The following is a 72,089-nucleotide window of genomic DNA, read 5'->3' on the forward strand; positions in this document are numbered from 1 at the left end:
AAATCTAAAACTGTTCTGCAGTAAAAATCTAGTTTTAAAACCACTACAAATAATACTTTGGCCACAAAGTGTCATCCGTGTTTCTGATTATTTTTTGAGAACCGCAATTAATTAAAAGCAAATGAATATTTTAAGAGGCCATAGTGCCAATTGCTTACCATTAAGTTTGCATTAATTTACAGTGTGTCAGTGACAGTGTTTGAGAGAGGCTGGCACTCTGTAGAAGCCCTGAAAAAAAATGACTTAGAGCTTGAATATTTTTCAAAGAAGTCAACTATGTAAAAATGCTAGTTTTATTCAACTTAAAATAAGAATAAATTACAATAACAGAATAATGTAGTTGGTGAGTGTTCAAGGTAGCATCACGCTGTGTGAATTTACACATGGCTCTACTACTTTCTGACTATGTGACTTTAATCTTTAGCTGCTCGAAGCTTTAAGCTTTCTCAGTTGCAAAATGGCAATAATCAAACATCCTACCATAGGATTTTGAAGAAAATTAAATGAGATGATCTTGGACTGCAAGGAGATCTAATCAGTCAAGCCTAAAGGAAATCAGTCCTGAATATTCATTGGAAGGACTGACGATGAAGCTGAAGCTCCAATCCTTTGGCCACCTGATGCGAAGAACCAACTCATGGGAAAAGACTCTGATGCTGGGAAAGACTGAAGGCCAAATGAGAAGGGGGTGACAGAGGAGGAGACAGTTAGGTGGTATCACTGACTCAGTGGATATGAATCTGAGCAAACTCTGGGAGATAGTGAAGGACAGGGAAGACTGGAGAGCTGCCGTCCGTGGGGTTGCAAAGAGTCAGACATGAACAGCAACTGAACAGCAACAATAACAACAATGAGTACAAATCAGTTAGGACCCTGGCTGACACCAAGTAAGAACTTGATATTATTTCTTATTACTGGGTTTTAGACATTCACTCATTTATTTAACAAACATTTATTTAAGAACTACTATGTGTCAAGTGCTTTGGAAGATTCTGGAGAGATGATGGTGAACAAGACACAACTTCTATCCCTAGGGAGCTTACAGTCTAGCAGTAGAGTTAGATAAGTGCACACAAAAAGCCAACATGATGTGATAAGTGTGAGAACAAGCCATGGGCAGGCTGCAGTGGAAGCATGGGACATGATCAAGAAAGCATTCTCAGCAAAAGGGACAGCTAAGCTAGAATCTGAAGGTTTTATAAGATTTAGCCCAGAGGTGAGCTAATTCAGACTCATACCTGCTTGCTGGAGCTAAGTGTGTGTGTGTGTGTGTGTGTGTGTGTGTGTGTGTGTGCGTGTGCGTGTGTGTGTGTGTGTGTGCTCAGTCATTCAGTTGATTCTGACTCTATGCAACCCCATGGACTACAGTTCGCCAGGCTTCTCTGCTAATGGAATTTTCCAGGCAAGAATACTGGAGTGAGTTGGCCATTTACTGCTCCAGGGGATCTTCCCTAACCAGGGTTTGGACTTGCATCTCTTGTGTCTCCTGCCGACAAAGGACCTTTGCCAACAAAGGTCCGTTTAGTCAAGGCTATGGTTTTTTCCAATAGTCTTGTATGGATGTGAGAGTTGGGCTATAAAGAAAGCTGAGCACCGAATAATCGATGCTTTTGAACTGTGGTGTTGGAGAAGACTCTTGAGAGTCGCTTGTTTCAGCAAGGCGATCCAACCAGTCCCATCCTAAAGAAAATCAGTCCTGAATGTTCATTGGAAGGACTGATGCTAAAGCTGAAACTCCAATACTTTGACCACCTGATGGAAAAACCCTGATGCTGGGAAAGATTGAAGTCAAGTCTTCAATCTTGGAGATTGAAAGGAGAAGGGGACAACAGAGGATGAGATGGTTGGCATAACCGACTCAATGGACATGAGTTTGAGTAAACTCCAGGAGTTGGTGATGGACAGGGAGGCCTGCCATACTGCAGTCCATGGGGTCGCAAAGAGTCGGACATGACTGAGCTACTGAACTGAACTGTATGTCATGTACAGTGACATAACATTCTGGTAGCTTGAAGTCAGCCATAGTGAGAACATTTACACCCTGGAAATCCTCAAATGCTGTGAATCAGATCTCTCTCTCTTTCTCATCCCAGACAAGCAACTGGTAAACATTTAGCAGCACAGCCCTACTTTAGTCAATCAAATTTGGAGAAGGTAATGCAGATGGAGGCAAGGAGCATGATGAATTTGGGAAACTGAAAGGAGTTAGGCCTGGCTGTAGTGACAAGATATTGTGAAAATCAATAAGTGAAGACAAGATCAGGTCTAGAAACCAAATTAAGGTGTTTAAATTTACCCAGAGGACGACAGGGAGACACTGAAGGGTATGGAGCAGGAGACGGAACCTGGTTTGCATGTAAGGAAGATTCCATCTGGCTTCTTGGAAGACAGATGTAAGACTGAAAATAGGTATGGTGTGCTTAAAATTGTATTTGTGACATACTTGCATTTGATCATGGTCTTTTTCTCCTCTGGGTGATATCATTGAAGTGTCATTATCTGTTGAAAAGTCAAACACTTATGTTTTTTCTTTGTATGGTCTACCAGGATTTCTCTTGAGCTACTTTTTTTTACGAACTGTCATGAAAGAGAAGACTGTAACTTGATAATTTTGACAGTTTCATTACATTTCTAACAGTTCCTGGAATGTTTTCTTCTTCTTAACTTGTATTTATTAGAAGAGCAAAGCCTGTGACTGTGAAACAAATGAAGAGGTTGTTGGGGAAAACAAGGTGAGACATAATTGTGATCTAGACTTGGGTGGTACTCACTGAAGTTTTGGTGAATGGCTTTGGAAAATATTTAGGAGGGACTTTCCTGGTCGTCCAGGGGTTAAGAATATGCCTGCCAGTGCAGGGGACACAGGTTTGACCCCTGGCCTGGGAAGATTCCACATACTAGAGAATAGCCAAGCCCGTGTGTCACAGCTACTTAGCCAGTGTGCCGCAAGCACCGAAGTCTGCCTGCCCTAGAGACGAGAGCGATGAGAAGCCCATACACTGCGACGAGAGAGTGCCCCCTACTCTCCACAACTAGAGCATCTGTGTGCAGCAAGGAAGACCCAGCGCAGCCAAAAGTAAATAAAATTGAAAAATACATGTATATAGGAGGTAGCTCATGGTGATAGAATGAATGAGGGAGGTGAAAGAGAAGGAAAAATGAAGAGAGATGCTCAGATAGCTGGCTGGTTAGCGTTTACTTACACCACGAAACAGGAACCCCTGGAGAAATAGTAAATGAAAGCCAGGGCGAGAGAAGACAGTCCAGAGAACCAGGAGGCATGGCAGTGAGGGTGGCGATCAGAATGGGGTCTGTTTGCTGAGTCTGAAGCGTCTGTCTAAGCTCTAAGACGAACTGTGCGGAAGGCAGTTGTGTGAGTCTGCCGCACAAGAGAAAGGCAAAAGCACCTTTAAAAGAAGGCAGGAAGAATCTTTGTCCTGAGAAGCAGGAGACAAAATAAGAGTGGAGCCTTTGGAGCCAAAGAAAAGACATCTTCAGGAAGGAAGGTCAGTGAGCACTGTCAAAGGCCGTGGGGAGCTCAAGGCAGCAGGGGCTGAGATGTTCCCGCTTGGCCACTTGTACTGCAAGAATGAAGACGACTCTCGGCAATCATACTGCCAACTTTCATCATGGCATCTTTGTCTCTGCAAAAGGAACAGTTTAACAGGGTGATGAAGACACTTAAGCGCTTATCCAGCTGTAGAAACAAGAAGATGTAGCATGATTCCTAAAACCCCATTTGTGCTATTTCAGTGCACAGCACAGTGATTATTGTCAACAATAATGCATTTTATACTTCAAAGCTGCTAAGAGACTAGATCTTAAATGTTCTTACCACAAAAAATAAATATTGATTACGGAACATGATAGAGGCGTCACCTTAAGCTACTGTGGTAATCGTATATCAATATGTGAATGTGTCAAACCAATGTGTTGTATACCTTAAACTTGTACAATGTTATATGGCTGTTATATCTCAATAAAGAATCAATTTTAAAAATATAAATTGTCATTGAAATGTACATTTTAGACTGGCGAATTCTATGTCATGTTAATTATGTCTCACTAAAACTATTATGAAATGTCATTTAAAAAATTTTAATGCAATAAAAGTCCTCTATTCATAGGAAGAAAGGAAGGGAGAGAGGGAGGGAGGGAGAGAGAAAGGGAAGGAGGGAGAGACAAAGGAAAAAAGAAAGAAGAGGAAGAAGTTTCCATTGGATTTAACAATAAGCCACATACAGAGCCATTTCCATACAATGGTTGAGGCAAAAGTCAGATTGCAGAAGAAGTTAAAAATAAGAAATCAAAAGCCACTAAAGTACAGATTGTGTTCAAATTTCACAAAATTTTCTGCTAGTGTCCATTATTTGTTTATCATGCCTTATTCCACACTCCACATTGTATTTAATTCTATTAAGCAGCTTCAGTTTCATGCAACATATTCTGGTAAATTCTCTCTTCATTTTTATCCTATTACAAATATTTTCTAATTTCCCTTGTTATGACTTATTAGATACATCCATCGTTTAAAAGTGGACGTTTAATTTTCAAATACATAGGATTTTGTTTAAAGTGTCTTTAATATTAACTTCTTATTTTGATGCAAATTGCTCAAATGCTTTCTTCTCTGCAATCACTCTCTGTGTGTTTTTTTTTTTTTTTTTTAGTCTCTTTATTGAGGCTTTCCATGTCTAAGTCAAAGATCTTGGTAAATGTCACATTGCAATTGAAAATAAGTGGGTCATTTTCAAATATCTTCTGATACTGATTTCTAACATAATTTCACAGTGTTAAGAGAAGACACTCTGTATGTTTTCAATACTTTTAGACCATGAAATTTTTGCTCTTTGTTTTATGTCCCTGGATATGCTCCATTGTCTCCTAGTTTACAGGCTATGGGAGTTTGAATAAAATTTGTATCCTACTGTTGTGTGAAAATTGTATAAATCTTAATTATGTTGAATTGGTTCACAGTATTTTCATATCTGGGGCTTCCCCGGTGGCTCAGCAGTAAAGAATCCACCTGCAATGCAAGAGACTCAGGTTTGATCCCTGGTTTGGGAAGATTCCCTGGAGAAGGGCATGGTTACCCACTCCAGTATTCCTGCCTGGAGAATCCCATGGACAGAGGAGCCTGGCAGGCTACAGTCCATGGGGTCACAAAGAGTCAGACACGACTGAAGCGACTGAGTGGGCATGCAGGCTTTTTATGTCTGCTATATCATCCTTCTTCTCTGTATATATGCGCTACTAATTTTTGAGAGTTTGACATTGAAACTCCAGCTACAAATCTTAATTTATCTACTTAAAATATAATTTTAATATACAGTGGAACTATATGCAACCTCGTTCTGTATTTTCCAATTCTCCTATAAAAGTGTTACATAATTTCATAATTTAAAAAAATAAAAGTAAAACAGCAAAGGTTGACTATTTTTAGCTTTAATTTATGCTTTTCTCCCAGAAAAGTAAACCACAGATTTCCTTTATAACAAGATATAACCCAGCTCAGTAATTTTCAGACTTTTCAACAAAATGTCCTTACTGTAAAGAGGGTGTGAATGTCTGCACGTTCAGGGGTATAGGATCGAAAAGTACAAAATTTTTATATAGAAATCAGTCTAAATTAGTGTTTATTCTAATATGAAAATTATAGTTTTATTCCCCAAAGAGATTTTTTTTGAAGAAAACTTAAATTCCTGGGAAAATGTAAGATGTTTATACTGTGGCTTCAGGGACTTCTGGAAGGTACATGTAAAACCAAGTTTGAGAAGTACGTGTAAGACAATTCACAGTTCTTTCAGTTAGTTCCCACAAGTTGTGTCACAGTTGAATGATACAAAGAATGGAAAACAACGAAAAGAGGCAGTGTTAACCCAGATCACAGACACTGACTGAGACTAGAAACCAGGTTCCAGTCCTGACTCAACATGAACTGGAAGTAGCTGTTTGGGCAAGTCACTTGAAACCTATGAGCCTCAGTTTCCACTTCTGTGAAGTTCAGTTCAGTTCAGTTCAGTTGCTTAGTCAGGCCTCCCTGTCCATCACCAACTCCCGGAGCTTACTCAAACTCATGTCCATTGAGTCAGTGATGCCATCCAACCATCTCATCCTCTGTCGTCCCCTTCTCCTCCCGCCTTCAATCTTTCCCAGCATCAGGGTCTTTTCCAATGAGCCAGTTCTTCACATGAGATGGCCAAAGTGTTGGAGCTTCAGCTTCAGCATCAGTCCTTCCAATGAATATTCAGGACTGATCTCCTTTAGGATGGACTGGTTGGATCTCCCTGCTGTCCAAGGGACTCTCAAGAGTCTTCTTCAACACCACAGTTCAAAAGCATCAATTCTTCCGTGTTCAGCTTTCTTTATACTCCAACTCTCACATCCATACATAACCACTGGAAAAACCACAGCCTTGACTAGACGGATCTTTGTTGGCAAAGTAATGTCTCTGCTTTTTAATATACTATCTAGGTTGGTCATAACTTTCCTTCCAAAGAGTAAGTGTCTTTCAATTTCATGGCTGCAAGCACCATCTGCAGCGATTTTGGAGGCCCCAAAAATAAAGTCTGACACTGTTTCCCCATCTATTTGCCATGAAGTGATGGGACCAGATGCCATGATCTTCGTTTTCTGAATGTTGAGCTTTAAGCTAACTTTAACTCTCCTCTTTCACTTTCATCAAGAAGCTCTTTAGTGCTTCTTCGCTTTCTGCCATAAGGGTGGTGTTATCTGCTTATCTGAGATTATTGATATTTTTCCCGGAAATCTTGATTCCAGCTTGTGCTTCCTCCAGCCCAGCATTTCTTATGATGTACTCTGCATATAAGTTAAATAAGCAGGGTGACAATATATAGCCTTGAAGTATTTCTTTCCCAATTTGGAACCAGTCTGTTTAATTCATATGCTTATTAATTTTCTTTCCAGTTCAAACTTTCTTCTCCATTTGCCAATGAGAATATTAATAGACAGGAAAGAAATAGAGAAAAATTAATAAGCTTTCAGTTGTTGCTAAATGCAACTAGTCTTCAAGATTTTGGAACTATGTTCAGAGAGTACCAACTTTCCTATTACAATGCAGCTCAAGTGTGCTTTATGCAGCTATAAGTTTACATGAAAATAAGCCACCATCTACATGTCATTGCCTGGAGTAAAATATGTATCAAAACAAAGAAGGTGGAATAGTCTGTATTAATATTTTGACATTTTTACATGTAGAACATTTTCAAATTCACAAAAACCAACACTCTTATTCAGTTAACAAATGTCTATAATACAGCACCATAACCAGAAAGCACAGAAAATGAATTTCTCGATCCTATGATGGTTCAGTTGCTCAGTCCTGTCTGACTCTCTACAATCCCCTCGACTGTAGCCTGTCAGACTCCTCTGTCCATGGAATTCTCCAGGCAAGAATAATGAAGTGGGTTACTGTTTCCTTCCCTAGGGGATCTTCCTGACCGAGGGATCAAACCAGAATCTCCTGTGTCTCCTGCATCGCAGGCAGATTCTTTATCCACTGAGCAATCGGGGAAGCCTCAATAATACAGTCTATCTTATGAGAAATGCAGAAATGAATGTGACATAATTACTAGACTCAAAGACCTCAGCATACTGAAGAAGAAAGAGAAGTACACAGTTCTAAAGAACAGAATAAACAGAAGAAGAAAACAAAGGTCATGATGGAGATACAAGCCATGTGCTGAAAGAGTGATTAGTTCTGACTGGGATCTTTTGATGGAGGAGTTTTTTTGTTTGTTTGTTTTGGCTTAGTCTAAGAGAATAGTTTTCTGCTGACAAAAAAAGGGGGGTAATGCTCACTTCTGACTGATGAAACAATTGGAGCAAAGAAAAAGAGAATGAAAATGCATTGTATTTACAAGAAGCTGTGAGTAAAGCAGTGAGGTTTAGGTAAAGAAAGATGAAAGGAAATTTCTAAAAGATAAGCTCTAAAAGTTGGGTTGAGGCCAGATCACAGAGGCCCTTAAATCTGAATTCAGTGGTGTCTGAAGTGCAGTGAAATTCCCCGAGAAAGTTAAAAATTATCTACAGGGGCATGAAGAAATAGAGTGTAAGTTCAATTTGTATTTTAATTCTCTCTGCCTTCAAATTCATATTTCTGTGTGTGTGTATATATACATACTTCCATGGTGGCTCGGTGGTATAGACTCCATCTGCCAATGCAGGAGACGTAGGTTCAATCCCTGAGTCGAGAAGATCTCCTGGAGAAGTAAATGGCAGCCCACTCCAGCATTCTTGCCTGGAGAATCCCATGAACAGAGGAGTCTGGTGGAAGACAGTCCATGGGGACACAAAAAAGTTGGACATGATTTGGCCACTAAACAACAATGAAATTAGTATACTTGGTGAATATATTTCCTAAATAAATGTACGTCTATGTACATTAGATGCATAGCCAAGTTTTTTATTGAAAAACGTACATAATTTTAAAATTTAAAAACACTACTGTGAAACTTAGCAGGAAACTAACTTTAGCTTTTTAACAGGGGGTACTAGGACTTCACCTGTGTTCAAGGAAGATAACCATAGTAGCATGATGAAGGATGCTTTCAGGGAGAGAGACCTGAGACAGCCCAGTCAGGAGTTAGGAGTTCGGGATTGAAATCCTGGCTTTGCCATTCAGCAACTGTCTAATCTTACTTAAGTAATTCTCCAGCTGCCAATGGGAACAATAATAACAGAATTTCTATGAGAATGAAGTGAGATAAATATGTGGAAATACTCAGTCCAATGATGAGTTACAGCAGATGTGTCAGGGGTGTTCAGTGAATTTGAGTTTGATACTCTAGCTCACATTAGAAAGTTGACGCAAATGGCCAGTTACAAGATGATGAAGGGCTAAGATTAGGGCACTGTTGGAAGGACTATAGAGTTGTAACCATAGTGTTAGTTTAAGGTGTAGCCATAGTGTTAGTTAATGAAGAATCCACGGGATGTGTTCACTGATCAGATGTGGAAATGGGGGAGAAAGAAAAGTTGATTTGGCTCTCAAGTTTCTTGTTTGGATGCATGGCAAAGATGGACTTTCTATTTATGATGGCAGAATACTGAAAAAGAAGGTGAAGGTACACGTTAATTTCAGTCAGTGGCACCAGCAGGACATGAAGCTTATCAGGTCTATTAATTTGGACTAAGAATTGAGAGGGGTTCTCTGGGCTGTGTCTAGAATGAAGCTTTTCTGTAGGTCACAAGGCAGTTAGCTGAACCTCCTGGCCCAGGAGCAAGTCATCCAGACCATTGTGGAATATATTATTTCCAAGAGGTTACTTTCTTCTTGTGTTCAACAGGATTGTGTGCAGGAAGTCTGATTAAATTCTAGGTAATGCCAATTCCACTTCTAATGTTTTGCAGACACAAACTTCTGCTCACAGACACCAGCAGAACAGAGAACATATGTGGAGTTTGTCTGGGGCATGATGGTGCTGAGTGACAGTATTTTACTGAGTCTTCAGTCAGGGTCTCAAGCTTTAATTTTCATAAAAATTACTCCTGCTGCTTATAACAAATGCAGGTCTCCTACATGTGAGATTCTGATTTGGTAGTAAATTATATTTTTAACAAGCACTCAGATTTTTTAATATAGGCTCCCCAGAAAGGAGGTAACTCAGGTATTTCTACCATGTACATGGACTTCTGTTTTAGTCATGACAGCAGCAATCAGCAGGTTAAAAGTTTCAGCAAGGAAATGCAGTTTCTATTGTCCATTTAGAAACCATAGTATAGAGAGTTATATACAAGCCACAAGAACTTTGCAAGAAATGCATCAGGAATCACTGCAAGTGATCTCATAGAATACCTCATCTTTGAGTACCTGTGACCATGTCTACAATGATTCACAGGGGAGGGGGAGAATTTTACTACCCCAGCTTCGAGGTGATAAAAAACTATTCTCTCGAAACTGTATCTATCCTTTGCCTGTTTTCGGGCATTCCAACTCTAGGAAAACCCTAAAATAAACATCTATTTACAGCCCAGTGAATCCTGGCTTTGTGTTTATTATAATGACATTGTTAAAGTCTTTGATCATTATGTCCTCTCTTAAAGGACCCAATGGACAATTTCTTTCTAGTCTTAGTATTACGGATTAGAAATGCTTTTTCTAGGTGTGACAAATGTCTTAATCTTATATAAAACCCAAATTATCCAGAAAACCAGATTCCCTTTTGCAAACTGTCTGCTATACATTTTAGAGTCAAATTCAGTTCAGTTCATTTATGTCTGATTCTTTGCAACCTCATGGACTGCAGGACCACAGGCATCCCTGTCCATCACCAAATCCCAATGCTTGCTCAAACTCATGTCCATCCAGTCGATGATGTCATCAACCATCTCATCCTCGGCCATCCCCTTCTCCTCCTGCCTTCAATCTTTCCCAGAATCAGGGTATTTTCTAGTGAGTCAGTTCTTCGCATCAGATGGCCAAAGTATTGGAGCTTCAGCTTCAACATCAGTCCTTCCATTGAATATTCAGGACTGATTTCCTTTAGGATTGACTGATTTGATCTCCTTGCAGTCCCAGGGACTCAAGAGTGTTCTCCAACACCATGGTTCAAAAGCATTAATTCTTTGGCACTCAGCCTTCTTTCCAGTGCAACTCTCACATCCATATATGACTACTGGAAAAACCATAGCCTTGACAATAGGGACTGTTGTCAGGAAAGTAATGTCTCTGTTTTCAAATATGCTGGCTGGGTTGGTCATAGCTTTTCTTCCATGTACCAAACATTTCTTAATTTCATGGCTGCAGTCACCATCTGCAGTGATTTTGAAGCCCAAGAAAATAAAGTCTGTCACTGTTTCCACTGTTTCCCCATCTACTTGCCATAAAGTGAAGGGACCAGATGCCATAATCTTAGTTTTCTGAATGTTGATTTTTCAGCCAACTTTTTCACTCTCCTCTTTCACTTTCATCAAGAGGTTGTTTGTTTCCTCTTCACTTTCTGCCATAAGGGTGATGTCATCTGCATATCTAAGGTTATTGATAGTTCTCTTGGTAAAATTTATTCCAGCTTGTGCTTCATCCAGTCTGGCATTTCTCATGATGTACTCTGCATAGAAGTTAAATAGACAGGGTAACAATATACAAGCTTGACGTACTCCTTTCCCAATTTGGAACCAGTCTGTTGTTCCATATCCGGTTCTAACTATTGCTTCTTGACGTGCATACAGATTTCTCAAGAGGAAGGTAAAGTGGTCTGGTATTCCCATCTCTTTAAGAACTTTCCACAGTTTTCTTTGATACCCACAGTCAAAGGATTTGCCATAATCAATGAAGGAGAAGTATGTTTTTCTGGAACTCTCTTACTTTATCGATGATCCAACAGATGTTGGCAATTTGATCTCTGGTTCCTCTGTCTTTTCTAAAAGCAGCTTGAACATCTGGAAATTCTCCATTCATGCGCTGTTGAAGCCTAGCTTGGAGAACTTGAGCATTACTTTGCTAGCATGAACCGTGAACTTCCAGATGTTCAAGCTGGATTTAGAAAAGGCAGAGGAACCAGAGATCAAATTGCAAACATCCCTTGGATCATCAAAAAAGCAAGAGAGTTACCGAAAAACATCTACTTCTGTTTTATTGACTGTGCCAAAGGCTTTTACTGTGTGGATCACAACAACCTGTGGAAAATACTTCAAGAGATGGGAATACCAGACCAACTGACCTGCCTCCTGGGAAATCTGTATGTAAGTCAAGAAGCAACAGTTAGGACTGGACATGGGACAAGAGACTGGTTCCAAATAGGGAAAGGAGTACATCAAGGCTGTATATTGTCACCTTACTTATTTAACTTCTATGCAGAGTACACCATGAGAAACGCTGGCCTGGATGAAGTACAAGCTGGAATCAAGAGTTCCAGGAGAACTATCAATAATCTCAGATAAGCAAATGATACCACTCTTATGGCAGAAAGTTAAGAAGCACTAAAGAGCTTCTTGATGAAAGTGAAAGAGGAGAATGAAAAAGTTGGCTTAAAACTCAACATTCAGAAAACTAAGATCATCGCATCTGGTCTCATCACTTCATGGCAAGTAGATGGGGAAACAGTGGAAACAGTGACAGACTTTATTTTGGGGGGTTGCAAAATCACTGCAGATGATGATTGCAGCCATGAAATTAAATGACACTTACTCCTTGGAAGAAACGCTATAACAAACCCAGCCAGCATATTTGAAAACAGAGACATTACTTTGCCAACAACAGTCCGTATAGTCAAAGCTATGGTTTTTCCAATAGTCATGTATGGATGTGAGAGTTGGACTATAAAGAAAGCTGAGAGTAGAAGAACTGATGCTTTTGAACTGTGGTGTTGGAGAAGACTCTTGCGAGTCCCTTGAACTGCAAGGAGATCCAACCAGTCCATCCTAAAGGAGATCAGTCCTGAATATTCATTGGAAAGACTGATGCTAAAGCTGAAACTCCAATACTTTAGCCACCTGATGTGAAGAACGGACTCACTGGAAAAGACCCTGATGCTGGGAAAGATTGAATGCAGGAGGAGAAGGGGATGACAGAGGATGAGATGGTTGGATGGCACCACCAACTCAATGGACATGAGTTTGTGTAAACTCCAGGAGCTGGCGATGGACAGGGAAGCCTGGCATGTTGCAGTCCATGGGGTCGCAAAGAGTTGGACATGACTGAGTGACTGAACTGAACTGAATGTGCCAGGTGTGAGATGAGTGCACTTGTGCAGCATTTTTATATTCTTTGGCATTGTCTTTCTTTGGGTTTGGAATGAAACTGACCTTTTACAGTTCTGTGACCACTGCTGAGTTTCCCATATTTGGTGGCACATTGAGTGCAGCACTTTCACAGCATCATCTTTTAGGATTTGAAATAACTCAGCTAGAATTCCATCACCTCCCCTAGCTTTGTTTGTAGTGATGCTTCCTAAGGCCCACTTGACTTCACACTCCAGGATATCTGACTCTAGGTGAGTGATCAAACTATTGTGGTTACGTGGGTCATTTAGACTTCCTTTTTTGTATAGTTCTGTGTTATCTTGCCACCTCTTCTTAGTCTCTTCTGCTTCTGTTAGGTCCAAACCATTTCTTTCCTTTGTTGTGCTCGTGTTTGCATGAAATGTTCCCATGGTACCTCTAATTTTCTTAAAGTGATCCCTAGTCTTTCCCATTGTATTGTTTTCCTCTATTTCTTTGCACTGATCACTGAGGAAGGCTTTCTTATCTCTCCTTGCTATTCTTGGAACTCTGTATTCAGATGGCTATCTTTCCTTTTCTCCTTTGCCTTTCATTTCTCTCCTTTACTCAGCTATTTGTAAGGCCTCCTCAGGCCATTTTGCTTTTGGCATTTCATTTTTGGGGGATGGTCCTGATCACTCCCTCCTATACAATGTCATGAACCTCTGTCCATAGTTCTTCAGGCACTCTGTCTATCAGATCTAGTCCCTTAAATCTATTTCTCACTTCCACTGTATAATCATTCGGGATTTGACTTAGGTCATACCTGAATGGTCTAGTGGTTTTCACTACTTTCTTCAATTTCAATCTGAATTTGGCAATAAGGAGTTCATGATGTGAGCCCCAGTGAGCTCCCAGTCTTTTCTTTGTTAACTGTAGAGAACTTCTCCATCTTCAACTGCAAAAATATAATCAGTCTGATTTGGTATTGTGCCGGGGTCCAGCCCTGGTGGATCCAGGGTAATTTGAAGCAGGGATGGAGTCGGTGAGGAGAGATTTATTTATTTAGAGGTATAAAGAGAGATTAGGAAAGAATAGTGTAGTAGGGAAATTAGTGGAGAAAAGAGGCTGAATAACTTGGTTTACACAAGAGACCAATAAAGCTCCGAGACAAGGGGCTTGCACCATCTACATAGGCCACCGGCACCCATTTGAATAGTGGAGGGTAACCCGCCTTGGGCTCCCTCTCACGTGGGTCTTAGAAGCCAGGGCAAATAAGTAGACATGGAGAGCCTCTGTGCTCCAGATGGAAATTCAGCCTGAAAGGGGTGAAAAGAACGACAAGGAGGAGTCAAGCATTGGTGCCAGACCCACAACTTGATTTTCAAAAGCAGCTTATATACCCCAAGTTGTACACAAGGAAATAATGGAATATGCAGAATTATGCAGGGGCAGCAGTCCTGACCCTTATTGAGACCAGGCTTTCTTTTTGCATACCTTCCCATATACAAAAGGTCTTAAGTGGTTTTACATCATCTTCTGGCCAGGGGGCCTGTTAACATTTTCATGGCTCTTTTCCTAGATAAATGTCTATCAACCAGAAAACTCATTTTCGCTTGAAGTATTTTTTCTTTAATCTGCATCACCCTCAAAGTACTAAATAAAGTTACATTCCTGTAGAACAAAGGTGCAGTGGGTTATAACAAAGAAAGTACTTAACTCAAAGATCTAATGTTGCTAATACCAGGGCTGCTGCTGCTGCTGCTAAGTCACTTCAGTCATGTCCGACTCTGTGTGACCCCATAGACAGCAGCCCACCAGGCTCCACCGTCCCTGGGATTCTCCTGTTTTTTCTACATGCCAACTATATCAACAAATAAAAGATATGAAAACTTGGCAGCAAGTATTGGCTCAACAATGAAACCCTTAATCAGTCCTATTCTAATGATTTTGACTCCTTGGAAGCCCCTACATTCCTAGGATGTTTTAAGCTTCCTGTGCCTCTCGCGGTCGGGGAGGCTGCAAACAGTTACATGCTCAGCTCTAAGAGTCCGGACAAACCTATCAGGCAGGCTAGAAAGCCATCAGAGGGGTTTTGGGATTGAAACACTCTTATTATGCCCAGAAGACTTATTATCTAAAGCTCTAAATTAACTTTTTCCAGAAAAAGGTGGGGGGGGGGAGACAGCCCCCCTGTAATGTCAGAAGAGTAGGTGGAAAGCATAACACGGTAAAGCAGGCAGACTCTGATTTTGGGGGTAGATGCTTGAGAAAATCCAGGGGGATTCCTGAGGCCTGATCCCGCCTTTGCGTTTTGTCAGGCCCCTTTCCTCATGACCTTTGCCATGGGCAGGATTCCCCATGCTGGCTCCCGGCAGTATTGACCATCTGGTGATCTCCATGTGTAGAATCATCTCCTGTATTGTTGGAAGAGGGTGTTTGCTATGACCAGTGCATTCTCTTGGCAAAACTCTGTTAGCCTTTGCCCTGCTTCATTTTGTATTCCAAGGTCAAACTTGCCTGTTACTCCAGGTATTTCTTGATTTCTTACTTTTGCATTCCAGGCCCCTATGATGAAAACGACATCTTTTTGTGTGTGTGTGTGTGTTAGTTCTAGGTCTTGTAGGTCTTCTTAGAACCTTTCAACTTCAGGTTTTTAAGCATTCATGGTTGGGGCATAGACTTGGATTACTGTGACATTGAATGGCTTGCCTTGGAAATGGACAGAGATCATTCTGTTTTTTTGAGATTGTACCCAAGCACTGCATTTTGGACTCTTTTACTGACTATGAAGGCTACTCTGTTTCTTCTAAGGGATTCTTGTCTTAGACGAGTCAAATTATCTGAGATCAAAATGAAAGTTTTTATGGTATGAATATGCTTTCTATAACATGATGAGGTATAAATTTAAAAACATTTGCATACTACCCTTAGAATTTGGAGAGGGTAGGATGATTTGGGAGAATGGGAATTCTAACATGTATACTGTCATGTAAGAATTGAATCGCCAGTCCATGTCTGACGTAGGGTGCAGCTTGCTTGGGGCAGGTGCATGGGGATGACCCAGAGAGATGTTGTGGGGAGGGAGGTGGGAGGGGGGTTCATGTTTGGGAACGCATGTAAGAATTAAAGATTTTAAAATTTAAAAAAAAAATAAAATAAAATAAAATTAAAAAAAAAGAAAAAAAAAAAAAAAGAATTTCCAGACTATGATCACATACATCTTATATCTTTGACAGAGTTATTCTCATTATTTTAAAAGACAGAAAGAAGGAAACTCAGAGAAACTAAAGGATTTGCCTGATATCACACAACTAGTAATTGGAAAGCTAAAATTTTCCCACATGAATTCTGACCCCAAATCCAGCTCTCTTTCCAGTGCCTCTACAACAACAACAGCAAAATCACTTTATTATGCTCTTTAACCTGTTTTGTTGTTGTTCAGTTGCTAAGCCATGTCTGAACCTTTAGGACACAATGGACTGTAGCACGCCAGGCTCATCGTCCTTCACTTATCTCCCGAATTTTGCTCAGATTCATGTCCATTTCATACAATCTATGAAGGCATATATATGTATATATATATAGACATGTATAAAATTCTATTTAATTTTTGTACCAATACTGAGAAAGAATTGCTGTTATTTACCCAAGAGTTCCACAGATCTAAGACTCTCAGGGGTTTCTAGACTTGGCCAACATCAATCAGCACCAACTGGACTCAAACCCGAAATTCCTAAAACCCAATTCTGAGCTTTCCCCTAAGCTATTCCTAGTGTGCAATCTATTACACTCAAAGGTAAACTGCTAGTCCCTCTGTCTGACCACTATCACTGCCAGGGTGACACTAAGAACTGAAATGCCAAACTCTCCTATCTCAATAATTTTATATTTATTATAATGAAAAAAGTCACAAGATTTGAAGCCATATCCATCCCTTACAACACAGTGGGGTAGAACTTGCTTTGAGCAGAGTTTAGGAAAAAGTGGATAAAGCAGAGATCCCAAGAACAGTAGGAACAGAAGCCTCACATCAGTGAGAAAAGAGCTGGCAGGTAGCAGCTTTGATAACGAGCCTTGCCCCCTCAGTTTTGCCCAGGGAGGGACTCAGAAAGGAAGAAGATATCTCACTGTGCCTGTTCCTCTGCTTCTTTTCTGTAAAATGAGAAAATGAAAAATACGTGTCTCCAATGTGTTAATCTGTCAAGAGCCGAAACTCCTTTCTAATGTGTTACTTTTCTTAAAATAATTATCTGGGGTGGGAGAAGAGTCACTGGAAATTTTTTCAGCATTTTAACAGCATGCCCCCAAAACATATGCTTTGTGCAGGCCTTCATTCCATCCACCCTAGCTTATCAGAGCTGCAAGTCATGTTTCCAAGCAGATTGTCCTGATGGGTCATCATAGATGGTGCTGGGGTATGAATGTGGATTAAGTGGAAATGCAAGGCGTATCTGTCAGCCCCAACAAAGACAAATATCCCAGCAATGCTGCCATATTTCACAGTGCATAGTGTTGACTATAGATCTGCTGACATGATAAATATTATGGCCAAACATGGTGGCATTTTGCAACCTCGGGTCTCCTAAGGATGCTTGGTCCTTCTCTCATAAGCTCAGTTGTGATAAATGGCCCCTGTTGTACTCCTTGTGAAATATGACATTTCAGGTTAGCCAAATTCTCTTTGATGTGCATGTCCCAGTTAGCCTCAAGACATTTACCAGAGGAGATTTTTCTAGCTGGAAGGATGAAATGGTACCAGATATGCCCTTCCTATCTTTCTTACTATTTTGTCAGCAATGAAAGGGATGGTTGTAGAATCTCTTTCCTGAGAACATTGTGGACAGATTGCCTTCTGGAGTGTCTGGTTGAGGATGCTTCCTGGGAGAAAAGAGAAATATGACCACCTCTTCAGTCCTCTGAATCTCTCATTAACTTCCCTGGCATGGAGCAACCACTCATTTTTTCTTTGGGGTTGTCTTTTCTCATACATAGAAACCTGAGCAGCCAGTGAACGGACACTGTGTATTCCTCAAGGAAAACTGTCACCTATCCAGAGCAAGCAAGAATGATATCTTCATTTATAGAATAACTTAATTGACTTGCATAAAGAAAGAAACCTTGAAAACTTTGTGGGCTACTCCATTTTCCCAGCTTTTCAAGACCAGTTTGTGAATGGCAGCAATAATAAAAGTATATGGTACCTGCAGGCTAATGTCGTCATAACTGTCCCCAATTAATTCAGCCTTGCACACAAGAGCACAAACTGTCACAGTTCAGATTCTGTCACAAAATAATTGTGACCCCGGGCAAACCACTGAAATCCTCAGGACCTTGGGTTTCTCATCAGAAAAGTGAGGCTTATTATACTATATGATCCCTAAATGTCCTTCCACGACAAAGCTTCTAAAGTAAGATAACAAAGTACTAAGTAGATAGACTCTGGAACCAGACTGTCTTGAGTTCAGAACCTGGTTCCTCCTTGAAACAGCTGAGTGATCTTGAGCAATGCATTTAAACTCTCTCAGCTTCATTTTTCTCAACTGTAAAATGGGGGTGATATTATTACCTACTTCATAGAGCTGTGATGAGGATGAAATCATTGAACACATGTAAAGTGCTTCTAATCATGGATGGAAGATAAGTTTTTAACTCAAGTTAGCTATTATTATACTAAGATACCATTTTGCTGACACACAAAAACTCGGGCACTAGTCCAGTACATTTTTCAGTGACTTTTTTTCTCATTTTTACTATGTAAGATAATTGACATTTTTTACTACCTTGCTTCTCCTATAACTGAATTCCTACATGTGAGCAACTTACTTCCCATAAGCAACAGGGACAGACTGTACAGTAGTAGTCACTCTGTTTCTATTTCTGTTATCAGTTTATCTCACTGCCACAGTGACAACATCTTACTCTCCTCTCTCCCATTCATAAGCCCCACCACCATCTCCCTCCCCAGTGAACACACACACACACACACTCAAATCTTAATCACTACATTCATCTATTTATTTCTACACAATATCCTTTCTTTGAAGTGAAGTGAAACATTAGTCTCTCAGTCATGTCCAACACTTTGCAACCCCATGGACTATAGCCCACCAGGCTCCTCTGTCAATGAAATTCTCCAGGCAAGAATACAAGAGTGGGTTGCCATTTCCTTCTCTAGGGTATCTTCACAACCCAGGAATTGAACCTGGGTCTCTGGCATTGCAAGCAGATTTTTTTTCTATCTGAACTACCAGGGACTTTTCCATTCCTATTACAACTGTATATGGAATGCATTCAATAAAGTTTCATTGATAATGATAATGATGATGTGACTAAATATGAAAATAAGGGTCTTAGATTAATGAATTATGTTTACTTTTTCCAAAGTATATATGTGTGTCATACTTGCTTTAATCATTCACACAGCAAATATTTTTGAGAGCCTGTGGAAAGAAACTAAACAGCCTCTTGATGAAGGTGAAAGAGGAGAGTGAAGAAGCTGGCTTAAAACTCAACATTCAAAAAATAAAGATCACGGCATCCAGTCACATCACTTTATGGCAAATAGATGGGAAACAAAGGAAACAGTGACAGACTATATTTTCGTGGGCTTCAAAATCACTGTGGATGATGACTGCAGCCATGTAATGAAAAGACGTTTGTTCCTTGGAAGAAAAGCTATGACAAAAATAGTCAGCATATAAAAAATCAGAGACATTAATTTGTGGACATAGATCCCTATAGTCAGAGCTATGATTTTTCCAGTAGTCTGTATGGATGTGAGAATGGAACCATAAAGAAGGCTGAGCACCAAAGAATTGATGCTTTTGAACTGTGGTGTTGGAAAAGACTCTTGAGAGTCCCTTAGACAGCAAGGAGATCCAACCAGTCAAACCTAAAGGAGATCAGTCCTGAATATTCATTGGAAGGACTAATGCTGAAGCTGAAGCTCCAACACTTTGGCCACCTGATGCAAAGAACTGACTCATTAGAAACCACATGGTGCTGGGAAAGACTGAAGACAGGAGAAGGGGACAACAGAGGATGAGCTGGTTGGATGGCATCACCGACTCAATGGACGTGAGTCTGAGCAAGCTCCGGGAGATGGTGAAGGACAGGAAGCCTGGTGTGCTGCAGTTCATGGGGTCACAAAGAGTTGGAGACGACTGAGCAACTGAATGACAAAACCATATATCTGGTACAGCAAAGTCTCTGTTGGGCCTAAAACAATGATGTAACATATCAAATCTTATCAAAATTTAAATTCAGACAAATTTACAAGTAGTATCCTGTGATGTCATAGAATGTTCATTTTATAAGCAATTACTTATAGAAAATAATTCATTGAGTTACTATGTTCCCTTTTGAGAATTTTGCCTTAGCCTATAGATACATTTTTCTAGCTGTGCCTGCATCTGAATACTAAGGAGTTCGACTAGATGGCTTCAAAGGTCAGTTTCTGCTCTTAATATTCTATATAACAAAGGCAAAAACATCTCCCTGTTACTAGGGCTCAAGAAAGAACAGCCTGGAAATTTAATGCATTCTAAAATATTGACTAGAAGGATATGTACAAAATTAATTATTTCTGGGAGTCAGCTTGAGAATGAATTGTATTATTACATTAAAGTGGTGTTCGCTGTCTCTCCTCTTTCTTTCTCTTCACTATTATTATATAGGCTGCCAAAATGAGTAAAATATGATCAGCTTTCCTGGAACACTACATCTGAACAAGTTCTGAGGGGATACTCCTGGCTCCTAATTGATGGATCAGTTGAGCAACAAATAAAATATATGGAAAACCATTAACTTCAGTGTCCAAAGACTCTATTTTAAATTCTATTTTTTTTCCTTTGAGTTTATTTCCAGCCATGGACAATTCACATATCCTCTCTAAGGTTCAGGTTCACCATCTCTTAATATAAAATGCAGGCCTTCACAATTGGCAGGAACAGCCCTAGTTTGGCTGTCTATATCCATTCATTCAAGATAGATACTGTTATGCCTTATTTTCCAGGAGAGAAATCAGGGGCTCAATGAGGTTGAAAAAGATCATATAGGGGAAAGTATGTTATAAATACCAAAATTCTATATGCATTTTGTTGTAGTTGTTACTACTGTTAGATCACCCCATTCAAATATTAGGCTGTTATATTTGGTCGACTGGCAGAATTTAGACAAATAACTTTAATAATGAGTAAATGGTTTTGCTCTTCTTGATTGGCAATGGAGGGCAAAAAAGTCAAGGGAAGAGATTGTTCTTTCCACTAAACTAAGCAGTACGAGGTGGAGAAGGCAATGGCACCCCACTCCAGTACTCTTGCCTGGAAAATCCCATGGGCGGAGGAGCCTGGTGGGCTGCAGTCCATGGGGTCGCTAAGATTCAGACACGACTGAGCGACTTCACTTTTATGCACTGGAGAAGGAAATGGCAACCCACTCCAGTGTTCTTGCCTGGAAAATCCCAGGGATGGGGGAGCCTGGTGGGCTGCCATCTATGGGGTCACACAGAGTCGGACACAACTGAAGCGACTTAGCAGCAGCAGCAGCAGCAAGCAGTACGAGGAATCGTTAATGTCTATCTAATTCACCAGGGAGTATTTCTAGTAGGTAGGACAGTGGCTGGCATATAGCAGGAATTAAGTACTATAAAATCTTTCTAAAGAGGGGTATGAGTCCAGCTATTCACTTAGAAAAAAAATGGCTGATCACATTATTGTAAGATTAACAAAAAGTCCATACAGTTTGCCAAGCCAGAGCTGTGGGGTGTGTAACCCAAATCCAGGTAGTCCCTTGACTGTGGCTCGGATCCACCTCAGAGTTATCTGCTCTGCCTTAAGTATTGACTGGCTCCTCTGGCTGGCTGAGCTTCCGAGGATAGCAGTAATTGTAGGCATACCCTTCCGCCTCTTTGGCCCCAATCCAGGTAGTAATGGGAGAACATTGGAAACATGAGGACTCAGGCTCCACACTTTCCCAAAAAATTGCCCCTCCTCTTTCTTCACCTGAATTCACCTTCTTCCTACCATAGTTCCCTCTCCTCATCCCCCTTAGATAATGCAAACTTTAATCAGGGTCTGGGCAAAGAACAAACATAAATTACCAGTCACTAATCACAGTGTTTTACTATTTTACTTTTGGTAAATTGAATGAATATATAGTCAAAAGGATGACTTAGAAAATGCAGGAATAGTTATAGTGTATTTAATGGAATAAATGGAGCTAGTATGTATGGGGCAAAGGATTTTCCTTACAAGATGTGATTTTTTTTCAAAGTGAGAGAGGTAAGAAAGAGGTCAAAGGAGAGTTTTAAGGAAAAAAGAGAAACAGAAAGACATTCATACTGTGACTGACACAGCTGTGTTGTTAAAGGTAGACCGTATTTTGAGAAGTAAACAGATTCACAGACCAAAACAAATGAAAAAACAAAAACAAAAAAGCAAAACCCAAAGAGCAATTTTTAAGTCTTCAACTTCCACTAGGAAGTAAATTACTCTTCCATGAATAGTAACCCTTCACACTACTTTTATGACATGCCTAAGATGGAATATTTTCAGGTCCATTAATTGAATCAACCTGCTCTTCCTAATAAGCGTGAGATTTACACAGTGTTTCATATTCCAAATTTGAAAAACCCTTCCCAAACCTGCCCCATCAAATTTCAGTTGGTTACCATCTTCTGAAATTTATGAGCTGTGAGCTTCCATGACCACTAGCAGCTGTCTTAACTCTCCTTGGGTCCACAGCAATGGTGGCTGGGAAGAAATTCATAAGTGTTGGTTCTGAAAAACTATAGCGGCCTCATGAGACTAGAGCAAGAAAAGAGAAAAGGTTTCTGTTTCCTTCAGACTTAATTTTAACAAGATTCCAGACTGACAGAATTTTCCAATCAAATGGGACCACTTTAAATATCAGGACATGGTGATTTTTTCCTTATTATTTGATTTTAATATTTAATTTTTTTATCCAGAAATCATAAGGTATCATTCAATAAATAGTTAATAGAATGCTATAATAGAGAAGGTCCTGTGCAAATCCTGCTAAAGACATAGTGGAAAAAAATACAGCTTGCTTAACTGGATTGGAAGCAAGCTGTATTTTTTTCCACTATGTCTATACACACACACACACACACACACACACACACACACACACAGTAACACATAAACTCAATAGGGTAATGGCAATATGTAAAAAGAAAGGCCATTAAAAAAGAGTGGAGATACCCGAGAAGAATTGAAAGACATGAGCTATGAGTTATGTCCCTGCCCCACAAAAATGAAGATTTCAACTGATGGAGAGAAGACTGTTGGCAGATATGAGATAAACATATCTACCTGGGAAAATATTAAGAGATTATGTTTCAATGGTACTTAAGTGCCAAATTTTAAAAGTCCTTAGAAATCAGGTTCAAGAATTTTGCCTTCATGCTATAGGTAAGGAAAAGCCATTTGAGGATTCTGAACAACGAAGTAACATCACGGAAGTGATACTCAGAAGTGTCCAGGTAGCAACAACAGTTCAAAAGATTAGTTCCAAAGAGAGTAGCTTGTAGGCAGGGAGACTGATGGAATGAAACCTCATGGGAAGGCACAGTGAGTGAGAACACCTTATGATATGCAGCCGATCTGGGTTCAAGTCCCATTCACTAGCTATATGGCCTCGAGTAGTTTATTTAGCATCTCTTTGGCTTTATAGTGCTCCCATCTGTAAAACAGGAGTCAGAAAAAAAGAAAACTTTGCAACATTATTTGACCAAGATTAAATCAGAGTGTATCATGTAAACTGCCTTGCGAGGAATTCTCTTAGTCTTTGTTTATTGCAGAATGTTTTCATCCTTCGCTATTGAAGGATAATTTTTCTGATTATACAAGTCATGATTGACAGTTTTGTTTTTCCCTGCTTTGACACATTGAACATGTTATTCTACTGCTTCCTGGCTCCACTGATGAGCTATAACCCATTTCTCATGTTCTCAATCCCTTGTACCTGTTGAGTCATTTTTCTCTGGCTGCCTTCAAAGCTTTCTTCTTGTCTTTAGCTTTTCAACAGTTTGACTGTAATGCATCTAGGTGCAGATATTTTTTGCTTATCCTTCTTGCATGGCTTTGAGCTCCTCATTCTGCTGTTTTGGAAATGGTTGGGCCTCTATCTCTTAAGTTATGTTTAAGTCGATTCAAATCTATAAAATTTCTTTAATTTTTAATTATAGCTTATTTAGCTTAGAACTATTTCCTCACTTTGGTTGTTATATTTTTCTTTGATATTTTGCCTCTCTAGCCACCTTACAAGTTACCTCATGACTACCATACCACTTCCTCTCAAAACTCAGACATAATGAATATGGTGCTAAAATTAATGGTGAAAGAAATAATGTGTAAATTACTTGATTGCCTTTAATAAGAGTTAGTATTTATTGATTATTCTCTACTAATCTCTAATCACCTTGCTAAGTACTTTGCAAAATAGTCTCATGTTGCTGATAAAATAAAATTCATATTTTATGCCAAGACAAGAAATATTTAAAGTTTTTCAATGCCTGTTTGGGCCTCTTCCCTCCCCTTTATTGTGCCTCTACATTAACCAGATAACCTCAAGAAATAACATTTGTTCTTGTAAGGGGTCAGAAGGACCCACTACTCACTTTGTCTATCCCAATCTGAATTGTGCAAACTGCCAAAACATCATTTGTTGTATAATCCTTTGTCTCAAAAACATATATAATTGTCCTTTGACCTCTATTGGGCAGAATAGTCCTTGGAGTTTTCTGAAAGACTGTCTCCCAGGTTATAAACCTTAGGTTGGCGTGAACAAAAATTTCCCATTTCTTTCACAGATTATCTCTTGACTTTTCATCAATATAACCTTCATCACAAGCCTATGAACTATATATTAATATTATTCCATTCTACAGATGAAGAAATTAAGACTCAGTAGTATTAAATACCACTCAGTGGTATTAAATAATTTATACTAAGTTGCACAGCTAACAAAAAATAGATTAAACCCAAGAGTCTGGCACTGTGTGTTATCATCTCAACTGAAACATGTATATTTAATTTTGTATTTCTTTTCCAAAGGCAGAAATTTAAGTCTCCAGCCTTTATGAGAACTTGAATACAATGGCAATATGGCTTACATTTCTATTGGAGCTCCTGTTTTTACTCTTATACAAGAGGTAATGGGCTTCCTTGGTGGCTCAGTTGGTAAAGAATCCGCCTGCAATGCAGGAGACCTGGGTTTGATCCCTGGCTTGGGAAGATAACCTAGAGGGCATGGCAAGCCACTCAGCATTCTTGCCTGGAGAATCCCTATGGACAGAGGAGCCTGGTGGATGGCAGTCCATGGGGTCGGAGAGAGTCGGACACAACTGAGTTCCAAGCACACAGCACCTCAGTGGGTTTTATAGGAATAAAATTACATAACAGACGTACAAGGTTGGCACAATGTCTAACACAAATTCAGCTCTCAGAAATTTGGAAATTGCATTTGCCTTACATCTGTTATACTATACTTATCTAACTGCATCATAGTTTCCTTTGTGTCCATCTCTCCTCTAGATGTGCTGTGCCCAGTCATTTTTAGTCGTGTCTCACTTTTTGTGATCCCATGGATCTGCCAGGCTCCTCTGTCCATGGGACTCTCCAGGCAAGAATACTGGACTGGGTTGCATGCCCTCCTCCAGGGCAGCTTCCCGACTCAAGGACTGAACCCATGTCTCTTGCATCTCCTGCATTGCAGGCAAATTCTTTACTGCTGAACCACCAGGGGAAGCCCAAAACACCCTTTAGATTATTACCACCAAAAGGCAGGAACAATATCATTTCATCTTTGTGGCTCTAAGGCCAACAGTCTGAGACATGCATGTCCTTTTCAATGAGCAAGCTAACACTTTACCTCAGGTGAGGCTTTCAGCCTAGAAAAGGATTGCAGGTGTTCCCTGTTAATTCTCAGAATGTGCAAATTCAGCGCACTCACAACAGTCAACTGCAGATGGCAAAGACATCAAGAACTTCTTCCAAAACAGAGAGAGAGTGGTGTTTGTGGCTCTAGCTAATTACATATCTTCAACAAATCTACTTTATGTCATTCCACAGACACTAATGAGAAATAATAAGAACAAAAGACCCAGAAATTCTCTTCAGTTCAGAATAATCCACACTAATCTTACAAGGCTTCCCTGGTGGCTCAAGATGGTAAAGAATCTGCCTGCAATGCAGGAGACCTGGGTCTGATCTATGGGTCAGGAAGATCCCCTGGAGAAGGGAAGGGCAACCCACTCCGGTATTCTTGCCTGGAGAATTCCATGGACAGAAGAGCTTAGCGGGCTACAGTCCATGGGGTCCCAAAGAGTCAGACACAACTGAGTGACTAACACAGTCTTACTGTGGGTCAAAACAGAAGTATATTTGGATAGTTGCTTTTACTTGTAGGTGTTTTTTCACTCCTTTCTCCCTTTAATTCACCATTTGGTCATACTGCCCATCCTACCTTCCTTCTCTCTCTCATCCTCACAGGGTCGGGCCACATACACACCGAAGACAATATCTGAATTACATGCTGTATTAACCTCTTTTTTGTTTTGTTTTAATAATTTTTCTTGGAGTAAGACCCCCTGGAGAAGGAAATGGCAACCCCCTCCAGTACTCTTGCCTGGAGAATCCCGTGGAGGGAGGAGCCTGGTAGGCTATAGTCCATGGGGTCGCAAAGAGTCGGACACGACTGAGCGACTTCACTTTCACTTTCATAGTTGCCTTACAATGTTGTGCTAGTTTCTGCTGCACAGCAAAGTGAATAAGCTATACATATATATATATATATATATATATAGAGAGAGAGAGAGAGAGAGAGAGAGAGAGAGAGCCTCTTTTTTGGATTTCATTCCCGTTGAGGTCACCACAGAACCTTGAGTGGAGCTCTCTGTGCTCGTATGGCAGGCTCTCATTAGTTGCCTCTTTTATACATAGTAGGGTACCTATGTCAATCCCAATCCCCCAGTTCGTTCTACTGCTCCTTCTCCTGCTGGTATCCATACATTCATTCTCTACATCTGTGTCTCTATTTCTGCTTTGCAAATAAGTTCATCAATACTATTTTTCTATATTCCACATACAAGCAATATTATACAATATTTGTTTTTCTCTCTCTGACTCTCTTCACTCTGTATGGGAGTCTCTAGGTCCATCCGCACCTCTGCAAATTGTGTAATTTCATTCCTTTTATGGCTGAGTAATATTCCATTGCATATACGTACCACTTCTTCTTTATCCATTCTTCTGCTGATGGACAGTTAGGTTGCCTCCACGTCCTGGCTATTGTAAATAGTGCTGCAGTTAACAATGGGGTACATGTATTCATATTAACCTCTTGAGAGGGCCTTGCTGCTGCTTCTGCTGCTGCTGCTGCTAAGTTGCTTCAGTCTAGTCCAACCCTGTGCCACCCCATAGACACCAGCACACCAGGCTCCCCTGTCCCTGGGATTCTCCAGGCAAGAACACTGGAGTGGGTTGCCATTTCCTTCTCCAATGCATGAAAGTGAAAAGCGAAAGTGAAGTCGCTCCGTCGTGTCCGACTCAGTGACACCATGGACTGCAGCCTACCAGGCTCCTCCATCCATGGGATTTTCCAGGCAAGAGTACTGGAGTGGGTTGCCATTGCCTTCTCTGTGAGAGGGCCTTATATTTGAACATTTTTTGAGAGGAAAAGAAACCCCATAAAATATGATAGTAGAGCACCATACCATGTATCAAAAGAGAGGAGTGGGGTCTATTGGTAGGTATCCTCAGGAATTCAATATAACAAACATGGAGTGATACCACTTGCATTTGAAGTTCAGGTTCATTATTTGCTACCTGTGCCTCTTTTTCATAATGTAAGCCACTTTCTTGAGCATCTGATTCCTCCTCAATAGTGAGGAGGTAATACTGTTTTCTTGCTGGCTTTTTTTCAGAATTAAATAAGATAATTAGGTAAAATACTTTCACAATGTCTAGCATGAAAATGGGCTATTGTTAACGTTATAATTCTAAATGTGTCAGGTCCTGGCAGCATTTACACAGATAAAACAAGATACTTTCCTCTCAACACATAAACAGCTCAAGAGAAACATAGATGAGGGAACAAAGAAGGAAGGAGGCAATGCTATTGTCATTCTCATTTTACAGATGTGGAAACTGAGGCTGAGAAAAGTTAGCAGCTGGCAGGAAGTTAATGCCCTTAAAATTAACTCAGCAAAATTCAGCTTCCTAAATATCTAATTTGTTCTAGCTATCAAATTTACTGGCTTAATGAAAATGATTTTAATAGCTTAAATAGATGAAGAAACTGAAAATCAAGGAGGAACACTTTAAACGCTTTGAGAGAAGGCTGAATTTCTACTTCTGTTTAAAAAAATTAACAAAACAGAAATGTCAGCAAGCATTATGGAAATTTCTCAGTTTCTATTGATCTCTAAACTCATTTTAATATTATTTGTTTTGTCAGATTTTAGCAATCTTAGGACTTTTTAGTCTATTTCTAAAATTCTTCCTTCACACTTTCTGATTAATGGTCAAGGTATTAGTGGCGTTAATCATAGTATGACCTACCATAGCAAAATATCCTGAACAGTCCCACTTACTTTACACACCTTCAATTTTGTAATTCTTTGTGTCCAGTATTTCAATAAACATGTAACACATTGGCCTATCTCAATTGTTTCTTACCAGCAAACAGAGTTTCTGAATTTCTTACGTGATGAGAATTTTTTAAGTTATACTTATTTCTTCAAGATGATCACATATTTAAGTTCTCAATTTAATTTAAATACTTAATGCAATTAAATCTACTTTAAATAACTGAAAATTGGATTTAATCTAAAGATTTGATTCCACTTAAAGTTGAAATCCAATTTAATTTGAAATTAAAATTTAATTTAATATAACACAGTGATTATTTCACATGCTTTTGAATTTATATTTAAAATGACTACAGATGCACAAACTAAAAGCTGATACCATTTGAGGTGTTAATAACAGAATATTAAAAATAGTTCAAGTTAAAAACAGTTAAAAATGACAATCCAAAGCACTGAAATTCAAATCCAAAAGAAGGACCAGAAACAATCTTAAATGTATGCACTTTACTGATGGGCCAAAGGTTAAGACTCCATGCCTCCACTGCAGGGAGGGGCACAGGTTCCGTACTGAGTTGGGCAACTAAGATCTTATGTGCCATGCAGTGTGGACAAAAATTTAAAAAAATAAGAAAAGGGAAAATGTTGATTGGAAAATAGCATTTCTCATAGAAAATTTTATCATTTTTAAAATGCTTTGCTCAGTTAGCATGTCAACTTTTGTATAATTCATATTCTTGTTAAACTTTGAACATTTATGTAAATTTAGCAAAAACTGGTAATTTGCTTAACAGATCATCTGGAGAACTGAGCTGCCTCCTAGATAACTTTCCCAACAGTACAGACATACTAACAGCAGGTATCGGAGCCAAAATCTGCCTGGAAGTGAAAATGAAAGTCACTTAGTCATGTCTGACTCTTTGTGACCCCGTGAACTATACAGTCCAAGGAATTCTTCGGGCCAGAATACTGGCGTGGGTAGCCTTTCCCTTCTCCAGGGGATCTTCCCAATTCAGGGATCAAACCCCGGTCTCCCACATTGCAGGCAGATTTTTTTTTTACCAGCTGAGCCTCCAGGGAAGTCCATAAATCTACTTAGGACACTGATAATGCTTCTCTCTGAACAACACTGCAAAGAATATAGGAGCAAAGAAACTCAAATGGAAAGTTTATGTTAGCAACTTTCAGTTGATCATAGATTACCATGTGCCAGGCAAGAGAAATTTTGGTTTTGACTATGTAATCAGAAAAATTACATGGGTTATTCCCAGGCATTCCATGTGAAAAGATAAGCCTCCTTTAGTGTCCTCCACATTCTCAGCTAAATAGTATCTCTCTAACATCCTTTCAGTCAAAGAAGAAGAGAACTCCATTTTCTGGTTCCCTGGTACTTTATCAGAAACTATATTATTTACCTGTTCACACAGCCAAACTCTGAAATATGTCATAATATTTTTATTGTCATTTTTACTTCTTAAAGGAGATGGAAAAATTAACTTTTAGGAGAAAAGCAAGATTATACATGAAGGAAAAAAAAAACACACCCGTTTTGCTAGGTTGCCAAAGAAATAGAAAAACAAACATAGTTGAGTCTCTTTCCCAACATTTAACAGCTTTATCTCACTAGTTTGCATATATGGTCCCCAGTTGGAAAACTCCTGTCACCGATGTTTGTGATAAAATGTTACTAAAATACATATTTATACTATCTCTTTTCAAGAGTTATAAAACCCCCTACTTATTTACTGCAAAGAAATGCCATACTTTTCAAAGATTTATTTCCTTACTGCAATAAAGGGCAGTTAAGAAAAAGCCAAGAAAACTAGCATAGAATGATACGCCACACGCTGGGTGTGGGTGTTCAGTAAATGGTATTTTATGTGGATAAGGAGGAGGAGAAGGAGCAGGGGGAGTTTAATTCCAAGCACATTCATTCTCTTAATTTATGCTGCAAGACAGAATTATTTAGTCACACCTCTGTATTTAATGCAAAATCAGTGATGAGGCAATCACTAAAATGTAAATCAGGCAAAGTACGAAGAACTGCTTTTTAACCATTTTCTTGGTGAGCAGAGGAGAAAGTACAATTTCACATTCCATGATTGATGTGTTTTGGGGATTCAGAGGGTTGGGGACTTTTTTGAACACCCCAGGGAATATCAATGTGATATTTTACTTACCAGTTGTCAAGTGCCTACTGTATGTTAGTAACATATTTATTTATTAGTATTTAATCTTCCAGGTAATATTACCACCACTACATTTATAGAGAAGGACCTAAATCAAATCATGGTCTTTTCCATGTAGAACAGCTTTTAAGCAAAACAGGCAAAAATAATAGCTCCAATACCAGAGTCTGAGTGGAAGTAGATGTTTCTTTATTCCAAGAGGCAGTGTTCCCTAGAGATTTAGAAGCATGAAATCTAGTGCCAGACTACCTGCATTTGAACCCTAGCTCTGGTATTTACAAGCTGTATGACCTTGGGGCAATTTACTTAACTTCTCTGTCTTTCAATTTCCTCATCTATAAAGTGCTTATTTTGATAATTAAGTAATTTAATATATCTAAGGCATTCAGATCAGTCAGTGCCTGGCACCGAGTAAGCACTACATAATTATCAGCTATTAATAATTCTTGAAAAGTAAAAAAAAAAATGTGACTGTGTTAGTCGCTCAGTTGTGTCCAACTCTTTGCAACTTCATGGACTGTAGCCCTCCAGGCTCCTTTGTCCATGCGATTCTCCAGGCAAGAATACTGGAGTGGGTAACCATTCTCTTCTCCAGGGGATCTTCCTGACCCAGGGATCCAACCTGGTCTCCTACACTGCAGAAAGATTCTTTACTGCCTGAGCCACCAGCCCAGAATCTTTAAAAAAAAAAAAATCCACATTTTCCCTTGTTTCACCATTACTTTTAGTCTACATGATTTGAATGGTATAAACTCCATCCTGGTTTCTGACATAAATATATGCTCCAAACCTGATAATCAGAACAATGAATCTCCATTGTCACTGGTCCAAGAATGAAGTGAGGACACAAGCTGGTCCAATAAAAAATTTTGTAGAACTGTTTAGGGAAAATAGTGGTTCTTGCAATTGGACTGAGAGAGCTGTCAAAATTTAAGTATAGAGTTTGCAGGAATCACCTTCTAGAAAGAGACTGTTTAAGACTGGATCCCATATGAGACAAAACATAAATAAATGATAGTGAAGGAGAGAAGCAAATCTAAAGGCATCATTTGAGTCCCTCAATCCAGTCGGGAGCAACAAAATCCACCCATGAACTTGAAAGGTAAATGAGCCAGGATTACTCTTTGCTTACGTCAGTTTGACTTGGGTTTCTGTAATTTGCAAGCAAAAGTATTTTTATTAATACCCCTAGTGTTCTCTTTTTAAAAGTTAAGTAATTATTCATTTTGAGCAACCATTCCTACCTTGCCCTCCTTGCTGTAACAAACCAGGCCAAATGAGCAGTGTTAAATGTGGTTACATGAGATATACCATGCCCAACCCCCACTTATTTCCACTACACAGAGGAGGAAGCTGAGAACTTGAGAAATTAAGTAAATGTTCTGACTTTATATATTATTTATTTACATATTGCTTCATTTTTTAAAAAGGATCTAAGGTAGATTATCCGGATACAAGTACAATTAAGAAAAATATTCTCTTGCTGTGCTGAATGGTGAAGTCTCCAGCCTTTCTTTTAAAGGAAAAAGAAAAAGAAAACAAAAGAAAAAGAATATCCTGACAGTTTGGCCTAATGATTAAACTGCTACTGCGGCTAAGTTGCTTCAGTCATGTCCGACTCTGTCTATGGCAACCCCATAGACAGCCTACGAGGCTCCCCCATTCCCGGGATTCTCCAGGCAAGAACACTGGAGTGGGTTGCCATTTCTTTCTCCAAATGATTAAACTAGGTTATCATAAAATGTAAAGATTTTTTTCTCCCTTTTCTATAAGCTACCTTGAAATTTAATCCCTCCCTTCCTGTATAATATCCAATAAAGAAGAAAGGTCTTGGGGCAGAGACTTGCAAGCCCACGTGGCCACTTGACATACCCATACAGACCCCCTGGCTCCACAGAAAAGAGACCTTTGGAAGCACAATTTTAGATGCCAACTTAAAATCCCAATGCTACTCAAGCAAGGATTTATTTTCATTACTACTCCTTCATATTGCTAGATGTGAGAAAGGTAAATTAAATGTGAACTCTGATTCCCGGCCAGACTGCAAATCTATCACATGACATGAAATTTTTGGCGATTACACTATCTCCTCTACCAGTGAAACAATTTCTTACACAGTTCAGTGATAACATTCACGTCCACACTCTAAGAAAAGGATCTTTTTTCCTCCCTTTGAAAATAGTACAGTGCACATTCTAAGCATCACCATGAAAATTATTCCCCATTACTTGATTCTGCTGCAACCGATATTATTTAATTTCCTAACAGTATCCTCTACTTGCAACTGACAAGCCATATCAGTACCAGGGATCAAAATGCTGGAAAAGAAGCAAATAAACGAAGAGAGATAAAAAAGTTATTAATAGCCGCAGAGTTAGACAGCCTCCTGAATAAAAAGGATGGAGTTGGCAGTTTCGTAATTGCCTCTGATTGATTGATATGGCAAATGTAACAATAGCGGATGATGTACAGCAGGGCTCCAAACAGCAAGAAGTTGAACACACATCAAAACACAGGAGCACATGGCCTATTTTATTCTTTTTTCATTTTAGTTTAATCTTTGAGAGTTTATCTGATTTGTCTGATTCTTCTTCTCTAGGGACAGGAGCTTAGCTTGAGCTCTTGGAGTCATCCATCTAACTTGCTAAGTCATGTCCAGCTCTTGGGACCCCATGGTCTGTAGCCCTCAGGTTCCTCTGCCCATGTGATTTCTCCGGCAAGAACACTGGTGTGGGTTGCCATTTCCTTCTCCAGGGAACCTTCCTGACCCAGGATCGAACCAGCACCACCTGTGTCTCTTGCGTTGCAAGCATAAGTAAATGTTCTGACTTTATTTATTTACCTATTGGGCTTCCCTGATAGCTCAATTGGTAAAGAATCCACCTGCAATGCAGGAGAACCCAGTTGAATTCCTGGTTCAGGAAGATCCGCTGGAGAAGGGATAGGCTACCCACTCCAGTATTCTTGTGTTTCCCTTGTGGCTCAGCTGGTAAAGAATCCACCTGCAATGCAGGAGACCTAGGTTCCATCCCTGGGTTGGAAAGATCTCCTGGAGAAGGGAAAGGCTACCCACTCCAGTATTCTGGCCTGGAGAATTCCATGGACTCTATAGTCCATGGGGTGCAAAGAGTCGGACACAACTGAGTAAGTAAATGTTCTGATTTTATTTATTTACATATTATTTCATTTTTCTAAAGATATAATCCACCACCTGTATTGCAGATGGATTCTTTACCAACTGAGCCACCAGGAAAGTCTGCAGGGCTGGAAAGAGGAGTGGGTGGTCTCTTGCCCGGAGCAGTGGGTGCTGTCATTGCTGAGAATCCCATGGAATCAATAGTCAAAAGATAAGGCAGACAGAGCCTTGGTTAATGGGCTGAGAAAAGGGGGTCAAATGAACCTGTTATTCAACAGGAAATCTGAAGCAGAAGTTGGGCTTGAAGATCAGAATCGAGGGGGGAAGGGACAAGAAGATGAAGTAAGGAAACTTCCAAAAAGCCAAACCAGGAGTCAGGAGGTTTAAAATTAGGGCAGAAATAAATGCAAAAGAAACAAAAGAGACCATAGCAAAAATCAACAAAGCCAAAAGCTGGTTCTTTGAAAGGATAAATAAAATTGACAAGCCATTAGCCAGACTCATCAAGAAGCAAAGAGAGAAAAATCAAATCAATAAAATTAGAAATGAAAATGGAGAGATCACAACAGACAACACAGAAATACAAAGGATCATAAGAGACTACTATCAGCAGTTGTATGCCAATAAAATGGACAACGTGGAAGAAATGGACAAATTCTTAGAAAAGTACAATCTTCCAAAACTGAACCAGGAAGAAATAGAAAATCTTAACAGACCCATCACAAGCACGGAAATTGAAACTGTAATCAGAAATCTTCCAGTAAACAAAAGCCCAGGTCCAGACGGCTTCACAGCTGAATTCTACCAAAAATTTCGAGAAGAGCTAACACCTATCCTCCTCAAACTCTTCCAGAAAATTGCAGAGGAAGGTAAACTTCCAAACTCATTCTATGAGGCCACCGTCACCCTAATACCAAAACCTGACAAAGATGTCACAAAAAAACAAAACTACAGGCCAATATCACTGATGAACATAGATGCAAAAATCCTCAACAAAATTCTAGCAATCAGAATCCAACAACACATTAAAAAGATCATACACCATGACCAAGTGGGCTTTATCCCAGGGATGCAAGGATTCTTCAATATCCGCAAATCAATCAATGTAATTCATCACATTAACAAATTGAAAAATAAAAGCCATATGATTATCTCAATAGATGCAGAGAAGGCCTTTGACAAAATTCAACATCCATTTATGATAAAAACTCTCCAGAAAGCAGGAATAGAAGGAACATACCTCAACATAATAAAAGCTATATATGACAAACCCACAGCAAACATTATCCTCAATGGTGAAAAATTGAAAGCATTTCCCCTAAAGTCAGGAACAAGACAAGGGTGTCTACTTTCACTGCTACTATTCAACATAGTTCTGGAAGTTCTGGCCACAGCAATTAGAGCAGAAAAAGAAATTAAAGGAATCCAAATTGGAAAAGAAGAAGTAAAACTCTCACTGTTTGCAGATGACATGATCTTCTACATGGAAAACCCTAAAGACTCCACCAGAAAATTACTAGAGCTCATCAATGAATATAGTAAAGTTGCAGGATATAAAATCAACACACAGAAATCCCTTGCATTCCTATACACGAATAATGAGAAAGTAGAAAAAGAAATTAAGGAAACAATTCCATTCACCATTGCAACGAAAAGAATAAAATACTTAGGAATATATCTACCTAAAGAAACTAAAGACCTATATATAGAAAACTATAAAACACTGATGAAAGAAATCAAAGAGGACACTAATAGATGGAGAAATATACCATGTTCATGGATTGGAAGAATCAATATAGTGAAAATGAGTATACTACCCAAAGCAATTTACAAATTCAATGCAATCCCTATCAAGCTACCAGCCATATTTTTCACAGAACTAGAACAAATAATTTCAAGATTTGTATGGAAATACAAAAAACCTCGAATTGCCAAAGCAATCTTGAGAAAGAAGAATGGAACTGGAGGAATCAACTTGCCTGACTTCAGGCTCTACTACAAAGCCACAGTCATCAAAACAGTATGGTACTGGCACAAAGACAGACATATAGATCAATGGAACAAAATAGAAAGCCCAGAGATAAAGCCATACACATATGGACACCTTATCTTTGACAAAGGAGGCAAGAATATACAATGGAGTAAAGACAATCTCTTTAACAAGTGGTGCTGGGAAAACTGGTCAACCACTTGTAAAAGAATGAAACTAGATCACTTTCTAACACCCCACACAAAAATAAACTCAAAATGGATTAAAGATCTAAATGTAAGACCAGAAACTATAAAACTCCTAGAGGAGAACATAGGCAAAACACTCTCAGACATAAATCACAGCAGGATCCTCTATGATCCACCTCCCAGAATTCTGGAAATAAAAGCAAAAATAAACAAATGGGATCTAATTAAAATTAAAAGCTTCTGCACAACAAAGGAAAATATAAGCAAGGTGAAAAGACAGCCTTCTGAATGGGAGAAAATAATAGCAAATGAAGCAACTGACAAACAACTAATCGCAAAAATATACAAGCAACTTATGCAGCTCAATTCCAGAAAAATAAACGACCCAATCAAAAAATGGGCCAAAAAACTAAATAGACATTTCTCCAAAGAAGACATATGGGTGGCTAACAAACACATGAAAAGATGCTCAACATCACTCGTTATTAGAGAAATGCAAATCAAAACCACAATGAGGTACCACTTCACACCAGTGAGAATGGCTGCGATCCAAAAATCTGCAAGCAATAAATGCTGGAGAGGGTGTGGAGAAAAGGGAACCCTCCTACACTGTTGGTGGGAATGCAAACTAGTACAGCCGCTATGGAGAACAGTCTGGAGATTCCTTAAAAAATTGCAAATGGAACTACCTTATGACCCAGCAATCCCACTTCTGGGCATACACACCGAGGAAACCAGAATTGAAAGAGACACATGTACCCCAATGTTCATCGCAGCACTGTTTATAATAGCCAGGACATGGAAACAACCTAGATGTCCATCAGCAGATGAATGGATAAAAAAACTGTGGTTCATATACACAATGGAGCATTACTCAGTCATTAAAAAGAATTCATTTGAATCAGTTCTGATGAGATGGATGAAACTGGAGCCAATTATACAGAGTGAAGTAAGCCAGAAAGAAAAACACCAATACAGTATACTAACACATATATATGGAATTTAGAAAGATGGCAATGACGACCCTGTATGCAAGACAGGAAAAAAGACACAGATGTGTATAACGGACTTTTGGACTCAGAGTGAGAGGGAGAGGATGGGATGATTTGGGAGAATGGCATTCTAACATGTATACTATCATGTAAGAATTGAATCGCCAGTCTATGTCTGACGCAGGATACAGCATGCTTGGGGCTGGTGCACGGGGATGACCCACAGAGATGTTTTGGGGAGGAAGGTGGGAAGGGGTGTTCATGTTTGGGAACGCATGTAAGAATTAAATATTTTAAAATTAAAAAAATAATAATTTAAAAAAAAAAGCAATACAACCCACAGAAAGTGCTGAACATATTACCTATTACGTAGAAAATGCTAGGTACTTAAAAAAAAAGACAGCTTCCTCTAGGTGTCATTGACCTACCTAAACTACACTTATTTATGTGGCATGATTTGATAAGTTTTAACATATGCAGATAATTAAAAATTTTTGTATTTTTTTGGGGGGTGGGCCATGTAGCAGTAATGATCCCAGACCAGGGATTGAACCCTTGTGCCCAATATTGGAAGCACAGTCTTAATGATTAGACTTCCAAGGAAGTCCTTATACGTTTATTGAACCATCCCCATAATTCAAAAACTGAATGGACCCATCACCCACCAAATTTCTCTCACACCGCTTTCTCTACTTCTTTCCTTCTGCCCTTCCCACCATCATTCCACTACATTCCAAGACACAACTGACTTTTTTTCTACTACTATAGATTAGTTTTTATTCTTTAGGATTATATGTACATAATAAATAAATATAAAATTATATATATTAAGTAGTTACATAATAAATATTTATAAATAATATGTATTTAAAAATACATAAATAAAATTGTGTAGTGCGTATGCTTTTGTTTAAAGTGGAGAGAGTCTAGCTTCTTTCACAGAGCCTAACACTTCTGAGATTTATTGTGTCAGGAATTCCAGCACCACCCTTAGGTTTGATGATTTGCTAGGTAAACTCACAGGACTCATCTTGCCATGCTGGTGGCTCTGATCTGTTGCAGAAAAAAGGATACAAAGCATAATCAGCAGAGGGAAAGGAACATGAGACAAGGTCCAGAGGAAACCAGACACAAGCTTCCAAGACTCCTCTCTCACTTAAGTCACACAGGACATCTTAATTCTCCCGATGGGAAATCAGGACAACCCATGTGTAACGTTATCTACTAGGGAAGCTTATTAGATACTCAGTTCCTGAAGTATCTGGTCACGTGTGCAGCATCTGGCAGATATGAACCAAAATTCCAGACTCTCAGAAGGCAGGCAGATTTTCAGCATAAACTACACTGTTTGTACACTTTAGGCATACTGAGTCATTTTTTGACAGTTCTGGAAATGATGGGAACTCTTTTGAAATCTAAGCTTGCAGTTACCCAGTGCCAAATGCTTAAGCATATCTTTTTAAGGATAGCAGTCTCAAGCTTGCTAGTGTTAACTCTGTTCTGAACACTTACTCAGGTTGTTGCATCTGTAAGTAGTCCATTCATTTTCATTGCTGAATAGCATTTCATTTGCAGACGTAATATGTGGATGTGACTGGTGATGGAAGTAAAGTTCAATGCTGTAAAGAACAATATTGCATAGGACCCTGGAATGTTAGGTCCATGAATCAAGGCAAATTGGAAGTGGTCAAACAGGAGATGGCAAAAGTAAACATCAACATTTTAGGAATCAGTAAACTAAAATGAACTGGAATGGGTGAGTTTACTTTAGATGACCATATATCTACTATTGTGGGCAAGAATCCCTTAGAAGAAATGGGATGGTAGCCCTCATAGTCAACAAAAGAGCCCAAAATGCAGTACTTGGATGAAATCTCAAAAATGAAAGAATGATCTCTGTTCCTTTCCAAGGCAAACCTTAAACTATAACATGATTCCAAGTCTATGCCCCAACCAGTAATGAAGAAGCTGAAGTTGAACGGTTCTATGAAGGCCTACAAGACCTTCTAGAGCTAACACCAAAAAAAAGATGCCCTTTTCATCACAGGGGACAGGAATGCAAAAGTAGGAAATCAAGAGATACCTGGAGTAACAGGCAAATTTGGCCTTGGTGTACAGAATGAAGCAGGGCAAAGGCTACAGAGCCTTGCCAAAAGAATGCACTGGTCATAGCAAACACCCTCTTCCAACAACACAAGAGATGACTCTACACATGGACATCACCAGATGGTCAACAATGAAATCAGATTGATTATATTCTTTGCAGCCAAAGATGGAGAAGCTCTATACAGTCAGCAAAAACAAGACTGGGAGCTGACTGTGGCTCAGATTATGATCTCCTTTTTGCCAAATTCAGACTAACTTGAAGAGAGTAGGGAAAACCACTAGACCATACAGGTATGACCTAAATCAAATCCCTTATGATTGTACAATGGAAGTGAAAAATAGATTCAAAGAACTAGAGCTGATTGATAAAATGCCTGAAGAACTGGGGACGGAGGTTCGTAACATTGTACGGAAGGTAGTGATCAAGACCATCCCCAGGGAAAAGAAATGTAAAAAGGCAAAAATTGTTGTCTGAAGCAGCCTTACAAATAGTTGAGTAAAGACAAGGAGCTAAACACAAAGGAGAAAGGGAAAGATATACCCATCTGAATGCAGAGTTCCAAAGAATAGCAAGAAGAGATAAGAAAGCCTTCCTCAGTGATCAATGCAAAGAAATAGAGGGAAACAACAGAATGGGAAAGACTAGAGATCTCTTCAAGAAAATTAGAGATACCAAGGGAACTTTCATGCAAAGATGAGCACAATAGACAGAAACAGTATGAATTCAACAGAAGCAGAAGAGATTAAGAAGAGGTGGCAAGAATAAACAGAAAAAATGTGCAAAAAAAGATCGTGACCCAGATAACCACAATGGTGCAATCACTCACCTAGAGCCAGACATCTGGAATGCGAACTCAAGTGGGCCTTAGGAAGCATCACTATGAATAAAGCTAGTGGTGGTGATGGAATTCCAGCTGAGTTATTTCAAATCCTAAAGGATGATGCTGTGAAACTGTTGCACTCAATATGCCAGGAAATTTGGAAAACTCAGCAGAGGCCACAGGACTGGAAAAGGTCAGTTTTCAGTCCAATCCCAAAGAAAGGCAATAATAATAATAATAAATAATAAAATTTTAAAAAATTAAAAAAAAAAAGAAAGGCAGTACCAAAGAATGTTCAAACTACGGCACAACTGCACTCATCTCACATGGTAGCAAAGTAATGCTCAAAATTCTCCAAAACAGGCTTCAACAGTATGTGAATGGAGAACTTCCAGATGTTCAAGCTGGATTTAGAAATGGCAGAGGAACCGGAGATCAAATTTCCAACATACATTGGATCATCGAAAAAGCAAGAGAATTCCAGAAAAATATCTACTTCTGCTTTATTGGCTACACCATAGCCTTTGACTGTGTGGATCACAACAAACTATGGAAAATTCTTAAAGAGATGGGAATACCAGACCACCTGACCTGCCTCTTGAGAAATCTGTATGCAGGTCAAGAAGCAACAGTTAGAACTTGACACAGAACAACAGACTGGTTCCAAATGGAGAAAGGAGTACATCAAGACTGCATATTGTCACCCTGCTTATTTAATTTATATGCAGAGTACATCATGAGAAATTCCAGACTGGATGAAGCATAAGTTGGAATCAAGACTGCCGGGCCAAATATCAATAACCTCAGATACTCAGATGATAAAACCCTTATAGCAGAAAGTGAAGAGGAACTAAAGAGCCTCTCATTGAAAGTGAAAGAGGAGAGTGAAAAAGTTGGCTTAAAACTCAACATTCAGAAAACTAAGAGCATGCATCCAGTCACATCACTTCATGGCAAATAGATGGGGAAACAGTGGAAACAATGACAGGCTTTATTTTCTTGCACTCCAAAATCACTGCAGATGGTTAACAGCAGCCATGAAATTAAAAGATGCTTGCTCCTTGGAAGAAAAGCTATGACCAACCTAGACAGCATATTAAAAACAGAGACATTACTTTTCTGACAAAGATCTGTCTAGTCAAAGCCATGTATGGATGTGAGAGTTGGACTATAAAGAAAACTAAGCGCCTAAGAATTGATGCTTTTGAACTGTGACGTTGGAGAAGACTCTTGAGAGTCCCTTGGACTGCAAGAAGATCAAACCAGTCAATCCTAAAGGAAATCAGTCCTGAATATTCATTGGAGGGATTGATGCTGAAGCTGAAACTCCAATACTTTGGCAACCTGATGTGAAGAACTGACATTGGAAAAGACTCTGATGCTGGGAAAGGTTGAATGCAGGAGGAGAAGGGGATAACAGAGGATGAGATGGTTGGATGGCATCACCGATGAGGATGAGATGGTTGGATGGCATCATCAAACTCAATGGACATGAGTTTGAGCAAGCTCTATGAGTTGGTGAAGGATAAGGAGGCCTGGCGTGCTGCATTCCATGGGATCACAAAGAAACAGACACAACTGAGCAACTAAACTGAACTGAACTGAAGTTTTTATATATAGAATGGACATCCATTCACTTCTTGATAAACAGGTAAGTGGTTTCCAGTTTTGGCCTATTACAAATAAAGCTGCTATGAACATGTGTGACCTAACCTTTCCTCGGACCTATGTTTTCACTGTTCTTGGGTGTGTACCCAGGAGTGGAATGTCAGGGTCATTTTGTAGGTGTAAGCTGATAGATGTAAGAAACTGTCAAACTGTTTTACAAACTGGCTATACCATTTTACATTCCCACCAGCAGTGCATAAAAAGTTCCATTTGGTCTACCTCTTACCAACACTTCATATCTTCATCCTTCTTCACTTTGGACATTCTAAAAGGTTTGTAGTGATATCTCATTTTGGTTTTCACTGGCATTTTCCTAGTAATCCATCATGCTGGGCACCTTTTTCATGCTCATTTGCTATTCATATATCTATTTTTTGTCTATTCAAAGATTTTGTCCATTTTCTTTGGGAAAAAAAATGGTTGCATCTTCTCTTACTTGAATTTTGAGAATATTTATATATTATATGTAAAAGTCCCTTGTCCTATATGTGACTTGCCAATATGTTTTCCCAGTCTATAGGATGTCTTAAGTTTGCAGATTGTCTTAACTTTGAATAAAACCAACTTGTCAAAAATTTTTTTTTCTGTAAAAGCCATGCTGCTGGATCCTTTCTAAGAGAGCTTTGCCCAATCAAAACCTATACAGATTTTCTCCCATATTTTTGATAGAAATTTTATTTTTGTCTTTGATTCAAATCTACACTCTACTTTGAGTTAATTGAGCTGAAGGTCTGGCAGTCTCATCTGCTGAAAAGACTGACCTATCTTTCTTGAATAACCTTAATGCCTTTGGGAAAAAATAATCGTGCTTACAGGTGTAGATCTATTTATCAACCTTGTATCTGTTCTACTGATCTGGATTTTTTATTCCTAAGACTTCATCTAACATTTCTTATAGTCTGGGTCAGCTGGTCATGAATTACTCCTTTTCTTTCATCTTAAAATGTTTTTTTATTTTTCATTTATTTTTGAAAGGTTTTTCTGGGTATAGTATTATGTCTGCTTCTTCCTGTTCTTTCTTTCTTTCCATCCTTAACTTTCTGTCCTTCCTTCTTTTCCTTCTTTCTCTTCCTTTCCTTCTTCCAGCTCTTTAAAGATACTGTTTCACTGTCTCCTGGCTTATCCTGTTTCCAGCACGATGTCTGCTGATTTGGCTTCTCTGTATACAACACATCTTTTTCCTAATTGTTTTAACTTTTCTTTCTCTTTGTCACTTATTTTAAAACTTTTAACTATGAAGTGTTTAGGATCTGTTGGGCTTTGAAATTCCTATATTAGTGAGTTTATGGTTTTCCTCAAATTTTGAAAATTATCAGACATAATGAGAAAAACAAACTATTGAGCAAAATCAGACAAAATTTAAATTCCTTCTCTCCTTTCCTTTAAGGACTTCAATTACACATATATAAAGGCATTTAAAGTGGTCTCAGAACTCACTCATTTTCTGTCCCCCCCTCACTTTTTTTTTACTTTTTCTTTGTGTATCTCATTTTGCAGAGCATCTATTGCAATGTCTTCAGATTCACTATTCTTTCTTCTGCGATGTCTAATCAGCTGTTAAGCACATCTAGAGTAGCTTTTCATATAAAATATTTTAGTCTTTTATGTCCAGGAGTTTAATTTGGGTCTTTTTATATATTTTGTTTTCCTACTTGACATGTTTAATCTTTCCTTTAGGTTCTTCAAAGTATGGAATACAGAAAAAATTGATGTTTTCATGTTCTTATATACTAATTCAGTTTACTCTAACATTTTGTGGTTGGTTTTTATTAATTTTTCTCTTTATTATATGCTGTATTTTTCTGCTTCTTTGCATTCTTAACAATTTGTTGAATTGCTGACATTGTAAATTTTATCTTGTTGAGTCCTAGCTATTTTGGTTTTCTTGCAGATATTCTTGAGCTTTGTTCTAGAACAAAGTTAAGTTACTTTGAAACAATTTTCTATTTTCAGGACTTATTTTGAAGCTTTAATATATATTTATTACTATATACATTTACATTTAGGCTAGACCTAATCTTACCCTACCACTGAAGCAAAACCCTTTTGCTGATTCAATTATGAGGTTTCCTACTATAGTGAATGGAGCAGTTACTGTTTATGGCCCTGTGTCAGTTCTGAGCACTCTTCCCTCAAATCATTTTGGAAGATAATTTCCCCAGTCTTAGTCAAGCTTCACTCATGCACTAATCAATACTCAAGGGAAGATGTGATAGAGACCTTCCAGTCTCCCAAGCTCCCGTTTCTGTAGCTCTCTCCTTTCTCTGGCTCTAGACCCTCAGCCTACCCGCCTTCCAGTTCCATCTCTTTGACTCAAAGGAAGGCACTGTGCTCAGCTGCATTTTCCTTGCCTAAACTGCAGTCTAGGCAGTAATCAAAAACTTTTAGGGCTCATCTTATTTGCCACTTGTTGACTGAGATCTCAAGAATAGTCTCTCATAAATTTTATCTGCTTTTTTTATTATTTCAGGTAGGAAACTGAATTTGGTCCCTATTTCTTCATGTTGCCTGGAAAGCCTATGTACTTGTTTTTTATATTGAGTCTCTCATTATTGGGTTACTTAAGTAGATTTGTCTGTAATATATATTATAAGTATTTAATAAACCATTAAAAGCTACCTATATGTATATCCTTATATATTTTAAAACAGAGATCTTAGAGAACTTTCCAGTCCAATGGCTTCAAAATCTTTGAATGTTTTTTAACTGGAGGCTACATGATCAGAAGCACATGTACATGTGAGCTACATAGAGTTTATTTTGTTGATAAGAACAATAGATAGAGAAAATTCATACCTAGCAAACAGATATGAAAGAAACTGAAAAAGAATAAGATATACTAGGTGAGTAAGTACATATCAAAGCTTTATCCATTTTCTTTTTCCTTTTTGTAAGTCATTGTTCAGAGTGTCCTAGTTTGATGTAATTTTGGTGAAATTAAACCTGGACAACTAAAAATTATGTAATTAAATATATTCAGCTTCAATTAAAAATCATAATTTCTTCAAAGATGCTAACATAATATCTTGCAGCAATATGAGAGCAAAAAAGGCCTAGTAGCTGACGTGTCCCAGACAATTATAAACTAGGGGAAGGGAAACGGGTAGGTGAAACATTCTTCATAGAATACATTCAATCAGGAAGGCGCATGGCAGATAGCTTACATGTAATATAATATCCCTTTACAAATGAGAAAACTGAAACTCAAATTTAAATAACAACCAGAATCGTACATTTCATATGTGACTAAATATGGATATAAACTTAAATCATTTGATTGCCAGTATTATTAACTTACCTGTTAATTTGCTCAGAAAGACAATTCTTTCTTAAGTATGAAATATTTCTCCATTTCAGAATTTGGGACACAGAGAGAAGCCAGTATTGAGTCCCAACTCATAAACTGTTCAAATTGTCATGCGGCATCTAATACATGATAGATATTGTTTGGGTTGTGTGAAAACCCTCACTAGTTGATTAAAGTAATAGTTTTGGAGCACCTTCTCCATTCTATTCATCATGTTAAGTATTAGAAATATTGAGACAACTAAGACAGACAAGATCTCACTCTTAAGGATTCTACATTTTAGATGCAGTAAGGACAAAACATAAGTATAGAAACATAAGATAACCTCAAATAGTGATGAGTAATATAATGAACATAATACATTGGTAGTTATTATGAAGAATGATATAATTGGATGGATTTGTATCAATAATATACATCAAGTGAAAGTGAAGTCGCTCAGTCGTGTCCGACTCTTCGTGACCCCATGGACTATATCCTACTAGGCTCCTCTGGCCATGGAATTTTCCAGGCAAGAGTACTGGAGTGGGTTGCCATTTCCTTCTCCAGGGGATCTTCGCAATGCAAGGATTGAACCCAGGTCTCCTGCACTCCAGGCAGACGCTTTACCCTCTGAGCCACCAGGGAAGCCAGTGGATGGATTTGTATCAATAACATACATCAAAGGTAGGTCTTACAGGACTTTTAATAAAATGTATGATAGGATTGAGGGAAGAAATAAACTGGGGTGGGAAGGGAGCAGGTATAGGAAAGAGCACCTAGGTAGGAAGTGATAGGAAAAAGGAATCAAAACCCCTGTTTTGTCTCTATTTAAGTGTGAGGTGTCTATTAGAACAGTTCTTCTCAAACTTTAATTTGCACAGGAATCACCTGGGAGAAATCTTATTAAGATGCAGATTTTGATCTGCATCAGGGGCTAAGGTAGGCAGAGGCTTCAACATTTCTGACGTTCTCGAATAACAATAATGATGGTGAAACAGAAACCATGCTTTGAGTTGCAACACCTTAGATAATCAGGCTGAATACAGGTAGAACAGAGATCTGGAGTTCTATAGAAAGATAAAGGATTGAGTTGTAAAATTTGGGACCGTTAGATGTATTTCTTAAGAAAAGTCCATATTGAGAATATAAGGACAAATATGCGAACCAGAAAGTTTGAAGGAAAACACTATAAAACTTAGCAGCCAAATGTATACGTTGACATTTGTGTGACACGGAATGTGAGTGCAAAAGAAGGTAAGAAAGACAAAGGGATTAATGTAGAATTCAGGAAACAGAGAGGATGTGGGCGACTGTTGTGCCATAGATCCATCAGACAGGTAAGAAGAAAAGGCTCCCTCTGACTGTTTTAGCTAATCCCATTCTACCTTATAAGAATCATTTAGAATTTTAGAGAAAAAACAAAGAACCAAACAAAATTGTAAACTATGGTGGGACAGCAGGCAAAGCAAAAAAAAAAAAAAGTAATGACAGTCTTGACTGATGAAAATTATTTACAAAACTAACAGCTTAAAAATTAATCCTTACGCTAATGTCTAACTAGATCTTTTGGGGGAGAAAGGGAGAAATATGAGCACATTGAGGGACTGAAGAAGTTAAAACTATTGCTGAATTTTGACTATAAGTTCAAAAAAGAGAGAAGTAAGATCCCCTAAAGGGCTGTTCAAAGCACTTAAATTTGAGCTCACCAAACCATGTACTAATGTTTTAACAGCTGGAGTGGTTAAACATTCTTCTGTTTTAGCAGTTTTAATAGCTGATGACAGAGACCAAGGTTAGACACCCAGAGAGCTCGACAGCCTCACGGGCAACACCTGAAGTGAGTGAGAATCCATTTTGATGGGATGGAACAGTGTCTTCTGAAGAACAAAAATGCTTGAAAAACCATTCTATGTATTTAAAGTAGATTTGCCCTTTACTTAAACTTGACCAACAGACTCCACCAAGGCATTAAGCAATAGTATTGCAATTGCTGGATTTCAAAAAGGCCAGCAGACCATCCTCAGTGAACACATGTCTAGTGACTGTAACACGGGAGCACATCTATTCTGTGATTAGACAGACACCACATAAAGCAAAATAGGGATTTGCCATAAAGTGAAACAGGGGTTTAGTAATTATCCGGTCCACTCAGTCAAAGCAGATGGCAAATTGGAAAATTGAGAAATTGGATTTAGACTCTGTTCCCCTCTCTCTTTCTAACATAAGATCAATGCCCTATTATGCCCATTCATCTACAAACTTTTATGTTTCAATGTCTCTTACCTTTTATAGGAGCCTAAAAATCAAATATGGTATAGACATCCTCCCTGGAGCACAGTATCTAATAGAGCAGATGTTACACATTCCCCATGTAAATATGAGATAGAATGCTAAATTTCAGAGCTTTTCAATTTTAGTGTATATCAGAATCACCTGGAGGGCACGTTAAACCACAGACTGCTGAGTCTAACCTCCAGAGTTTCTGACTCAGTTGCTGTTTAGCCGCTAAGTCATGTCCAGCCCTTTCGTAACTGGGTGGACTGTAGCCCACCAGGTTCCTCTGTCCATGGGGCATTCCCAGGCAAGAATTCTGGAGTGGGTTGCCATTTCCCTCTTCAGGGGATCTTGCCAACCTAGGGACTGAACCCAAGTCTCCTGCACTCGCAGGAGGATTCTTCACCACTGAGCCTGCAGGGAAGCCCTTCTGACTCAGTGGTTTGGGAGAAAAAACAGGGAACAATCTGCATCTACAATAAGCGTCCAGGTGTTGCTGAGGCTACAAGTCAGGTGACTACACTTTGAGAACCACTATTTTAAAGAATGACCAATAGAAATGGGAGTTTCAGCCAGGGTGCTAAGAGATAGCTTCACTGAGGAGTTAACCCTAACTTGGCTTTGAAGGATTGCAGATTGCAACATGAAGAATAAGAGAAAAAAGGTATTAAATAGAAATAATTTAGACGTGGAAGTTATTTACTAATCAATAGGCTAACACAGCAAAGATTTTTCTTGCCCCTACACTTTCATGGTCCTTGAAGATCCAAGAATAAAAGACAGAAAATAAAGATATTCCCATTTTCACAATATTTAGAAATTTTTAAAAAAGAGCACTTTCAAAGAAATTCCTATAGATCCTAATTTTGCAATATCTAGTATTCCTATCTCTTTTGCTGTTTTTACCACAACAAATATCCATACTGAAAAATGAATAAAGGTATCATTCATTCCTGGACCTGATTTGCTTCTTAGACGTCCATGGTTGAAAATTATTCATATTGCCTTCTCTTCTGATCACATGTTAATTTTAGTTTTTTAATTTTTTGGCTACTATCTAGGATAGGTGTATTTTTAAAGGAGATATAAAAATACTTTAAAATAAAATATGAACAACTTAATTAGAAGGCTAAAATATATATATAGATGAAGACAACACAATGGTCCTTCAGATAATTTGCTGGAACAGCAGGAAAAGAACCAGAAAAAGAAAGACATTATTCAGGACATTGCATCTTGGGGGAAAAAAAAAACCTGACCCTTGGCTCAATTTTGGAAATAAAGATTTTTTTAAATATTCTACTCTTTTAATGCAGGAGATGTAGGTACAATCCCTGGGTTGGGAAGATCCCCTGGAGAAGGAAATGGCAACCCACTCCAGTATTCTTGCCTGGAGAATCCCATGGACAGAGGAGCTTGGTGGGCTATAGTGCATAGGGTTGCAAAAGGGTTGGCCACAACTTAGTGACTAAACAACAATGAACAACAATAACAAGCCTTTTAACTTATGGAAATTATGGGATAGGCAAGGGATATGAGTAAGCTACTGAAGTCATAAGAAAATAAGAATGAAAGAGAAAAGTAAGGAAAAGAGAGGAAGGGAGGGAAGGAGGGAGGGAAAACATAAATGCAGCTGCTGAGGCACCTTTTGCTTAAGGAGTCTGGATTTCTCCAGGGATTAACTCTTACATGCAAAGAATATTAGAGACAAAATGGTGCCTGAAACCTGTTTGCATGTTTACCAACTGTATTTCAGTTTGAAAGTCTGACTATAATAGACCCACCAACTGACCCCTTGTTCTATAACCAGACCCACCAACTGACCCTTTGCTCACAAACTACGCTTCTTACCACAAAGGGTCCTGGTATCGACTTCAGAGCAATATTTCCCACCCCTTGCCCCAAAACCATCCCTCAACATTGTTCCCTCCCACTATCCTGTGATTGACCTGATATCAATTACAGTTCAAATTAATTTCCCTTTCAAGTTCTCTCCCACCTCTCTTGGAAGTCCAGTAAGCACCAACACTCCTTGTCACAAAATATTTCAGCAAGACACCATGCCTCCATCAAGCCCTGATAACCTTTCTCACCACAGGGATAATAGAATAGTGGCCTTCCTGGGTCACTTCCATCAATTTCTATTAAATGTATCCTTCTAATCTGTCGAGCCACTCATTTCTCCTTCCTCCTATAGAGATCCCAGTGAATTGGGGGCAGCGAGGAAGAGGTGAAAAGCTCAGGGTAGATGAGGATTGTTAAAGGGACTGCAGATACAGGCTGACCGAGGTCAAGGGCATCAACCGTACGTGACCTATGCACGCCAACCACAATCAGAGAAACTTCACTTAATCTCACCAAGGCTATTAGGAGCTGCCTTTCCAGGTCACATCTAGCTGCTCAGAAAGATAACCGCTTTGCAGACTTCAATATACCTCGAGAGAATTAGATTTTTCTAAGCCAAAGATTGAATTCCTTCCTGCTCCCCCCTTCTTCACTGTAACCAGGGCCTCGTGCAAGCTATTTCATTTTCCTTGTGCATCGGGCAGATGACATCCTGCTAAGTACACCAGAAGCAGGGAAGACTGAAATGCAAGACCTGTGACGTCATTTTCAAGCAGACTGGCTTTGCTTACCTGTTTCACAGAAGGAGCTGCTGGCGAACACTTTAATCAGATAAACTATAAATTTGTGTTCTCTGCAGCTTCCAGGAGCCTACCCAAGTCAGTAAAGAGCAACTTTGACCTTTAACCCTGCTCTATTTGCCTTGATGCATCCCTGCTGACTGTAATTGTTTGCCAGGTGATAGAGGGAACACAGAGAAGGGGAAAGATTCGTTGCTGAGCCCCCAAACAATCCATTGTCTTCTCAAGGTTAGAAATAACACATGCAAATTAAGTACTGTGACTTCACGATCACCAGATCACATAGCTTCCCTGAAGCCTCAGCTAATTTCCCAAACAGAGCCTGCCTCACCCTCCTGCATGTTCCCATTACACTCTGCTGCCACCTCCACTGTATCGTTTGTGTCTTGTATTACAATTGCCTATCTGCATATCTGTCTCCTCTCCAATATACTAATACCAAGAGTTCCCTGAAAGCAAAGGCTATACTTGGTCCATCTTTATCTCCAACTCCTGCAAGACGTCTGCATGTGGCTGATGCCCCACATATCCAGGTTGGGTGAATGAGGAGACCAAAATAAGTTTCTCATGTCATCCTGGCTGAAGGGCTGTAAGTTCAGTTCAGTTCAGTTCAGTTCAGTTCAGTCACTCAGTCGTGTTCGACTCTTTGAGACCCTCTGGACTGCAGCAGGCCAGGCTTCCCTGTCCATCACCAATTCCCAGAGTTTACTCAAACTCATGTTCATTGAGTTGGTGATACCATCCCACCATCTCATCCTTTGTCATACCCTTCTCCTCCTGCCTTCAATCTTTCCCAGCATCAGGGTCTTTTCCAATGAGTCAGCTCTTCGCATCAGGTGGCCAAAGTATTGGAGTTTCAGCCTCAGCATCAGTTCTTCCAATGAATATTCAGGATGAATTTCCTTTAGGATGGACTTGTTGGATCTCCTTGCAGTCCAAGGGACTCTCAAGAGTCTTCTCCAACACCACGGTTCAAAAGCATCAATTCTTCAGCACTCAGCTTTCTTTATAGTCCAACTCTCACATCAGTACATGACTACTGGAAAAACCATAGCTTTGACTAGATGGAACTTTGTTGGCAAAGCAATGTCTCTGCTTTTTAATATGCTATCTAAGTTGGTCATAACTTTCCTTCCAAAGAGTAAGCGTCTTTTAATTTCATGGCTGCAATCACCATCTGCAGTGATTTTGGAGCCCCCAAAAATAAAGTCTGTCACTATTTCATTGCTTCCCCATCTATTTGCCATGAAGTGATGGGACCAGATGCCATGATCTTAGTTTTCTGAATATTGACTTTTAAGCCAACTTTCTCATTGTCCTCTTTCACTTTCATCAAGAGGCTCTTTAGTTCCTCTTCACTTTCTGCCATAAGGGTGGTGTCATCTACATATCTGAGGTTATTGATATTTTTCCCGGCAATCTTGATTCCAGCTTGTGCTTCATCCAGCCCAGCGTTTCTCATGATGTGCTCTGAAGGACTATAAACTGGGTAGCAAACATGTTTTCCACCCTGGAAACTGAATCAAACACATACACATAAAATCGATGAAGGTATGCAAAGCAGGGATTCTTTTTAATGTATTAATCATTTACAAAGTAAAGACAGGAAAATAGTAGAGGACATTCAGATCAGCATTGTCAGCTCAGCAGCTTAAAAAAAATGTCCTTTAGTAAATCCACAAATATCCCTTTAGACTAGGTGTGCCTGTTCCCTCCTCAACCCTCAGAGGGGCGTTTGTAGTGAGCATTCACATAGTGCAAAAAACTTTTGAAGGTCAGAGAATCAGCTCGTGCAATGGGGCAGCTCCTGGTTGTGGGGCTATTTCCCAAATTTAAGAGCACCATTGACCAGAATAAAGGGCCAGGGAGGAGTGGGTGCCAAGTGGCGTCAGTTGTGTCTGACTCTGTGGATTGCAGCCCACCAGGCTCCTCTGTCCGTGGGATTCTCCAGGCATGAATACTGCATCCAAGGAGATGTGAACTGTCCCCTCCTTATTCAGCCCTCCTAAACCTATCTTCAGGTTACAGACCCCAGCTTGCCACTTTTCCAATTTAGAATTCCTTTTCTTGATGGTGATGATGACCCTATAAGCGAGACAGCAAAAGAGACACAGATGTAAAGAACAGACTTTTGGACTCTGTGGGAGAAGACGAGGGTGGGATGATTTGAGAGAATAGCACTGAAACATGTATATTATTATCATATGTGAAACATCACCAGTCCAGGTTCGATGCATGAGACAGGGTGCTCAGGGCTGGTGCACTGAGATGACCCTGAGAGATGGGATGGGGAGGGAGGTGGGAGGGGGTCCAGGATGGAGGACACATGTACACCCATGGCTGATCCATGTCAATGTATGGGGAAAACCACTACAATATTGTAAAGTAATTAGCCTGCAATTAAAATAAATAAATTAAAACAAAAAAAGAAGATACCAAAAGAAAAAAAAGAATTCCTTTTCTTTACACCTCTCAGACAAAAGGAAATAAATACCTAATAAACACCCAAAACCCCACTGCCTTATAGCTTAGGCAAAGAGACCCAGGGTGGAACGATGCTCATCTCCTGGTAACCAAGTCCACACACAGTGGCAGCTGTTCAGTTGAGATCCAAAGTGAGGGGGCTCCCCCTCTACTGGCTCCCTGCCACCGGGTACCTCATCAGAGTCAGCTCAGCTCTTAAGAGGGTAACAGGCCACTTCTCTTCAACTGTCAACAAAGGACCTCTCCGATGGATCAGCCTCTGTTAGTCCTCATCTCCACCTATCTTAGTCCCAGGCGTTCAGGGCCCCTGTATTTTTCTTCCATCCTCAGGGACTGGTGCTTGATCTTTCAGTGACACTAATGTACAAAGGTCTAATAACATCAAATCTTAACCCAAAGCTTGATGACACTCTTACTCTGAAATTCCCAGGAAATGGCAGAGGATTAAAAGTTAATGGGACTTTCTCAGAACCCCTGAAACAATAGCTCAGGGCCTCCAAGGATGTCACTGGATTTGGCCTCCAATCAGACTACTATTTAAACCACTGCAGGGGACATGGGTTAGACCCCCGGTCCAGCAAGATTCCACAAGCCACGGAGTAGCTAAGCCCGTGTGCCATAACTTTGGAGCCTGAGTTCTAGAGCCCGTGCTCTGCAACAAGAGAAGCCCACGCTCCTAAACAAGAGTAGCCCCTCTCAGCGCAACTAAGAAAAGCCACAGGCAGCAACAAAGACCCAGCAGCGCTGCAGGGTCACAGCGCTGTGTGTGTGTGCATGTGTGTATGTGTGTGTGATGGCAATGCTATAGGCTCACAGACTATGTGTGTGTGTGTATGTGTGTGCACTCAGTCATGTCTGACTCTTTGTGACCCCACAGACTGTAGCCTGCTAGGCTCCTCTGTCCATGGAACTTTTCAGGCAAGAACACTGGAGTGTGTTGCCATTTCCTACTCCAGGGCATCTTCCCAACCCAGGGATCAAACCTTCATCTCTTATATCTCCTGCACTGGCAAGCAGGTTCTTTACCAGCTGAGCCCCCAGGGAAGCCCTTACCGACTACATCTGAGTCATAAGAAGTGAGATAAAATGAGAATAAATAATATAATATAAAACTATAAATATATTTATATAATATGAAATATAAATAAATAATATAAAACTATAGTTTCATATATGTGTAAATGTGTGTAGGTACATATATTGTGTGCACACATATATTATGGGCATACATATATTGTATGTACATTTCTACATATATTTCCACATATTAGCGAGAAACTTATGTAGCTGGGATTCCTGGTTTCCTGCTATTGCTCTGCTACATAGCCTCTTCCACTGCCTTAGTCTCTTCTTTTTCAAAAAATGAAAGTATTCAACTACATGTTTCCTAAGTTTCCTTCCAACATTAACCTCCTATTTGAACATTTTTGTCACTGAAAAAAAAAATTACTTATAATTGTATGGGATTTAACATAGAGAAAGCAATTTTTGATCCTCAGATATTTTGTTCACCTAGCCCTCAGGAAAATCCTAATGGAGACCACTGCTCAGAACTCATTTGAAATGCAGAAAATGTAACAAGTTTTTTCCATAACAAAATTATGAATGTCAATGAAGAGACCACACATAGGTATTATTTAGGAAAAACGGCATTAGACTTTCATTTAAAAGAACTCACTTCAGTTCAACTCAATGTCATAAACAAAGCCAAGTGTTCAGCCTCATATCTACCAATTCCAAGAAATGTATGGGGAAGCAGGTGGGGACTGGGGAAACAGTGCTGTCTTAACCTTTAAAAACACCCTGGAGAGAAAAGTCACCTTGGCAAATACTTCAGCTGGAGCACCTCTTCAACGTGTGGAAACACTTAGACACGTTCGTTCCTACAACACACGCCATGCAAATGATTCACTGTTTCTTCTTACAAGCCCTATCAAGTTTATATTATTTATGAGCTAACCAACTTCATAGCTAGACTTTCACCTTGTCATATTTTCCTGCACTCTCAGAGTGAATCAAGTCTGACTTGACACTTGCCTTTTTCCACTGTATAATATGAAAATGGAGCCATTAAAAGCAGTATTTCAGATAGGAAGGGAATCCAGAACTAAGACACTGATCAAAGTGTTTAGAGGCAACTACAAAATAACTAATGGTTTGAATATTTTGACCAATTTTTGAAATCAGAAAAAAAGGCATAAAAGACCCTTGAGGTGACCTGACCCAAATTTTCTATACAATCCCTTCTCATAACTCTAAAATTCTCCTAAAAACTCTAAAATTCTCCCTTCAGGCAAGCTACTAGAACCGACCTAAACTATGAAGAGCCAGACAGGGTGCATGGTGTTGGGTAATTTTGCATGGAGATGATAAGTTTATCCATTTCAGAGGATATAAGAATCAACATTCCCTTAATTTTGTTAAAAGGAATATAAGTAGCTAAGCAAAGGATTTGATTTTTTTTCTTTTCTTCTCAAGAGCAGCACCACATTAATGGTATATATTTATCCCAAAATTCAGACAAGCTCTTCTCCAAGAAGATAAAGCACCTTGAACTATATTCATGGTTGAGATTCGAGTAGTTAAAAGCCTAATGATAAATGGGATGAAATGAAAAGTGAGACTAAATTAGGCATATCTATACATGAGCACATAATTACACAGACTATGTATGTATAATTTGCCTTTAATGGCATTTCCGTCTATACTAAAATTCCCAGGTGTCCTCAAACAAGCACAGCTTTGTGATGTCATGCCTTTAATGGAGCTCTGTTGCCATGGGGATCGCAGAGCTCCCTCTCAGAATAGCATTGAGTTCTAACGATTGAAGAAGCTGGAGAAATTTCAATTAAGCCATCATCTTAGAACCTTCCAGCACCTACAAATGTGAAAATTATCAAGTTCTGAAGCATTGCTAGTTTGCCTGAGAAGCTATGGACTTTGGGCCATGATTCAAAGTAGTGCATATATATATTTATATGAGGAAATATGAATTCAATCTATCTTCCAATAACCTATAATATGGACGTATATATTGCCAAGTCCTCTCAAGAGCCCCTGAGTTGGATCCGTTAATGTACTCAGTGGTTTATTTACTCAGTATATATATATATGTATGTGTGTGTGTGTGTGTGTGTGTGCACGTGTGCGTGCATACACTAAGTCGCTTCAGTTGTGTCCAACTCTTTGTGACCCTTTGGATTATAGCCCACCAGGCTCCTCTGTCCATGGGATTCTCCAGACAAGAATATACTAAAGTAGGTTGCCATGCCCTCCTCCAGGGGATCTTCCTGACCCAGGGATCAAATCCACCTCTCTTATGCCTCCTGGATTGGCAGGTGGGTTCTTTACCACTAACGCCACCTGGGAAGCCCATAAATATATATACATACATACATACGTGTATGTTATATATATGGAGATAGATTGTGGATTTTCTCCAATGTCCAGCATAACCCATGGAATCTGTGAGGTTATACATATATGTATTTCTTACCTTCAATGACCTTGAAGTATAGTCTATAACTACTATATGTTAAAAGATGGAAACACACAGATGTAATATGAAGAGAAATTGAAATAAGAGGACCAACTGGGTACAGAGAAAGATCTCGAAAGGTTGAGCTAGAAAATGTCTCTGGCAAGACTTCAGAAGCAAAGAGTGAAGATGATCGATCATTGAGCCAGAGCAATTAAATTCCGCTCCCTCTGGCCACACTAAAAAGTATTTAGCATGCATGAGGGTCTCAGGTCAAGAGTTGTATGGCCAGCAACCTGTCAGAAGGTAGGGTATGTTGCAATCACAGCTTAAGCAACCAGAGAATCAAGGTCAGAGCCAGCCAAGCGCAACCACAGGAGGGAAGAGTCAATGGTTTGTCCCAGACAAAGCCAAGAGGGATCTCCTGGTTGTTCCCAATATTTAAAGCTTGCCATAGAGGCCAAGAAGCTGCGTGGAAACTAACATCCCTCAACATGTCCCAGTCTTGCTGCCCAGTGGAATGAAATGCAGGACACAAGGGTAAAGGCAGCCCATTCCAATATTCTTCCCAGGAAATCCCATAGACAGAGCAGTCTGGCGGGCCACAGTCCATGGGGTCACAAAAGCATCAGACATGACTCAGCGACTAAACAACAATAACACCATGTGAGCAGGTCAGTTCATTTCTGTTCATTTCTCTCTGAAGCTGTGAATTAAAATATACCCATCATCCAACATTAGTGTGACCATGTGCTTACAATTATATTCTGATGAAAATTAATCATGTAAGAAAGAGGGCTTCTGTAGGAGCTAGTTATATCTTGGGGGCTCTAATGCTTCCTTCCACCTGCGTGGGCTGCTGTTACTTACACTCCTGATTCATGGAAACTTTGGTTCTTCTATCAATGGCTATCTGAAGTTTGGTCAGGATGCATATTTGTAAATCAGCACTTCTCTCTGATGTTTTCCACTTCCAGTGGTAAGCTTATTATAGACAGACCTCTTATGAAGTTTATTAAATTCACTGCAAGTTCATAATCTATGCGGTCCTAATTGCTGCTCTTCTTTTCAGAGAGGTCACTGAGCACCAGGCACTGCTTTCATTTGAGGTGGGTGAGGTCAAAAACCTGCAGAAGTTCTAATTTTGATGTATTTTCTCTTAATCCCCTACTTTTCCATCATTTTTATGTATCACACTAACCCGGATTCCAACACATGGCTGCTTGGTGCTGGAGCAACTTTGAGGAGATACCCCATGTCCAAGGGCAAAGAAGAAGCCCCAGCAAGATGGTAGAAGGGGTGAAATTGCATTTAGAATCAAACCTCATACCTGCCAGCGACACTCAGTGGGCTCAAACAAACCGTGTGCACACCAGGACCCAGATTCTGAGACAGAACTGTGTTTGAGTGTCTCCTGAGGAGGTACAGGTCAGCAGTGGACTGCTGCAGGGATAGGGTCTCTGGGTGCAGCAGACCTGGGTATGGCATAAGCCCTTTGGAGGAGGTTACCGTTAACCCACCATAGAGCCACCAGAACTTACACAGGACCGGGAAAACAGACTCTTGGAGAGCGCAAACAGAACCTTGTGCACCAGGACACAAGAGAAAGGAGCAGTGACCCCAAAAGAGACTGACACAGACTTGCCCATGAGTGTCCAGGAGTCTACAGCAAAGGAGTGGGGCAGTGGTGGCCTGCTGTCGGGTTGGGGGCACTGAGTGCAGAAGCGCATGCATGGGGCTTTTTAAAGGAGGTCACCATTATCTTCATTACCCCCAGGAGAGTTTGGCCTCAGGTCAGACAACAGGGAGGGAACACAGCCCCACCCATCAACAGAAATTTGGGTGAAAGATTTACTGAGCATGACCCATCCATAGTTCATCAGGCAAACTACCAGATCTAATACCTTGAATCTATTTCTCACTTCCACTGTATAATCATAGTTCAGATAAGTTCAGTCGCTCAGTCCTGTCCGACTCTTTGCAACCCCATGAATCGCAGCACGCCAGGCCTCCCTGTCCATCACCAACTCCTGGAGTTCACTCAGACTCATGTCCATCGAGTCCGTGATGCCATCCAGCCATCTCATCCTCTGTCGTCCTCTTCTCCTCCTGCCCCCAATCCTTCGCAGCATCAGAGTCTTTTCCAATGAGTCAACTCTTTGCATGAGGTGGCCAAAGTATTGGAGTTTCAGCTTTAGCATCATTCCTTCCAAAGAAATCCCAGGGCTGATCTCCTTCAGAATGGACTGGTTGGATCTCCTTGCAGTCCAAGGGACTCTCAAGAGTCTTCTCCAACACCACAGTTCAAACGCATCAACTCTTCAGCGCTCTGCCTTCTTCACAGTCCAACTCTCACATCCATACATGACCACAGGAAAAACCATAGCCTTGACTAGACAGACCTTAGTCGGCAAAGTAATGTCTCTACTTTTGAATATGCTATCTAGGTTGGTCATAACTTTTCTTACAAGGAGTAAGTGTCTTTTAATTTCATGGCAGCAATCACCATCTGCAGTGATTTTGGAGCCCCCAAAAATAAAGTCTGACACTGTTTCCACGGTTTCCCCATCTATTTCCCATGAAGTGATGGGACAAGATGCCATGATTTTCGTTTTCTGAATGTTGAGCTTTAGGCCAACTTTTTCACTCTCCACTTTCTCTTTCATCAAGAGGCTTTTTAGCTCCTCTTTACTTTCTGCCATAAGGGTGGTGTCATCTGCATATCTGAGGTGATTGATATTTGTCCCGGCAATCTTGATTCCAGCTTGTGTTTCTTCCAGTCCAGCATTTCTCATGATATGCTCTGCATATAAGTTAAATAAGCAGGGTGACAATATACAGCCTTGACGTACTCCTTTTCCTATTTGGAACCAGTCTGTTGTTCCATGTCCAGTTCTAACTGTTGCTTCCTGGCCTGCATACAGATCTCTCAAGAGGCAGGTCAGGTGGTCTGGTATTCCCATCTTTCAGAATTTTCCATAGTTTATTGTGATCCACACAGTCAAAGGGTTTGGCATAGTCAATAAAGCAGAAATAGATATTTTTCTGGAACTCTCTTGCTTTTTCCATGATACAGTGGATGTTGGCAATTTGATCTCTGGTTCCTCTGCCTTTTCTAAAACCAGCTTGAACATGTGGAAGTTCATGATTCATGTATTGCTGAAGCCTGGCTTGGAGAATTTTGAGCATACTAGCATGTGAGATGATTGCAGTTGTGTGGTAATTTTAGCATTCTTTGGCATTGCCTTTCTTTGGAATTAGAATGAAAACTGACCTTTTCCAGTCCTGCGGCCACTGCTGAGTTTTCCAAATTTGCTGGCATATTGAATGCAGCACTTTGACAGCATCATCTTTCAGGATTTGAAACAGCTCAACTGGAATGCCATCACCTCCACTAACTTTGTCCATAGTGATGCTTTCTAAGGCCCACTTGACTTCACACACCAGGATGTCTGGCTGTAGGTGAATGATCACACCATCGTGATTATCTGTGTTGTGAAGATCTTTTTTGTGCAGTTCTTCTGTGTATTCTTGCCACCTCTTCTTAACATCTTCTGCTTCTGTTATGTCCAGACCATTTCTGTCCTTTATCGAGCCTATCTTTGCATGAAATGTCCCCTTGGTATCTCTAATTTTCTTGAAGAGATCTCTAGTCCTTCCCATTCTGTTGTTTTCCTCGATTTCTTTGCATTGATCACTGAAGAAGGCTTTCTTATCTCTTCTTGCTATTCTCTGGAACTCTGCATTCAGATGCTTATATCTTTCCTTTTCTCCTTTGCTTTTTGCTCTCTTCTTTTCACAGCTATTTGTAAGGCCTCCCCAGACAACCATTTTGCTTTTTTGCATTTCTTTTCCATGGGGATGGTCTTGATCCCTGTCTCCTGTACAATGTCACGAACCTCATTCCATAGTTCATCAGGCACTCTATCAGATCTACGCCCTTAAATCTATTTCTCACTTCCACTGTATAATCATAAGGGATTTGATATAGGTCACACCTAATTGATCTAGCGGTTTTCCCTACTTTCTTCAGTTTGAGTCTGGATTTGGTAATAAGGAGTTCATGATCTGAGCCACAGTCAGCTCCTGGTCTTGTTTTTGTTGACTGTATCGAGCTTCTCCATCTTTGGCTGCAAAGAATATAATCAATCTGATTTCAGTGTTGACTATCTGGTGATGTCCATGTGTAGAGTCTTCTCTTGTGTGGTTGGAAGAGGGTATTTGCTATGACCAGTGCATTTTCTTGGCAAAACTCTATTAATCTTTACCTGCTTCATTCGACATTCCAAGGCCAAATTTGCCTGTTATTCCAGGTGTTTCTTGACTTCCTACTTTTGCATTCCAGTCCTCTATAATGAAAAGGACATCTTTTGGGGGGTGTTAGTTCTAAAAGGTCTTGTAGGTCTTCATAGAACCGTTCAACTTTAGCTTCTTCAGTGTTACTGGTTGGGGCATAGACTTGGATAACTGTCATATTGAATGGTTTGCCTTGGAGATGAACAGAGATCATTCTGTCATTTTTGAGATTGCATCCAAGTACTGCATTTCAGACTCTTTTGTTGACCATGATGGCTACTCCATTTTTTCTGAGGGATTCCTGCCCACAGTAGCAGATATAATGGTCATCTGGTTAAATTCACCCATTCCAGTCCATTTTAGTTCGCTGATTCCTAGAATGTCGACGTTCACTCTTGCCATCTCTTGTTTGACCACTTCCAATTTGCCTTGATTCATGGACCTGACATTCCAGGTTCCTATGCAATATTGCTCTTTACAGCTTCAGACCTTACTTCTATCACCAGTCACATCCACAGCTGGGTATTGTTTTTGCTTTGGTTCCATCCCTTCATTCTTTCTGGAGTTATTTCTCCACTGATCTCCAGTAGCATATTGGGCACCTACTGACCTGGGGAGTTCCTCTTTCAGTATCCTATCATTTTGCCTTTTCATACTGTTCATAGGGTTCTCAAGGTAAGAATACTGAAGTGGTTTGCCATTCCCTTCTCCAGTGGACCACATTCTGTCTGACCTCTCCACCATGACCTACCTATCTTGGTTTGCCCCGCGGGCATGGCTTGGTTTCATTGAGTTAGACAAGGCTGTGGTCCTAGTGTGATTAGATTGACTAGTTTTCTGTGAGCATGGTTTCAGTGTGTCTGCCCTCTGATGCCCTCTTGCAACACCTACCATCTCACTTGGGTTTCTCTTACCTTGGGCATGGGGTATCTCTTCACGGCTGCTCCAGCAAAGCACAGCCGCTGCTCCTTACCTTGGACGAGGGGTATCTCCTTACCATCACACTTCCTGACTTTCAATGTGGGATGGCTCCTCTAGGCCCTCCTATGCCCACGCAGCCACCGCTCCTTTGTTGCTCCTCCCAGCTGCCGCCCCTGGCCTTGGGCACTGCCCCTGGCCTTGGGCATGGAGTGGCTCCTCAGGTCCACCGCCCCTGGCCTTGGGTGCAAGGTGGCTTCTCCTAGCCGCCCCTGACCTCGGACGCGGGGTGTCTCCTCCCGGCCGCCACTGACCTCGGACGCGGGGTAGCTCCTCTCGGCCGTTCCTGTGCCATTGCAGCCTGGCACTCTCAGCCGCTGCCCCTGACCGCACTTAAGTGTGGGCAGTTGTCACCCGGCACACTTAAGCACAGGTGGCTGCGACCCAGCACACTTAAGGGATTTGATGTAGCTCATACCTGGATTGTCTAGTGGTTTTCCCTACTTACTTCAAATTCAGTCTGAATTTGGCAATAAGGAGTTCATGGTCTGAGCCACAGTCAGCTCCCGGTCTTGTTATTGGTGACTGTATAGAGCTTCTCCATCTTTGGCTGCAAAGAATATATCAATCTGATTTCAATATTGACCATCTGGTGATGTCCATGTGTACAGACTTCTCTTGTGTTGTTGGAAGAGGGTGTTGACTATGACCAGTACATACTCTGGGCAAAACTCTATTAGCCTTTGCCCTGTTTAACTCTGTACTCCAAGGCCAAAGTTGTCTGTTACTCCAGGGATTTCTTGACTTCCTGCTTTTTTGTTCCAACCCCTGTAATGAAAAGGACATCTTTTAGGGGTATTAGTTATAGAAGGTCTTGCAGGTCTTCATAGAACCATTCAACTTCAGCTTCTTCAGCATTACTGGTCAGGGCATAAGCTTGGGTGACTGTGATATTGAATGGTTTGCCTTGGAAATGAACAGAGAACATTCTGTTGTTTTTGAGACTGCATCCAAGAACTGCATTTTGGACTCTTTTGTTGACTAAGATGGCTACTCCATTTCTTCTAAGGGATTATTGCCCACAGTAGTAGATATAGTGATCATCTGAGTTAAATTCACCCATTCCAGCCCATTTTAGTTCGATGATTCCTAAAATGTGTATGTTCACTTTTGCCGTCTCCTGTTTGACCACTTCCAATTTGCTTTGATTCGTGGACCTAATATTCCAGATTCCTATGCAATATAAAGAAATGCAAAAAAGCAAAATGGCTGTCTGAGGAGGACTTGCAAATAGCTGTGAAAAGAAGAAAAGCAAAAAGGTAAGTAGAAAAGGAAAGATATACCCATTTGAATGCAGAGTTCCAAAGAATAGCAAGAAGAGATAAGAAAACCTTCCTCAGTGATCAGTGCAAAGAAATAGAGGAAAAATATAGAATAGGAAAGACTAAATATCTCTTCAAGAAAATTAGAGATACCAAGGGAACATTTCATGCAAAGATGGGCACAATAAATGGTATGGACATAACAGAAGCAGAAAATATGAAGAAGAGGTGGCAAGAATACACAGAAGAACTGTAGAAAAAAGATCTTCATGACCCAGATAATCACAATGGTGTGATCACTCACCTAGAGCAAGACATCCTGGAATGCAAATTCAAGTGGGCCTTAGGAAGCTTCACTATGAACAAAGCTAGTAGAGGTGATGGAATTCCAGTTGAACTATTTCAAATTATAAAAGATGATGCTATGAAAGTGCTGCAGTCATTATGCCAGCAAATTTGGAAAATTCAGCAGTGGCCACAGGACTGGAAAAGGTCAGTTTTCATTCCAATCCCAAAGGAAGGCAATGTGAGAGAATTCTCAAACTACCACACAATTACATTCATCTCACATAAAGTAATGCCATAAAGTAATGCTCAAAATTCTCCAAACCAGGCTTCAACAGTGTGTGAACCAACCGTGAAATTCCAGATGTTCAAGCTGGTTTTAGGAAAGGCAAAGGAACCAGAGATCAAATTGCCAACATCCGTTGGATCATTGATAAAGTGAGAGAGTTCCAGAAAAAGATCTATTTGTCCTTCATGAACTATGCCAAAGACTTTAACTGTGTGGATCACCACAAACTGGAAAATTTTAAAGAGATGGGAATACCAAACCACCTGACCTGCCTCTTGAGAAATCTGTATGCAGGTCAGGAAGCAACAGTTAGAACTGGACACGGAACAACAGACTGGTTTCAAATAGGGAAAGGAGTATGTCAAGGCTGTATATTGTCACTGTGCTTATTTAACTTATATGCAGAGCACATCATGAGAAACACTGGACTGGATAAAGCACAAGCTGGAATCAAGATTGCTGGGAGAAATATCAATAACCTCAGATATGCAGATGATACAACCCTTATGACAGAAAGTGAAGAAGAACTAAAGAGACTCTAGATGAGAAAAAGAGGAGAGTGAAAAAGCTGGCTTAAAGTTCAACATTCAGAAAATGAAGATCATGGCATCTGGTCCCAGCAATTCATGGCAAATAGATGGGGAAACAGTGAAAACAGTGACAGACTTTATTTTGGGGGGCTCCAAAATCACTGCAGATGGTTATTGAAGCCATGATATTAAAAGGTGCTTGCTCCTTGGGAAAAAAGTTATTACCAACCTAGTTCAGTTCAGTCACTCAGTCATGTCCGACTCTTTGCGACCCCATGAACCACAGTATACCAGGCCTCCCTGTCCATCACCAACTCCCAGAGTCCACCCAAACCCATGTCCATTGAGTTGGTGATGCTGTCCAGCCATCTCATCCTCTGTCTGAGGATGACCATAGCCTGACCAACCTAGACAGTATATTAAAAAGCAGAGACATTACTTTGCCAACAAAGGTCCAGCTAGTCAAAGCTATGGTTTTTCCAGTAGTCATGTATGGATGTGAGAGTTGGACTGTAAAAAAAAAGATGAGTGCCAAAGAATTGATGCTTTTGAACTGTGGTGTTGGAGAAGACTCTTGGAAGTCCCTTGGACTGCAAGGAGATCCAACCAGTCCATCCTCAAGGAGATCAGTCATGAATATTCATTGGAAGGACTGATGCTGAAGCTGAACCTCCAATACTTTGACCACTTGATGTGAAGAACTGACTCATTTGAAAAGACCCTGATGCTGGGAAAGATTGAGGGCGGGAAGAGAAGGGGATGATAGAGGATGAGATGGTTGGATGGCATCACCGACTCAATGAACATGAGTTTGAGTAAACTCCAGGTGTTGGTGATGGACAGGGAGGCCCGGAGTGCTGCAGTCCATGGAGTCTCAGAGAGTCAGACATGACTGAGTGACTGAACTGAACTGAACCTGGATTCCAAGTGGAAGCTGGTAATCCCAAGCTCCCAAAGAAGAGAGACAAATGATCCTTCCACTATTATAAGGATGAATGTATAAGACGGACCTACTCTAACTTGGGTTTTTCCATAATCTCTCTGGCCTTTCTGTGCTGAGAGCTTTGTCTTGCCTAAGATTGACCTCCTGATGAGTTAGGTTAAAATGTCAGCTTCCTCTTAAGAGAGATTATGTGTGATGTCTCCCTTCAAATAGAGATGAACATTATCCTAAACTCCAGGATTTCAGAATATTATGAGAGACTGATGAAGTGATGAAACTATTTTTCCAAGAGGTGTTTAACAATGGATTAACTCCTACCATGGGGTAGACATGTTATATTCCCTGATCTGTGGAGGTGGTCCCAGTGACCTTGAAGAGTGTTGATCCCCCCACCCATGATGGCCCAAAGAGTATCCAGCTAAAGGGTTGGATAAATGATGCTGAAATCCAGCCAGGGCTTCACCTACCAACTTGTGTACCCTGACTTAGGGCTGTGTGCACCTGGAAGGAAAGCATTTTGTCTGATTTGCACAAAATTACCACAAGGCGTTAAGGAGAACTTAATCCAACCCTACAAATCTGAGATGATTTTGTTAACCCACTTTTTAATTTGTAGTAACAGCCCTTCTATTTTACAACGATTTAATGAGCATCAATTATGTGTCATGGCCAATATCCTCCATTCTTCCTGAAATATGTGAAATCATTAGTGGTATTTAAGGACCCTGATTCCAGGGCATTATTCCAAACTATGAATAAATACAGAATAATGATCCTGCCTGTGGCTTAAGGGAATGAGAACAGATCACAGCATTGAATACTGCCAAGTCATCAAAAACATTGTTTTAAACCTGTGAACTACAGAAAATTTCCACATCTGAACCTTGCTATATCATACATAGCGTCTCTGTTTTCTTAAAGCAGCCACTAGGTGACAAGTCAGAAACCTGATTTCAAGCACTGGCTTTACAACTTGACTTATTTTTTTTGACCTTGAACACAAGTCATTTGACTTCTTAGGGCATTGCCTTTCCTCTGGACAATAAAAGAAAAACTAGCTTCTGACTCCACAGGGATGTCGTGAAAATAAATGAGATGTAGGTCTGCAGAGTTACTTTAAGCTCTTAGGAATGAAAGAGCTTAAAGAGATATGAGGTTTCAGCAGCACTTTTTTTTTTTTTTTTTTTTTTGGTCAGCCTTGCAAGTGAGAGAGAAACGTTCTTGGTAAGTTTGGAAGAATATGACCTCATTGACTCCTGCCCCTGACCTGTAGCTTTTTCTCTTCTGCATTCACAAAGTCTACTGTAATTCTGGCTGTTGACTCAGTGAAATTAATAAGGATCTACCATACCCTTAGGCAACAAAGAAAAATGGTCACACACCGTGTGGGATGAATTATCTGCTACCAGTCAAGCATCATACAATACATGCCCCTACAGGGGCTGTGAAAACACTCTAATGAAACAAGGAAAGTGTTACATTGCAGAAAAGAAGAAGCTGCTAGGATAGAGTTCTCAGCTAGGATATTGATCTGATGGAGTCTAGAAGCCCAAAGGTAGAAAATGTCTTTTAGGAGAACTGCAGCCACATTTTTGCCTGTGTCAGAGATACTCTCTTCTAATGCCAAGGCAGCTGTGAAAGAAGATCACAAATAACCAGCTAACAGTCTCCCTGCCCCAAGATGAAGAGTCCCTGACAGGTGGTGCAGATAAGTGCTGTATGACCTGTCCCTTATCTCCCTTAAGAGAGCGGTACAATCCACAGAGCTCACATAAACTCTTCTCTGGCTTCAATCCCATTCTGACATTTAAGAGAAAAGTTGACAGCCATAGATTAAAGGCAAACATTACAGGGAAGTGATACATACACTAGGTGGCTATGACTAAAGATGTGGTTTTGCAAGAATTAGCTGGAAAGACATACTGGCGTACTGAAATGAGTCTCTAAGCTGGTGGATCAAGCTAACATCTTTGTCTTGGTCTCATTGGGGCTCATGCTTCTTTACAGGCTTTGATTTTCTTCATTTACTCACTCAATAAATGTTCATTGAGCACTGTAATGGAAACTGCTGGTGGTACCCACAAATCTAATCTCCTCCCTTCCCTGAGAAAGTAGCTGTCCAGTTAAAATCTAAATTGTCTCACCCATCGTCTAGGGAAGGGAGGTGACCTAAGTTGGCACTAATGGAGACTGAATGGAAGTGACAAAGGCAACTTTGGCATAAAAAAAAAAAAAGCCCTTAACCTGGACTTTTGTTGTTACTTTGTCTGCTTGTTAAAAATGAAAAAGTGGAGGCTACCTACCTGCCATGGACTATTTGGGAGAAAGAGATAAACATCTGTGTTTTGGAGTTTCTTTGTTACTTCAGCTCAGCCTTCATTTTTACAAATTTAAGAGCCTTATGAGTATCAAGTAAGCCGGGGTTCCAGCTTAGAATACACATGGTGCATGCCCCCATAAAATGTATAGTTTAATGTCTACCCTAGTCTTCTACCTGGGAATCAAAACCATTGAGGTAAGTGTCTATCCTACTCAATAATCAAAATAAAATAGGGCAGGAAGCAAGAGTATAAGAGTAGATAAAGATCTGGGCTTTAGAGGCTTCCTTGGTGACCAGTGGTTAAGACTTTACCTTTCAACACAGTGGGTGAGTTAGGCCCCTGATTGGGTAACTAGGATCCCATATGCCTCGAAGCCAGAAAACCAAAACTGTAACAAACTGTAACATATTCAGTAAAGACTTTAAAAATGATCCACATCAAAACAACAACAACAACAACAAAAACCTGGGCTTCAATGCTAAACAAATCTGAATTCAAGTCCTTGCTCTATCTCTTATAAACCATATTCTTAGGGAAAATCATTTAATTTATGTAGATCTCATTTACCTCCTTTGAAGCAGGGATGATAGAAAGAATTATACGTACCTAATAGAGCCCTGCTGCTGCTGCTTCTTAGCTGCTTCAATCATGTCTGACCCTGTGTGACCCCATGGATGGTAGCCCGCCAGGAATTGCATGGAATTCTCCAGGCAAGAGTACTGGAGTGGGTTGCCATGCCTTCCTCCAGAGGATCTTTCCCAATCCAGGGGATCGAACCCAGATTTGCTGCATTTGCTGTCGGGCTCTTTACAACTGAGCCACCAGGGAAGCCCCTGATAGAGTCCTAGTGACAATCAAAAGGGTTAGACGTGGAAGTAGATTAAACCAGGACTTGAGCACCACCAATGTGATCATCAGAGTTCAGGCTTGTTACCATTCACTTCCATGGGGAGTGAAAGTGTTAGTCACTCAGTCATGTCCAACTCTTTGTGATCCCCTGGACTGTGTAGTCCACCAGGCGCCTCTGTCCATGGAATTTCCCAAGCAAGAATGCTGGAGCGAGTTGCCATGTCCTTCTCCAGGGGGTCCTCCCAACCCAGGAGCTGAACCCGGTTTTCCTGCATTTGCAAGTGGGTTCTTTACCACTGAGCTGCCAGGGAAGCCCATGACACTCTACACCTCTGCCATAATTCAACTAACTGAGTTAATTCAGTCTCATAATTATGTGTGCTCATCTGGTACCCCCTACTGTAGCACAAGGGTTTCCCAGGTAGCTCAGATGGTAAAGAACCTGCCTGCAATGGGAGAGACCCAGGTTTAATCCCTGAGTGGAGTAGATACCCTGGAGAAGGACATGGCAACCCACTCAAGTATTCTTTCCTGGAGAATTCCATGGACAGAGGAGCCTGGCAGGCTACAGTCCATGGTCTTGCAAATAGTTGGACTTGACTGAGCAACTGTGGAAAATTCTGAGAGAGATGGGAATACCAGACCACCTGACCTGCCTCTTGAGAAACCTGTATGCAGGTCAGGAAGCAACAGTTAGAACTGGACATGGAACAACAGACTGGTTCCAAATAGGAAAAGGAGTACATCAAGGCTGTATATTGTCACCCTGCTTATTTAACTTCTATGCAGAGTACATTATGAGAAATGCTGGACTGGAAGAAACACAAGCTGGAATCAAGATTGCCGGGAGAAATATCAATAACCTCAGATATGCAGATGACACCACCCTTATGGCAGAAAGTAAAGAGGAACTCAAAAGCCTCTTGATGAAAGTGAAAGAGGAGAGTGAAAAAGTTGGCTTAAAGCTCAACATTCAGAAAACGAAGATCATGGCATCTGGTCCCATCACTTCATAGGAAATAGATGGGGAAACAGTGGAAACAGTGTCAGACTTTATTTTTTGGGGCTCCAAAATCACTGCAGATGGTGACTGCAGCCATGAAATTAAAAGACACTTACTCCTTGTAAGAAAAGTTATGGCCAGCCTAGATAGCATATTCAAAAGCAGAGACATTACTTTGCCGACTAAGGTCCATCTAGTCAAGGCTATGGTTTTTCCTGTGGTCTTGTATGGATGTGAGAGTTGGACTGCGAAGAAGGCTGAGTGCCGAAGAATTGATGCTTTTGAACTGTGGTGTTGGAGAAGACTCTTGAGAGTCCCTTGGACTGCAAGGAGATCCAACCAGTCCATTCTGAAGGAGATCAGCCCTGGGATTTCTTTGGAAGGAATGATGCTAAAGCTGAAACTCCAGTACTTTGGCCACCTCATGCGAAGAGTTGACTCACTGGAAAAGACTCTGATGCTGGGAGGGATTGGGGGCAGGAGGAGAAGGGGACGACAGAGGATGAGATGGCTGGATGGCATCACTGACTCGATGGATCTGAGTCTGAGTGAACTCTGGGAGATGGTGATGGACAGGGAGGCCTGGCGTGCTGCAATTCATGGGGTCGCAAAGAGTCGGACAAGACTGAACAACTGAACTGAACTGAACTGAACTGAACTGAGCAACTAACACACACTGTAGCACAAACAACTATTTCTTAAATAGCTCTGTCCGAGGCACTCTATTCATAACTGTCATGAATAACTGCCATGTGAACTTGAAGGAATATTAAAGACTAGAGTGTGAATAAATAAAAACCTACCAAGATGGTTATTTGTTTGATGCAAAAAAAGTAGGCACTTGGTTTTAAAAATAAGTGGATGGCAGTGAAACATTTAATAATATCCATCAAGCCTAAGAAATTAATAAAGAGAGGCCCCATGATGAAAATGAGTATTTTCCAAAAGTTATATGCCAACTGCTTTGCCCTCAAAAACATAATGAAATGTTATACATCATCTTAAGGGTCCAGTTCACAAGAGCTTTTTTAACCTTAGTTAGAACCGACATATTGTACAATGGCATTAGAAAAAAATTGTAGCAGACAATGATTGAAATGCCAAAAAAAAAAGGGGGGCGGGTGGGAAACAAAGTAAAAAAATCAAACTTTTCGTTCTTTGGTGAAAGTAAATTTATGTAGAGAAAGATAAGAAAGAAAATGTTGACTCTTAAAGGTTCTGAATGTATTTTTGGTGGGTTTATAAGTTCAAGGCACTGGTTCTTTATTCTCCTTAATTCCACATCAAAGTTTCTAGCTCTCATTCCCTTTACTATAGAGATATTGCTAGCAATACTCTTATACTGAATAGTATGGATTAGCCCCTTTTTCTCACAAGGGGAACAAAGAGAGGGAGATAAATGTCTCTAAGATAACTGGGAAAGAATTGGGGGAAAAACTGTGAGTTGTATGTGTATGTACTTAGTCACCCTGTCGTGTCCAATGCTTTTTGGCCCTTTGGACTGTAGCCCACCAGGTTCCTCTGTCCATGGGATTTCCCAGACAAGAATACTGGGGTGGGTTGCCACTTCCTTCTCTGGGGGGATCTTACCAACCCAGGGGTTGAACCCATACCTGCCATGTCTCCTGTATTACGGGCATATTCTTTACCCACTGAGCCATCAGGGAAGCCTGTGAGTTGTATAAGGAAGGTTAAAAAGGAAATAAAGTAAACTGGTCGAAACACAGTACCTATGATCAGTGAAATGATAGGAAAATGGAGAGACGAGGCAAAAGCTTCGTAATACTTTAAAAGAGAGAGAGAGAGAAAGCAGGAAAGATAATGGCTCATAGTATTCTTCCGTGTTGTACAACAAATAATACCATCAGCCCAAGGAATTTTGGTTGTTAGTAAGAACAAGAGGAGCAGACACTTTGCTATACAGGAGGAAAGGAAGTAGAGTATTTTCCAGTTATGAAAATAGGTTAATCGCAACTTGATTTATTTTTAAGTTCATAGAAACTGAACTGATCTCTTCCTTGTCTGTAAAGGGGAGAACACAAAGGAATAATGTAAAATGGGTATTTAAGTTTACGGAAAATATTAGGAAGAAACTCCCTGACAGAACATACACACAAAGGTTATTTTATGGCAAACGGTGAAATCAATGTGGAAAATGAAGCACTAAGAGGGAACCATTCTTAACCTCTTACATAAAAATTCAGTCACAGTTTAAAAAGATGCAGATCAAATAATGGAGAATCCCAGAAAAATCTCTGAAGCTTCGCTACATGATTTTAGCAGAATAAAAACGATGCTTCCTCGTTAAATGGGAGACTTTTTTTTCTGTGTCTTACCCAACTCTCCCTCTGCCCCACTCATATTCTCTCCCCACCTCCCCCATTTCCTTCCACCCTCTCTCCCTCCCTTTCTCTGTCTCACACATTCTTACTCAAAGAGCATCTATGCAAACATCACTGTCAGCACCAAGGACAGCAACCTTCACTTTAACACAGGTGTCAGACCAGGTGTACATCTCAGGAGCTCTTGTCTATTTTTTTAATTTGTTTATTTTTAACTGAAGGATAGTTGCTTTATAATATTGTGCTTGTTTGTGTCATACATCAACACATATCAATCGCAGGTATACATATGTCCTCTCAGTCTTAAACCTCCCATCCCATCCCACATCTCTAGGTTGTCACAGAGACCTGATTTGAGTTCCCTGAGTCATATAGGAAATTTAGGAGCTCTTTTGAATTCAGATGAGAAATGCTTGACTGCCTGGCTAGCTCAGTCAGTAGAGCATGGGACTCTTAATCCCAGGGCCGTGGGTTCAAGGCCCACGTTGAGCAGTTGCTCTTCAACATTTGGGGCTTCCCTTGTAGCTCAGCTGGTAAAGAATCTGCTTGCAATGCGGGAGACCTGCATTCGATTTCTGGATTGGAAGATCCCCTGGAGAAGTGATAGGCTACCCATTCCAATATTCTTGGGCTTCCCTGGTAGCTCAGCTTGTAAAGAATCCGCTTGCATTGTGGGAGACCTGGGTTCAATCCCTGGGTTGGGAGGATCCCCTGAAGAAAGGGAAAGGCTACTCGCTCCAGTATTCTGGCCTAGAGAATTCCACGGACTATACAGTCGATGGGGTTGCAAAGAGTCAGACACTACTGAGTGACTTTCACTTTCACTTTCTAGAAGTGCTTGAAGTTTAACTCAAGTTGTAAGCACCTGATCTATAATACTACTTTTCTTTTCAAAATATGATGATCTGTATTTATTAAAACAGTGGACACTTTACTATGTGTTCAGAATAAATAATTGACAAAACTGAAGATCAGAGTCTGCTAGAGCTGGAAAGATCCTTCAGGAGTCTTCAACCCAGCCTCTACTCTGTAAAGATGAAAAGAATGAGGACAAGAGGTTACGAAGGTAGTTTCTAAACAGACTTTTTAGTCTGGCTATTATAGAAATGGTAGTGTTCCTATGTACTTCAAAATTTTGACAAAATTGAGGGGAGAGGTTCAAGTTCACAGTACTTGAAGACAGAGTTTTTATTCAAAAAGATTCCAGCAATCTCTTGTCACATGAAAAATGCCAAGACAAAAATTTTAAATCTAACCCTTGACTCTAACACATTACCACTTTTAACAGCAATTTAACAATGGTAAATTGGCTTATAGCATTGTTTTATTTTTTACAAAATATAACCAATAACTCCACACCTCCTCTGCCACATGCTATATGCTTCAAAAATATGGCTGCAGGTTATCTTTAATTTTGTGTCATGAAGACTAGTATAGTACCTGAATTTCTCCCTAGAT

The sequence above is a fragment of the Capra hircus genome, chromosome 10 (assembly GCF_001704415.2).
Source record: "Capra hircus breed San Clemente chromosome 10, ASM170441v1, whole genome shotgun sequence".
Lineage (NCBI taxonomy): Eukaryota > Metazoa > Chordata > Mammalia > Artiodactyla > Bovidae > Capra > Capra hircus.